A 72,089-nucleotide genomic window follows, 5' to 3' on the forward strand; every position below is an offset into this window, starting at 1 on the left:
CCGGTTTTATTAGAAACAATCGTTTTAGGAAACAAATTGTTGCCCGATTATCATCAAACCATGTGAGTGTATAGTCACTTTCATTTTACACATAGATATGAAGTATTTACCTTATAATACGTGCTATATGTAAATATATTAATTGTTTATTTGAGGTGATTGTTGTGTTGATGTTCTATACAAGTTTTAAACTGTATAAGTATTTTTATCTACAAATATGTTGGGTAGAACATGGGTAGATTGTGATGTGTGATAAAAATAAAATTGATGAGAGGCCTCGATGTGTTTTGAGATCCAGTCATCTAGCGGAGTTTGGATGACGACCACGGACTTTCTAGACAGTCCAGTAGGAAACATTAGCAGGTCCGCAACCTGTAGGTGTTAATGAGCTGAGAGTGTTCATTCGCTGTACTCCATCCCCCTCATGGTTGCCTTTAGGACATGTATGGCTGAGGAAACCCCTTAGCAGTAGTGTCCATCCTGATGATATTCTTTAGGCTAGGTCCCTTGTGACAAGTGTTTAGGGACATAAAGTGAGGATAACGAGAACGGGTAATCAGGGTTATTGTTGATTTATTAACTTAGTAAGTTTATTATTATTGTGGGTTGAAAATCCTATATGCTCACCAGGCTCCCAAGCCTGACCCACTCTGCTTTTTATGTTACAGATAGTGGACCCCGAGCATAGTCGGAGGACGACGAGAGATTTTTGGATTATAGGACAGTAGTTGTAAATAACTGTTGAAAGGCTTATAATGTCTTGTTTATGCTTTTGATCTGTATCGGAACATGACATCCCGAGGTTTTGAGATATATATATATATATATATATATATATATATATATATATATATATATATATATATATATATATATATATATATATATATGGAAAACATATACCTTCTTAATGAGGGGTTTTGATAAACTTTTATCATATTTTGTTTGGGGACCAATTCCGCAACATCTTTTAAAAAGATTTCTCTGATTTTATTTTAAAAAGCATAAATTAAATCGGTCTTTTCTGGCCGAGAAATTAGGGGATCTCACAGATGAGTTACACAATCTGATAGAGACTCACAAATCTCTCCTTACTGTTTCTATTTGTCAACATCTCATAGAGAAATTGCAGCCTATCTTCTCTGTGTTTGACAAGATTCATGGTGTTTTGGAATCTTCCATTCCAAAACAAGGGTGAGAAGCAAAGAAAGAGGCAAAGAAGGTGACAACTGAAAGTGTCAAGAAACTAGTTGTTGTTGATGATTTTCAAGAACAAAAGCCTAAAATAAACGAACCGAAGGTTAATGCAGCTTCAAGTTCGAGAGGCAAAGAGAACATTATCGATGATAATGAAGAGGATGAACCTAATGAGCATGAGTTGAAACAAAGGAAGGCTCGTGAAGCTGAAATTGATGAAAATAATCATATAGTCAGAGAAGCTGAAGAGAAAGAAAGGCTTGCTCGTGAAGCAGAGGATACACTGAAAGCTCAGAAAACTATATTTCCTTTGTGGACAATTGAGCGAATTTTGAAAGAAGCCATCGAAAATCCGGACGTTTATTGGCTTGATCCTGTTGGCCGGATCTTTCAACTTGGAGAATTCTTCGGATTTACAACTCGATTTGCCTATTACTCCGAAGGCTTTTCTCTTTCGCAGCTTTGACTTAATTGTGAATGCTTCTCCGGGTGATAAAGTGCTAATCAAGCGCTATGTTCATTTTATCTTAACCACATAAGGCCACAGTACGAAACGTGGAGCTCAAAGAAGATTATAGTTGTTAAGGTGTATGGACCAATTGAAACTGAGAGCTTCATCAATGCTCGTTTCAAGGTTTCTTGTGGGTCTATGAGTTCAACTCACGAATTTACTCTCGCATATCTGCCCCGACTCAACCGATTCAATTGGATTTCTCTGTTACTTCTACTGATGAAGGATCAACGGAAGTTCGAGCCTATTATTGGACATCTAAAACGAATGTTGGTCTACTACATCCAAGAGATTGTGAAGATAGACGTGGATATTGTCGTTGTTCTGTACAAGAAACACATTGTTCTCCCTAAAGAGCCACCAAAGGACCTTGATACAATGAAGTTGGGGAGGATACAAAAGAAGGGTTAGAGTGTCGCATTTTAGATAAGAGAGAGGCCAGATGCAAACTTTCACAGAACTTGCTTCTACTTGCCAGACAAACATATGTACTCCACCTCCTGTCTCGAATACATTGTGGACTTTGTAAGTCAAAATAAAGCGAACAGTGTTGCGGACAAGAAGTGATATTTGGACATGATCAATTGGTATGTCATGGTTCACAAGTCTTTACATGGAATAATTCCAAAGTTGTTCAAAGTGCAAAAGCTTCAACATCAATGAAGGATCTACCTTCCTTATTGACACAAAGGAGGATATTCCTAGGATTATTTAGTGTTGTGTCAATAAATGTATTCTATTGTTTTATTTAATACTTTGTAATAGGCTGGGCCTGTCCACCTGATATTAATGTGCTAGGGTTAGAGTATTTATAGTGCATGCAAGCATCGTGTTTTGTTAAGGATCTTGTAACCTTATTGTGCCTTTACAGTAGCAGTTCTTAATCGAGCTCTTCTAAGGCAGTGCTTTTAACCATTCGTCACAACTTTGTTCTTCATTCTTGATGTTTGATCTCTTTACCTGTTTGAATCTAATCGATCTTATAAGTTTTATTCTCTTCACAAACATAATCATATATGATTAAAAGTTTTGTTAAGTATACTTTTTCAATATGGATCAATCACATGTGATTACAGTTATGAATATAATAATCACATTAAGCATACTTGTTAAACATCTATTAATCACATGTGCTTACCAAACATAATCGCATATGATTAAAAGTTTTGTTAAGTATACTTTTTCATTAACCAATCACATGTGATTACACTAATAAATATAACAATATGAACTAACAAAATGGTTTTTATATTTACAGTGATCAAGTGATGTTGACAATAAGCAAATGAGTAGTTTATGTTATGTATTTAAAAGCTTGTATCCTGAAGAATATTTTTTCAGATGGAATTGACTCCTGAGCTGAACTGCTAAACTACAATGAGAATGATAGAGACTTAAAAAAAAAATCTACATATAAAGTATTCTTCAACATGCAAATGATGGTAAGTTAAAAATATTTGATTCAATAAGTGAATAAACATTTGTTATTTAAATTCATATATGATTATACATAGAATCATACATGATTCACCATTTAGACAAAGTACATTGAGGATGAGCCACTTCCAAAACCAACAAAAGGTGAAACGAAGAAAAAGCTAGGTAAAGGAATGAAAAAAATGGAAATGGAGGCAAAGAAAAAAAATATGAGAAGAGATACAAACTCTTGAGGCAATCCATCAGTGACTAGTTATAAGGAGATGAAGAAAAAAATTAAATGAAAAATGTTGATCTTGTAAGTTACTTAAAATATTATTATAGTTTATATCCTTCCTTAATATAACAATAAATATTTATATGCAGATATTCTTCCCTTTTTTCTTGCAAGAACACATGTTCCAATTTATTTTTAACCTTAAAAATGCAAATATCGTGATACGTGAAAAAATCAACTAAGGGGCAACATTCAAAGACATGTACATGCCTATACTCAAAAAACATGAGTAACATTTGATTATTATATATAGGTATCATATATAAAACTTCATTATTTTACATCTGTAATCACATGTGATTACATAAAAAAATCACAAGTCATTACATAAAAAAATCACAAGTGATTATATAAATATGAATAAATATTTGTAAATATTATATGATTATACGTTTAAATTCAAGAATAAAACATTTTTTCATGCTTGTAATCATAGTTGATTATGTAAAATATTTGTAATCACATGTGATTATATAAATATGAATAAACATTTATAATGACATGTGATTTTAGATTTTAATTCAAGCAAGAAAATTATATTATACTTGTCACCACAAGAGATTATGTAGATATTAATAAAAATTTTCTATATTTTATTGTATGTGACTAACTCTCGTATTTTTTTCAGCAAAATTACTTCACAATATATTTACATGAGATCAAGCATCCAAGATCTCATGCCTTGTAAGACCTAAATCTCAAACCACATATACCAGATTTGTTATGGAAAACAAATAAGAACGAAACAGACTGTGGAGTATTTGTGATGAGATATATGGAAACATACATGGGTCAGACAAAATATAAAAACAAAATTTCCAAAAGAAGGAGCTCAGGATGCATTGTTGGATTATATCAGAGCCATATATGTTTATGAAATCATCAATTATGAAATAAATTACATGAAGGATGATATCATGGAGCTTGTACATGAATACAACAAACAAGATAAACAGAAAAGAGAAGATGATGCAAAAAAAGCTTGTGGTAAAATCCAAGAGAGGTTGAAGGCCTTGATTTTAAAATTAGTGATGGTGGAGATAGTCAATAAGGATGATTGAAGGTAAGATTGTGGAGATCATGAATGTGGAAGATTATGAAGGTGAAGTGGTGTATGTGAAGATGGTGAATGTGAATGTGAAGGTGAAGTGGCGGATATTAGATTAGGAAGTGGTGAATGTGATTTTGAATAGATCAATGTTTGATGCTTTATTAAGACAATGTTTAGTTTTCTATTAGATGAATATGAACATAATAGTTTATTACTGTACAAAATAGTGTCTATTTTTTTATTTAACAAAAATAATGTTTAGATAATGTTTCATTTTGAATCATATATGATTTAGATATTTTTAACAGTTATAAAATATATTGTTCTTTGTACAATGCGATGAGATTTCGACAATCACATGTGATTATTAATGTAATCACATATGATTACTGCAATCACATTTCATTAGCAATATATATATTAAATCACATTTGATTTGCCTATGTTATGAACACTGTGAGATTTATACATCCAACGCATATGATTAGGAAGATTATTTGATTATACATTTAAATTGAAATCACATATGATTATGAAGATTCTTTTATTATACATTTATAATAACATGTGATTATACTAGTAAAACATTACAGAATCATGCATATTATTATTTAATTCAGTTATGAACACATACACAAGAAGATTGAATCATATGTGATTAGACGCTTAATCATAATTTCTATATCAATCACATATGATTAAAGAAATAAAAAACTCACACTTTGGTATAATCACATGTCATTATATATATAAAATCCATCACATGTGATTAGAAATATAAACATCTTTTATATACAATGACATGTCATTATCACAATATAGATTAAATCACATATAATTTGCATTTGTAGTGAACATTGTATGATTTATACATCAATCATATGTTATTACACACATAAACATAATTTATATGAACAATCACATCTAATTGTACATATAAAACAAGCCATACTCTTGTATAATCATTTATTTGCAAAATGCCATGTGATTATGAATATAACCACATATGATTTCAACACTTATATGTGATTACAAGATGATTTTTCAAAAACATTAAATCAAAGAGAATCATATATAATTATCAATTGGTGTGAACATTTTATGATATACATCACATATGTGCAATTGTGATTAGAAACATAAACATAATTTGTATAAACAATCACATATGATTATTGATATGTGCATATATATATATATATATATATATATATATATACATATAATTGTACATCATATCTTAATATTTTTAATTACTTTTATGCCCTTTATAGAACAAAAGGTACTTAATTTTCTATGTATTGTATTGTAGGGGTAAAAGACATGTTTGGTGCAAGCAGGAAGCTGGAAGATAGAAGCTAGGTGTATGAAAAAAGACTTTAAATTGAAGAAAGATTACACTCTCGATGTCGTGGTGACCCTACCACGACGTGGCAATTTGGACTTTCTTGATACATTAAGAAGACTTTTGTCGAATACGAGATAACAACGAAGACCACGACATGGTGGCCATACAATGTCGTGGTGATCTATTTTTCGGGAATCTATAAATATATGCCACTTTTTTCCAAATTGGAAACTTTTTCTGGAAGCAATTGTCGATTATTGAAGGCAAAGTATCAGAATTGAAGCTTGGGAGTGAAGGAGTCGATTATAGCTAAGGCATTGGGAGCATTTAAGCAATACAATTCTAAATTAAGACTTTCTACTTAATTAATCATGTCTATTTCTTTGAAGTTTGTTTTTAACTGTTTGATTGTTGAAATCATGGGCAAAAACCCTGTGACTTCAATTCGGTGTAAGGTTACTTGACTATTTATTGTTTGATCTATGGTATGGATTTAGTTTTATTGGTTATTTGTTTGATTTAGCTTATTAAAGAACCTTTTGTGTTGATGATAATTGTTTTTTCTGTTTACTACTAAATTTAATTATGTTTGTATAACCATCTTTCTTAATTGAATTTGAATCATATGATTTTGTGAATCGCAAAATTATAGGACTAGAGTTTTGAATAAAACCTAGGGTTAAATAGAAAATTGGGTAAATAAATATTGGAGCTAATATATGAAGACCAATCATATATTGAATTGATCTACTAAAAACAAAATTATTCAATTCGTTATAAGTCTAAATTAACTCGAACTGAACATTAGTAAACTTGTTAGTTTATCCGCCTGATCACCATATGAATGAGCTTGTTTGCTAAAGGATTAAGTTAATGAGCACTAACTTGGTCATCTTAGGAATCTGTAACCAATAAAACAAAAATCCATTGCACTTCCATACATTAACCATAACAACAAGTAAATCTGAAACTAAACGAAAGTCACTCAATTGCCTTGGTATAATTCATCTTGTGTTCTTCTTTCTTTAGTTTAATATTTGATTTAATAGTCGATAGTTAGGTAGTTAGTTTAGGAAATTAACTTTCTAGTCTTGAAAAGCTAGAGAAAACCGTTTTTCTAAATCTTTTAGTAATTTAGTTTGTAGTAGATAAGATTTAGCTAATAATCTTGTTCCCTGTGTTTGATACATGTCTATTGTGCTACACTATCTTCAACAAGGTACACTGCTTTAGGAAATAATTAATCACATTAGTTGGATTAACTAGTGCATATTATTTTATGCATCAAGTTTTTTGCACCGTTGCCGAGGAACAGTCCATTTTTAGCTAATTTGAATCTGCTATTTTATTAGGAATTTTTTGTTTATTTGCTTTTAAATTTTTGTATTAGGTTTTTCTTCTCTTAGACTCACCACGTCGTGGTCATTATCATCACGTCGTGGTGTCGTAACAGTAAATTTTTACTTTTCGTTATTTTTCTTTTATGCATTTGATTTATTTTTGTTGTAGTAGTTTATGACCTGTGGATCCAATACACCTTTCATACCACCACTTAAAGACCCAGAGTCATCTTTTCGAAAAAAAAAAGATGGACAAGGAAGTTGGAGAATCTGCAACACCAAAGGAATCACCTTTCAAGAATCTCATATTGGTTTTTAGTAAGAAGAAGGGAAAGCATGTGGAAGAATCCAAAAAACCCCAAAAGACAAAATCATTGAGAACAATCGTGTGAATGAGGACACTGATTACAAAACAAACAAGGAAGAAGGTGACTCCAAATCAGAAAAAGAAAGCGAACAAGACAGCGAACCTGACAACTTCATGGCAGCCATTGTTGACATTTCAATGGAGACATAAAAGAAAAGAATTTGTGACAACACCAGTCCGGGTCTTGTGCGACCAGCCATTCCAACCACCACCACATTTGAACTAAAGGGGCACATCCTTGCTGCACTAAAAGAGATCCCATTCACTGGCTAAGATCATGAAAATGCCTACAAGCATCATGATAAAGTCAGTGACATCTATGACTACTTCAACATCTCGAATGTTCCACGCGAAATGATGTTGTTGAGAATGCTTCCGGTCACCTTCAAATGAGCTGCAAAGGATTGGTGGAAGGCACTTCCACCCGACAGGATCACTACATGGGCAAAAATGATTGAGGAATTCTTAGAACAATTTTTCCCACCATCAAAGGTGGCTAAACTAAAAAAAAGTCCATTGCTAAATTTGAACAAAAAATTGGTGAGTCGCTATTTGAAGAATAGGAGGGCTCTAAGGGATTACTTCAAAATTGTCCCCAAAACGATCTTAATGCACAACAAAAAGTTTCAATATTTTATGATGGGGTAAATGTCACTACAAGGCAACTCCTTGATTCTCAAGGACCATGAACCAAGAAGAATCCTGCTTAAATTAAGGAGCTTATTGAAGAATTTTCTAAACATTCGAGAGAGTGCCATAACTCAAGAAATGATATATCAAGGGGATCGACTAATTCAGCTTCGAAAGACATGTTTGTAGTCTTAGAAATGTTATATAACATGGATAGGAGGATGACTAAAATGGATCAAACAATCCATGTTATGTCAGTGGGGTGTGAAAATTGTAATGGGCCGCATTTAACCAAAGACTTTGATCTTGATGAAAATGGAAACCGAAAGGTTCTAGCTCTATACTCGAGCGGTGATCGATATGAGGAAGATTGGATAAAACCCAAGAAGAAGTGGATAACTTATGATGATTACAAGAAAGCCAAGGAAGAAAATGAACTTTCTACTCGAGCGGTGATCTAGGAAGCTTAACACTTCCTTGTCAATTTGGAAATCTAGCCACTAGCCACACTCTTTTCGACTTGGGAGCAATAGTTAATTTGATGCCTTACTTGTTCATCATGAAGCTTGATCTCCCCGAACCAAGACAGGTCTTCATGGTCATTCATTTGGCAAACAAGACAATGACCTTTCCAAGAGGAATATGTGAATATTTATTAGTGAAATTTGACAAGTTTGTTTTTCCAGTGCATTTTATTGTCTTTGATATGGAAGAAGATGAACAAGTCCCAATCATTCTTGGAAGGACCTTCTTAAGCACCACCTAAGCCTTGGTTGATATTAGAGAGTCCAAACTCACTATTCGAGTTGGAGAGGAAGCTGTCACTTTTGGAGTTAATAGAGCAATCCAACACTCAAGGATTAGTGATAAATGGCTTTCTCAATTGACGTGTTTGAAGAATTACTAGAGAAGGAGCTTGGAGGTTGGAAAGAAAAGGAAACCGAGGGATATACGGAGCTAAAAGAAGGAGATTTTTATGTTGAACTTGATATAGAAGAGCTACAGAAGCTGTTAGTGGAAAGCAAATACAACGAAGTGATAAAAGAAGTTGTAGAAACACCACGATGTGGCACTGACACCACGACATGGTCATTGAATTTTTCACGATCTAATGATTAAAACTACGACAACACGACATGGCAGGAGAACCACATCGTGGTCACTAACCAAAACCCAAAAATTGAGCTCAAAGCTTTGCCCGAACATCTAGATTATGCATTTTTGAAGAAGGACAATAAAAATCAGTCATCATAGCATCTGATCTCGCTAAACATGAAAAAGAAAGCCTAGTGGAGGTACCCAAGAAAAGATAAAATGCCACAGCATGGAAGATTACCGACAACAAGGGCATTAGTCCCTCATATTTTTCACATAAAATCAATCTAGAAGAAGGGGCTAAACCAGTGGTGCAACACCAAAGAAGACAAACCTGAACATGCATGAAGTATTGAAGAAGGAGGTAGTCAAACTTTTAGACGTCGGTATCATATATTCAATATCCGATAGACAATGGGTAATTCCGGTTCACGTGGTACCAAAAAATGGAGGCATGAAGATTGTTACCAACGAAGAAAACGAGCTAATTCCAACGAGAGCGGTAACCGGTTCGCGTGTGTGTATTTATTATCGTTAGCTAAATGATGCCACATGCAAAGATCATTTCCCTTTACCTTTTATTGATCAAATGCTCGAAAGGTTATCCGGTCACCTATATTACTGCTTTTTAGATAGTTTTTCATGATACATTCAAATTCCTATCGATCCTCAAGTCCAAGAAAAAACCACGTTTACTTGGCCGAGTGGGACTTTTGCATATAGAAGAATGACATCTGGATTGTGCAACGCACCAGCCACATTCCAAAGGTGCATAGGTGGCCATCATCCACGACATGATTGAAAAATTTATGGAGGTTTTCATGGATGATTTCTCGGTTATTGGCTCCTCTTTTGAAGACTGCTTGTCCAACCTTGATCTAATGCTTGCATGATGTGAAAAGACCTACTTGGTCTTAAATTGGGAGAAATGCCACTTTATGGTCAAAGAAGGAATTGTATTGGGACACAAAGTCTCAATATTAGGGATAGAGGTGGACCGCGCAAAGGTAGATACTACAGCAAAGTTGCCACCTCCAACTAATGTAAAAAGTGTGGGAAGTTCTCTAGGCCATGTGGGATTTTACTACCGTCTCATCAAGGACTTCTCAAAAATCACAAGGCCAATGACCGAACTTCTCTTGAAGGATGCTACATTTGACTTCTCTAAAGAATGCCTTAAATCCTTTCAATTATTGAAAGAGAAATTGACTAGTACCCCTATCATGATCGCTCCAATTTAGTGTCTTCCTTTTGAGCTAATGTGTGATGCTAGTGACTATGCAGTTGGAGCTGTTTTGGGACAAAGGGTTGATAAACATTTTCAACATATATATTATGCAAAAAAGACATTAAATCATGCTCAAGAAAATTATACTACTACTGAAAAGGAGCTTCTTGTTGTGGTTTATGATTTTGATAAATTTATGTAAAACAATTGTGTTTACTGACCATTATGCCCTTAAGTATCTTTTCGCCAAACAGGATGCCAAACAAAGATTGATACATTGGGTATTGCTTTTACAAGAATTTGACATTGAAATAACAGATGAATAGGGAATGGAGAACGCGGCGGTCGATCACTTTTCAAGACTAGAAAACCCGAACTTGTAAGAGTTGGAAGACAAAAAAGATTGGAGACAACTTTCCCGAAGAATATTTAATGCTAATCGTGGGAGAGGTACCTTGGTATGCGGATATAGCCAACTTCTTGGCTAGTGATTAATTTCCAAAAGAATTGACTCGATAGCAAAAGATGAAACTATTCTCGAAAGTCAAGTACTATTTTTGGGATGAACCATACCTCTTTATAAGCTGTGCAGATGGGATGATAAGGAGATGTGTGTTCGGGAAAGAAAATCAAGAAATCTTGAAACTATACTCGGAATTCAAGTACCACTTTTAGGCTTTGAAGATTTGTAAATTTGAATTAACTGAACTTCATACCAACCGTTTGATGCAAATGAATGCTCTTGAAGAATTAAGAAATGAAGCATACACTAGCTCTTTAATTTACAAAGATAAAACGAAGAAATGGCATGACGCAAGATTAAGAGGACACAAGGACTTTCAAAAAGGGCAAAAAGGTTCTACATGGAACCATTGAGTTAATATCAAGAGATGGAACTCCCTTAAAGGTCAATGGTTATAGAGTAAAGTACTATGAAGAAGCCATGCCATATGAAGAAAAGAAGGGGAAATTGTGAAATTTGCACGAGCCAGATCGACGTAAAGCAGAAAGGAGTCCGGCTCATGACTCCACAAAAAGAAGTGCTAAGCAGGCGGCAACCCATGGTTTTGAGTTTGAATTTTCTTTCGTTTTTCATTATTTTCTTTATTTTTGCTTTATTTTTGCTTTATTTTTTATTTTTCATTCCTCTGAATTTTTATATGAGCTTTGTTGGGAGAAATAGCATGGAATGAGTGTGGGGTGGTAGTTTAATTGACAATTTGGTCAAAAATAATTTCTCTCTAACACCACGATGTGGTGAATTACACCACGAGGTGGTGACTTTCCAGAAACCAATTTCACGAATTTCAAGTAACTACCACGACGTGGTGGACTCACCGTGACGTGTTGATGATTTAACAACAGTAAATATCAGGGTTTTATTTGTTACCATTCGACCATTTGTTCACTTTTCAACCTATCACTCCTCTCGCCGTGCTACATTTCCCACGAAGAACTCTTCCCTCCTACTTTTTATTTCTTGCTTATTCCACAAAGGTACAATTTTTAACCTCTCTTCTTAGTGGTAATCGAATATCTAGTTGTTATTAGTGCACATTTTTTGATTTGAACGAGTTTTAGGGCTGTTTTCATAAGCTACGGTTCTAATTTTTGTCAAAATTGGACCTAATTTTTTATGTTTCTGTTGAGAGAAAAACTTTTTGAGACACACTTGAACAAACATTAGTACACGATTATGGTTGCAAAATAAGTTAATCTCAAAGGATCATAAAAGCTCAACAATAATAAGTTAGATTTGTTAGAAGGTTAGTTGTGGAATTATAAAGTGTTGAAAAGTAAAGGAAATGTAAATGACAACAAGTTATATCAACTATACACCAAACCGATTCATAACGAGGTTTTCATTCAAACACTAGTTAGTATATGTGATCAGTTTAAGGTGAAGAGGATCTTAGAGGATAATAAGAAAGATAGTGATATGAGAAAATGATCTTAGTATTTCAGAGTGAAAGTTCAAAAAGATCGTTTATAGAGATAAGATGAGAAGTAGTGGTAAAGAGATGTGTTAAATTGATGAAGACGGAGACTCTATTTATAGAGTTCCATAAAGTTACAACTTGAATAAAATATAATCAACTACTGACTCTTAATGACCATGAAAGGTTCACTGGACAATATAATGCTAACACTCAAAGTCAGTTGATGTAACAAGTCTTCATTGTGGTAGAGAGGTTTTGGTTCAAAACAAAAACTTCAACTGCGGTAGACAAACATCCGCTACAGTGGCAAAACTGATTTCGGTAGATAGAATAGAGATGTGGTAGAAAAATGAACTACGAATCTTTAAGTTTAAGAGGGTCACTTTTTGCTTTAATAATTTCCCCCAAAGTGACCTCTTCAACTTTCTTCTTCATTTATCAAGTTTCAAGAATTTGATAAGGATCGACCAACACTTTCTCACTTCACCCAGCCAGTTGATTCTTCTTGTTATCTCAAACTTTACTTCATTTGTTGTGTGTTTGGACCTTTAAACTGAAGTTAGAGTCATTTCTAGTTGCTTTTGAGTCAGCCTATGCATCATAGTAATAGGAATGAAGTACTTGATGCGATTGTTAGCCTTTTTGCACACAACCCCTAATTCTAGGAAGTTGGTTGCACCAAGAGACATTTCTTGGTAGCCTTCAGTGAAGCTTGGTGTGGACCCAAGCTCAAGGAAGTTGAATTTCTTGGAAAGTATCAGGTGGATATCCGCATATATCTTTCCGAAGTCACAAACAAGTGCCTTGAGAAACTCACAAACTTTCTCATAAGCAATTTTCATTTTTGGGTGCTTTTCGGACTTGACTTGCAAGACTCTAGCAATCAGGAACACTTCTTCAGGGTTCATACAGGGAAAGTCCGCCTACGTCCGAATGTAGTAAGCTCCTCTCTGGGTTTGTGTGTACTGAACAAAGTCAGTTTTCATAAACTTCCCCACCTTGTAATTCTGAACCGCTTCAGGCCTGTCATTGGACTAGATATTTTTGGAGTCAGATCCATTCTTAGCGTGAAACTAATTCAAACGTTCAAATTCGAGGGGGATTCTTTGATCATCAGGAAGGCCAAGATCAAAAGGCTCGAAGACTGTAAAGAATTTGGGATTGGGAGAGATTGGAATATCCCAATATCCATCGGATGGAGGTTCAACATACGTCAAGTAAGGTTTGTAATCATCATCAAGGAGCCTTCGTGTGGGATTTACCCAAGAGTTGATTAGAGACTCGTCCATGGTTTTGTCAAAACCATGTTCTCTCCATATTTGTTCTGCGAATTTGGCTGCACTCCAATCCTTTCTGTTGAACCATATCAAGGGAATCATTTGAGTGCTCTGATGACATCATTGGTTCAAGGTTATTGAATTGCGGTGGAATTTCTTGATGTTGATGTTGATCTGGTTGCGGTGGAGTTTGCTTTGGAGAAGGTACTAGAGTTGGTTGTCTTGGAGGAGTTTTTCTTGGAGATAGTTGCAGAGTTACAATCCTTTGATGGATTGGACCATGACTTGGGATTCTTGTGGGGGAGATTGATTTGAATGGCTTTGATTGAGATGCAGATGAGAATGCAGTGGGGACTCACTTCCACCTTTTGAGGAAACATCCAACTGTTGTTCCTCAAACCATTGCTTAAGGCCATCGATCATGGAGAAGGTTCATTAAACTGAGACTTGATTAACCCCGAGACTTGGAGATTATCTGGGAATTCAGAGTTGAAGAGAAGGGTATAAATTTCCTTGGTCAATCGAAGAATCTCATCTGCACTGGAGTTCGCAGTGAGAGAACGCCTGAAACCGTTGATTGTTGACTAAAGAAACGCAATGGAGGACTCATATGCATTATGAGTTTCTTCGCCACTAATGCCTAGCATCGCCACTAAAGGCTTCGCCGCTATTGCACACATTTCTTGTAGTGTGGTTTTGAAAAAGAAAATTTTCACTAAAAAAATTCTTAAGTTCTCATGCAAATTGCAAATTTTGCTTTTTCAAATAATATATCTCTCTCTTTCTCTCTCTCTCTCTCTCTCTCTATATATATATATATATATATATATATATATATATATATATATATATATATATATATATATATATATATATATATATATATATATATATATATATATATGTTGGGATTAAAACCCTAATTGAGATTTGATGAACAAGATGCGGAAAATAAGAACAAACACAAATATGAAGATTATGTCGAATGATCACTCGATTTATTCAAACAAGAGGAATAAATTACACTTAAAGCATAGACTAAAGAATCTAACACTACATAAGAAACCTCACGTGGCGGCTACATTTTGCCTCACTCTTAACCCTAATAATGAATAATACATGACTATTTATAGGGAAAAGACAAGTCTTGGGCTTTTAACCTACACTTCATCAAGGGGCCCATTGCCATCATCCACGGAGTGCTTTGAAACCCTACAATCTCCCCCTCAAAGTATGGAATGGATGACAATTCTTTAACTTCCAAAACAAGCATCTAGCGAATAAAAAGAACTTGCAACGAGGAATAGATGAAGCAACCCACGAATCTTGATTCTTCAATAGTCTTCAAACACGGGCTCTAGGATATATAAATCAAGCACTGAAGTAATGTCTTTAAACTTCATTTTCGAATGTAATCCCAAAGAATCTTCATGAAAACCAAACTCGCCATAAAACCCATTTCAGAACAAAGAAACTGAATCACTTCTTGTCTTTGAAGAGCTCCCCCTCCAAGTCACAATGATCTTCAAATAAGCTAATGATATAAGCCATCAAAAAATATCATGTAACAACCCAAACTTTAAGATTCGTAACGCCACTTTATCGAGAAAATACAAGAAGTCGGAGATATAACAAGTCCTTAGCAGAGCTCGATAAAGAACTTCCGCTGTAAAGGATACTTCTCTGTAAAAGCTTTAACAGAGCTCGATGAAGAACTTCCGCTGTAAAAGCTACCTTCATGATTCTACCATAAGCTTTATCAAAAAAAACTTCAACTTTGAAAAGTCAGAAATCCAATTTCGAATGGCCATACCAAATTCTCCCCCGATTTATAATCAAACACATGATTATAAAGCCTTCAAATGGTAATGAGAATGATCTTGAATGGATAAAAATTTACTAAGCTCCCCCGTGACAAAACGATATTAACGATGAAGTATAAAATCCGAAAAAGTCGTGAAAATTTGACGTTATTACGAAAAACGACTTTCCGAACCGCCAAGACTTGATGGAATCATTATTTTGTTGTTCACGAAAAAATATGAGCGTTAAAAATTTCAAAACTGTTCACCAGCCCTTAAAATTGCAAATTTTTCGAAAAATGGGCTGAAATTGTCACTTGCTGAAAAACAGGGGCTGGAATTGTAATCATGCACCAATAAACCCCTTTATTTGTAACAAAATCTGGAATTGGTCCAAAACAACCAATCTGTGAAAACAACAGGGACCAAAAGTGTCCATTTGCTGAAGTTGCAGGGACCAATAGTGAATCTTTAACATCTTCTTCCCGTTCCCAATTAATCAACCAGGAAATCGGCAAATAACCACTCATGAATTGCGAATAAAAAAAAATAATAACTCCCATGAATCGTTCGTTATGAGCACTGACTTTGTTTGCAAATCAAGTGTAGTCTAATTTCCAATTGCCAGAGGAGTACGAATTTCGACCCAATTCCACCTGCGAATCCAATTTCATTTGTTCCGACGTTTTAAGCTCCGATTGCAAAACCCGCTTGGTGATTTCGAACAGAATTTCAAAGCAATTCCGAACACAAAGAACTTCTGATTCTAATAGAAATTCCGACTATAGTTCAAGTGTCGAACACGTCCACATCGATTCCGTCATCCCAGTTTCAAATGGTTCCGATTTTGACTTTTACAATTTGACTCGCAAGAAGATCTATTCAATCCTTCAGATAAGATCCAATCCCGATTACATTCTCTTCCAATCATTTCCAGACCAGGAAAATTATCACATCGAAATCAAACAATTTTCATTACGATTCACCTTCACAATTGCAATCGATTCTGATAACAAATGCACTCCAAATACATGACCACAAATCTACCAGATTTTGATTTTTCAACTCAAACCTTATTTTGTATACACCGATTTCAACAAATACGAACTACTTTTAGAATGACAATAGAAAATCGATAGATATTAATCGTTTCATATCAATGATCTCGGTCAAACAACAAGCTTGGATAAATACACAAGTTGCCAAACGATTTTGAAGAAATGAGATTCCATTGAAGAACAAAAAATCAACTAAAAAGCGATTTAGGCTACAAATAGAGGATAATCGTGAATCGGTCGCCACGAGTGAAGAGCTAATATCAGACAAACAATAACAAATGGATTTCGGCAAAAAAAAAAGACGGAAGAACAGTAAGGAACCGATTCAAATAAGAAAATACAAGCATGAAACAGATCGGATTAAAGGAAAATTACCCAGATGAACAGTAATAGAAAACATAAGTTTTCATGAACAGTTGTTGAACAAAAAATTTGATTCCATACCGCCAAAACACCAAAAATCTTCAATAACTTGTGTATAAAATCACCAAATCAAGAACCGATACTTAAAAATCAATAGATCTTCAAAGACCCGCTCTGATACCACTTGTTGGGATTAAAACCCTAATTGAGATTTGATGAACAAGATGCGGAAAATAAGAACAAACACAAATATGAAGATTATGTCGAATGATCACTCGATTTATTCAAACAAGAGGAATAAATTACACTTAAAGCATAGACTAAAGAATCTAACACTACATAAGAAACCTCACGTGACGGCTACATTTTGCCTCACTCTTAACCCTAATAATGAATAATACATGACTATTTATAGGGAAAAGACAAGTCTTGGGCTTTTAACCTACACTTCATCAAGGGGCCCATTGCCATCATCCATGGAGTGCTTTGAAACCCTACTATATATATATATATATATATATATATATATATATATAGAGAGAGAGAGAGAGAGGGAGAGAGAGAAAGGTAGGCTCAAATGTTTTTTATAAGGGTAAATTACACCAATCATCCCTCGTGCAAGTGTCAAAAAGCATGTTTAGTCTCTATTTTCAAAAATTAACTCGGACCATCCCTAATATGTTTAAAAGTTGCATGTTTCGTCCCTGGCATCGTTTACCGTTTGTTTTTCCGTTAAGTGACCCACATGACAGGGTATTTCAGTCTTTTACCTAAAAATACAAAAATAAATAAATAAAGAAACTAAACCTTAACTCTATTGACTCTCTCTCTCTCTCTCTCTCTCTCTCTCCCTCTCTCTCTCTCCAACATTCTCCCACTCTCCCGTCAAACCCAAAGCCATCGTTCTCCTTCCCTTCTTCTCACTCCGACACTCCTCCAACAACCCTCTGTCGGACCTCATCATCATCAAAGAAGAGAAATAGGAAGGCCTGTGTGTTCCTTAATTTTTCTTGTTGCATCGTTTGAGGTACACCAAACTGAAGACGAATCTGGGTTTTACGGAAGATGATGTCTCGGTTTATTTTGAAGACAAAGACACTACGATTTCAGTGTTTTGAAGAGAAAATTTGCGTCCTATTGAAGACGAATTTTGGGCTTTTGAAAACGATTTCTAGTTTTTTTTAGTCATTGAATTTACCTTTAGCTCAGATTTTGTGGGTCGAAGATTCGATTTCATTTATAGGGATTTTTAAGACAAAATCTTGGTCTTTTGAAGATGATTTCTAGTTTTTTGAAGACAATTTCTACTTTTTTTTGAAGTCATCGAGTTTACTTCTGCTCTGATTTTACAGGTTTAAGCTTCGATTTCATCAAGTTTTATTCCTTCAAGAAGTTCGAAGTATTTCCTTTTGATTACTAAGTCATCAATTTTTCTAGGATTTTTTATGATCTTTCTAGGTTGTGGGTTTTTGTAGTCTTGAATATGATTTTGGTTTGGTTTGGGTCGTGGAAAAGTTGGGAGTTGGGTGGTGGTTGGTGGTAAGTGGACGGTGGAAAGGGTAATTCTTCAAAAACAAGAACATATAATCTGACTTTATTAAAGAACAAGAACATTAAGAATTGGAAATTGAAATCATTGTTACATCACCTTGGCCAGAATTTTGATTTGGATAGTCTTCTATTTTTTATTTTCATTTGTGTTTTGCATCTAATTTTCAATTTTTTTTGTTTTTTATTTGAATCATGGACTTCAGCTTTCTAATTGAATCCTTGAATGCTTTGTAATTGAATCCTTGAATGGGTATATAATTCGTGAGTTTGATTTTATCGGTCTTATTGGGTTTGATTCCTGAGTTATGGGTTTGATTATGTGATTTATGGGTTTGATTCTAATTACCAGTTAATTTGGTGTTTTTCCTATGGATTTTATTATGTGATTTATGTATGTTATTACGTCATTCTAAAATGAACGAGTTGGGGTACGTGGTCGTGCAGAGCAACAGGAACAACTTCGATGTAAGGGTGGGGTGTTGAGTCTTAAATTAGTGTGTATTTTTTAAATAATTATAATTATAAAAATAAGGGTAGATATGTCATTTTATCATGGTTTAGTAGTAGAAACTTAACACCATTAACGGTAGGGACCAAATGCATAACTTTTAAACATATGAGGGACGGTCCGAGTTAATTTTTAAAAATAGGGACTAAACACACTTTCTGGCATATACACGAGGGACGATTGGTGTAATTTACCCTTTTTATAACTGTTGTGTGCTTGTAGGCACCAATAAGAATTCAGGGAAAAACTAATCATTAATTAAATTAATAAGGGTAATTTATTAATTTCCTTTAAAAGAAAAAATAATTTCCACAAATACTTTCCTATAATTAGGGTAACTACTTTGACTTCATCTAACTTAGTTTTCTACTTTTTAAAACATTTGATAAAATAAAAAATGGCTCGTTCTTTTCTTCCTCACCCGACAATTGATTCTTCCTCACCCTAAATCACCACAACCATCGGACACCATAACGACCACATTTACAATGAAGCGTAAACTACATGAGATCCGTTTTTACTAAGTTTTTTCAAATCCTAAAACCCCCCATCAGATTCCTAATATTCAAAGTTCAAATGATTCCAAAATCTATTACTTATGATAATCTGGTAGTTCTTAAATTGAACCTCGATATCCAACAACAAGATCTGGTTGCGACTTGCAGGGACAGCGCAAGCCGAGATCCACTTGATTGTCTTCTCCTTGTTCACTCCGGTCTCTCCGTCCTCATATTCACCAGGTGACTTTCCAATTTTGAGAATAATATTTATACGATTATACTCGCAAGAGATTCGAAGATGATCGAATCAAGGATTTTGACCAAACTTTTAAGCTTTCCGAATTTGTCTTTTTGAAAATTGGGCGTTTCTTGTCTCTCGATGTTGGTTTTGCATCATATTTTCACATTTAAGGGAGTTTTATCATGTTCTAGTTCTATATGCTATCAATTCATCTCAACTAACACTAGTCTTATTATTTCGTGAAGCTAGACTAATTTTGTGAGTGATAAACACCAGGGGTGAACTTTGATGGCATAAACTTAGGCCAATTAACCATGTCATGTGACCAATGTTTTAAGTCATTCTTACAAAATGTTATTCTAATATAACTCGATTATTATGGTGAAGAATTTCTTATGTTATTATTATTTGTTTATGAAGCCCTTAAGTTTTTTGAACCAATTTCATAATCATTGTTTACATTCTGATGTTATTTTGGTGTATTTAAACCTGCAAATTCTTTTAGAATGAGAAAACACAATATTCTTTTAGAATGAGGTTAGTAACACTCATCGATTTGATGCCTATTATTTGTAAAAGAATTCGCAAAAGAATGTTATTTAAGTGTATCCTGTAATGTATTATGTCAGACTTTATTTGTATATTGATCATATTCTTTTACAAAACACAATATTCTTTTACAACAAGTATATTTGTTTAACGGGTAATATTAACGAGTAATGTATCTTATTCTTTCAGAATTGCATGGAGAAGGAATTCAATATTGATCATACAAGAGAAATATTTGGAATCGAGTTCAACAACAAGAATATATGCGAATATCAAGTGGATATTCTGTTAGAATATGTTGGAATATGTATAACTATATTAAAATGTATAATGATATTAGTATGTAAGAATATGTATGAATTTGTATTTTATTTCCGATGTGTATTAAGAATAAAAACATAGACCCAACTTGGATGTATATGAATAATAATCTAGAATTCTTAAATCAGGTTAATTATCAAAAATGTTTGCATTGGAAATATATTCTATAAGAATAAAATCGAAAATATATCTACTAATTTATAGTTGGCATTCTGTCATTCTGACAGAATAAAATAGAATTTTTAAATTTGAATTCATTTAAAATATTCAGATTTTTAAAAATAATGGAATTAATTATCCCTAAAAATCCAAAATTTTCTTTTTTTAATATAGGTTAATTGACTAAAAAGCCCTTATGCTGAAATTTGTATGATTATATAGTACAAGTTACCATATTGTAGTATCATAGACTCTCAGATTATTACCTTTGATTCTATTCCATCTGGTGGTTCAGATCTGTGCATTCTGGCATACAATAGTTAGTAAAAACAAAATAACATATATATATATATATATATATATATATATATATATATATATATATATATATATATATATATATATATATATATATATATATATATATATATATATATATATATATAATATACACTTTCACCCTTTAATTCCAAACAATGATCACGAGTTCCTAATTCTTCCCCAGTATTCTTTGTCATGCCCTTGTCTTATAATTTATCTGATATATATATATATATTGGTAATTTGACAAGTATGCCCTCACTACCATTCTACCATATATATACTTCAAAAATGATTTAAGTATTATTATCCTTTATTTAACTGCATTTCCCCCTAAACAAAAGTTTAAATACAATTTCTAAAGATAACCATGCAGCAAACATATTAAAGACGACCCCGTTAACTAAAAAGGGTTTATTTAATTGTCTGAACGTATATAACAAATTTTCAGCTTTTTTGGACGTTAGGTTTTTTTCGCCCATAATCGTTTGTACTTGAAAGTCGTAATTAAATGCTGTTAAAAAAAATAACTTGTAAGTCTGTAAATTTTAGTGTAAACATCTTTAGCATATCTATTATCCTCTTTTATTTAAAGAATTATTATTTAAACTAGATAAAAGTACGAATTACAAAAGTACAAGCGCCGGAACGTGTAGAGTATTACATCACTAGTACGCTAACAAATTCGTCGGACTATATTTCTCTTTTGATTTATGAACAACCAAAAACATCTTATTCGACATAAAATATTAAATTCATAATATCAATTCTATGGGTCCAATTCCATAATAGAAAATAACTAAAGTATATCTTGATCATATTTTCTTGGAAACTATAAGAGTACAGAAAAGGGTAGTGTTGGAATTATACAGAGTTTCCAACCAAATTCTAGATCTTTTCCAGGGTGTTTTTTGGTATTTACTCCATAGAGAGTATAAGACAGTCGTATGTAAGTAGCAAACAAAATGATCATTTTGATTTGAGTGCTCGAGTCCCCTCTTTAAAAAGCTTGAGATTGATGCTACAAACCACGGAGAAAACAATTATTAAAGAAACAGCTAAAAAAATGGTGTCAAGGGAGAACAAGAAAGCTGCAATGCATGACAAGCTGCAACTCCTTCGATCTGTTACAAACTCTCATGCAGTAATAATCCCCATTTCTTTCTTCTTTGTATCTTTCTTTTCATTCGATTAAATTTCCTCAAACAAAAGTTCAGTCTTTCTTAAAATAACTTATATATATAACACGCTGTTTTATATTTCAAACCCGTGACTTGTTTGTATCAATGGGCAAAAGTTTTGGGTCTAGCAAAAAGATATCTTCTTTATGTTCAATAATACGAACAAACAACTATAGTTTTCAGAGATACGATTCTTTATCAATCTTGAAACCACGAATAACCATCTTTAATTTTCAAGTGTTCCAAATACAAACCCTAAATTAATTTCTTTTGATCTTTTCATATTCTAATCACTATAACATCGTTAAAAAAAAAAACTTGTTGTAGACGAAAGATTCATCGATCTTAATTGATGCATCAAAGTACATAGAAGAGCTTAAACAGAAAATAGATATTCTGAATGAAGACATAGCTCGAAGCTCAAGCTACTCATGGCCTATGGTATGTGTACCTCGATAAGAGTTTTTCACATGATTATATACGCCCTTTTTTTTACTAAACTTTATCAGGATTTGAATCAGGTTACAGTAGAAAATTTGGAAAAAGGTATACAAGTAAATGTATATTCAGAAAGAAGCTGCCCAGGTCTACTCGTTTTTGTGTTGAAAGTGTTTGAAGAATTCAGTCTTAATGTGTTGGAAGCTAGGGTTTCTTGTAAAGGCAGTTTTCAACTTGAAGCACTTGGAGTTGAGGTAATTATTGGTTAGCATCGATAATCAAATTTCAAAAATATAAATTTAGATTACAGAAAATGAATAGGAGTCAGGAGAATACCGCTTTATGCTTGGTTCAATGATCTTCATACATACAAAGCCAAAAACGTGTTGTTTTATTGATAAAGTACAACCCAACAGTGATATTTTTTAATAAAAGAAAAATAAATGAATTAGGTTTGAATGAGGCTTACCTCTCTCCATTAAGGTTTCCTAAAAAAAGAATTAGGTTTCTAGATTAATTCTTAATTAATATACATGAGCCACTTTTTAGGGATGATGTATTCCTTGTCGATCATTCACTAATATTGTGTATAAACTCGAAACTTTTTACTTATCTTTAAAAAATTCAACTGTTTAAACAAACTGAAGGGTTTTTATTAGAGGACTATAATTCATGCAAAGTTTCTTAATATTCATGCATGATCATGGATTTTCAAACGGTTTTGCATTTTGGTGCATCTTAAATTTTCCTGCTTTTGGATCGATCATCATCAATAATATTCATGGCAATTATTTTCTCTAAAATTTGAATCGTACACTTGATTATTGTCTTCTATTGAAATAAATATATACAAGAAGTCCAAAAAAATAATACACTTCAAATATTTCCTCCACGTGTCTCTCTAGAAAATAGAAAACGTTTAATTTTATCTTAAAGTGTCACAATATTTTTCATATCACACCTCATTAAACTAAACAAAAAAAAAATCTTGCAGAGTGAAGAAAATGGAGAGACCATCGACACTCATATGGTGAAACAAGCAGTCTTACAAGCAATTCAAGATTGGAACGAAAGCAATGATCAAGAGTAATAAATAACTTAGATTTCCTCTAATATTCTTCAATGTTCTTAATTATTCTTCTTCCTCTAAGTTCATGGTTTCGCTCTATTTATAAGTAATGATTTCAAGTCGAAGGAAATAGCTACCTTGCTAGCCTTCGAGAATCATCATTTCGAGCAAAGTATTTTTGAAAAAAGTTAATTAATTAATCAACCTTAAGTAATATGATCTTCTTCTTCGAATGTAAAAGAATGCTTGGGTCTTATGAAATCTAGGAACTTTTTACCCTTCAATAACAGATTAAACAAGAGTTAATAAGCAAGATACAACGTCTAGTTTAGAAAAAGATTGTATGCATATAAGTGAAAAGAAGTGTTAAACATCATTTTATCTGTTATTTAACTTCTTTTCCAGACATTAATCTCAGATGTCTGAACTTTTTTTGAAGTACAAAAAGGTTGCCTTACAAAGTTAATTAAAACCACATACAAAAATACATTCTGTTTGCTACGAAAGGAGTAGTCAAACAAGCTCATAGAGAGGCAGACAACCGGTCCAGAACTCCAGCCCAAAAGTAATATCAGTGAAGGACCGATTTTCATCTTGACTGGACCCGACCGGATCAACCGGTTTTCGTTTGGTTTATTTGGTCTCGTCCATTTTGTTAGATTCTTTTTAGTTTATAATTAAATTTTTTGAAACTTGTAATTTTAAAATATTTAAACTGATATTAAAAAACGATATTTTTAAAATTTAAAGATTGCAAAGACTTTATTGTTTAGATATTATATTAAGCATTATAAATTTACTACGATACCTATATATATAATAGCATCATGAAAATTCTGTCATTTTTGGGCGTATTTGGGTCGTAATATTCCAATGAACAGGAATCTGAGATTTTATTTAGTTTCATGTTTGATTGTTAAAAGGACAAAATTCAATTTTTGGCAGATTCCATCATTTAAAAGAGTGTTTGATTGAGCAAATATTTTCAAAAGAATTGTAATGTGTCGAATAAATTGAATATTGTTATAAAATATTAGTTTGTGAATGATTATTGGATTTCTTATTTCTCTCATAACTCTTTTATCGTTACTTAGTATTAGTAACAATCATTTTAATGTGTTTTATGAGTATAATAATGCACTAGTATAATGTGCATTCATCTTTAATCTTATTTTGGTTGTATAAATAGTGAGTCGTATGTATTAGAAAGTTAATAATTTCATCACAAGTATTGAAATAAAAACTCTCTTTACTCTCATGTCTTTCTTTTCTCTATAATTTATCTTCTTATTTGATCATATTTTATAATGCGTTATCAGCACGACTTTACCATATAGCTCTGACTCTTTATTGTTCTTATCATTTTTAGGTATGTATTTTTTTTTAAGTTCACATATATAATGCTTGCAACTTACCTTATGGAATTTCGTAACTAACAATTCCTTAACATACAAGTCTTTATTTTGATTAGTATTTTTACTAGAGAAACCATGTTAGATAAAACTTCCTTTACTTTTCATGCCCCTAACATGCTCCTGCAGTAGAATATCATGAGCAAGGTTTAAAAAAGAATCTGAATTAATCTCATGTCTTCTTGTGGCTAAACAAAACAATGAGTTATTGGTGAAAAAACACCAATCAATCCCGACAGGTTCTAGTGCATTCCCTGAAGTAAATGCAACATCATATAATTATAATCGTCGTGGGTCTAACTAAGGTCGTGGAGGTTATCATAATTATCATAAAAATAACAAGATTACAAATAACCACCAGAAGTTGGAAAACAACAAAAACTCACATCCTAATGATAAAGTGGTCAAGGCAAAAAGAAAGATGAAAATATTTATCACCGATGTGGAATGACCGGTCATTGGTCTCGTGCATGCCGCTTTCTAAAGTATTTTGTTGATCTTTATCAAACTTCTCTAAAATCTAAAGAAAAATAAAATATAAAAACAAATTTTATTCAAAATGATTTTTACGAAGATCAACCATAAATAACACATTTTGATGTTGCTGATTGTCTTGTCTACCCAAAAGGGACACGTGGTGTTATGTATGGTGATGGAAGAATAATATGTAGTTTTGTTTCATATTATTTATTATGTTTTTATGTCATATTCATTTTATAAGAAATGATGTCACCACAATCTTCTCAAAGTAAATAAAATATGACTTTATTTTCTAAATCGAATGTTTCTTATGTTTTAGTTATTTGTTGAAGAGAAATATGGATATTCATAAAAGAAATGAGGAAGATATATGTCTTGCAGACAGTGCAATAACACATAACATTTTTAATAATGATAAATATTTTGCTTACTTATCAATTTGATAAGCAAAATGTTAATATAATAACAGGTAGTACAAAAAAAATGATTGAACGCTCCGGAAGAGCGAATATAGTATTACCATAAGAGACAATAATTACAATTGGTTATGCATTATTTTCATCCAAATCACCAAGAAATTTATTAAGTTTTAAGGATATTCATTCTAACAGATATCATGGTGAAACAACTAATGATGGCAATAAAGAGTATCTCAATATTACAAAAATGATATCGGGTAAGAAAAGTCTTTCGGAAAAGTTACTCGTATTGTCCTTCAGATTGTATTATATAAATATTAGAATGATTGAATCTCATGTTATTGAAAACTAAAGGTATGATAACACCTTTAATGTTTGGCGTGACCGGTTGGGCCATGCCAGATCAGTTATGATGCATAGAATAATTGAAAATTCAAGAGGTCATTACTTGAAAAACCAGAAGATTTTTCAAGCTAATGAATTTTCTTGTGTTGCATGCTCTCAAAGAAAATTTAATTTTCCTGATCATCATTGAACAAATTTGGATATTATGTGGACCAATTCTTCCACCATGTGGACCATTTAGATATTTTATGGTTTTAATTGACATGTTAACTAAATGACACATGTGTGCTTGTTGTCTAGTCATAATTTGGCTTTTGCAAGATTACTTGCATAAATAATCTGCCTAAGGGCATATTTTCTCAATTACCTAATTAAGAAAAGTTGACTTGACAATGTTGGAGAATTTACATCATAATCTTTTAATGACTATTGCATGTTGATTAGGATAACTATTGAACATCCTGTTACATATGTTCATACACAAAATGGTTTAGTTGAGTCGTTAATCAAACGTCTTTAATTAATTGCAAGACCATTACCAATGCATTCTAAACTCCCTATATCGACATGGGGACATGCAATTTTACATGCATCATCACTTATATGCATCAGGTCGACTAGTTATCATAAGTTCTCCCTTATTCAACTGGTTTACGGTCAAGAACCAAATATTTCCCATTTAAGCACATTTGGATGTGCAATTTATGTACCCATTTCTCGACGTTACCACATAAAAATGGGTCCTCAAAGAAGAATGAGAATTTATGTTGGATATGAATCTTCATCTATAGTAAAATATTTAAAACCGTCAACTGGAGATTTATTTACAGCTATATTTGATGATTATTATTTTGACGAATCATATTTTTCAACATTATGAGGAGAAATAAAGAATATGGAAAATAAAATCTCATGAAATGAATTATTACTTTCAGTTTTAGATCCTCGTTCAATTCAATGTGAACTTCAAATTAAAAAGATAATTCATTTACAAATGTAGCAAATCAACTGCTAGATGCATTTACTGACCCTAAGACAGTAACAATATCTCATGTACCAGCTATAAATACTCCAATTAGAATTGATATCTCATAAGGGAAAAAATACAACTACAAATGAATCTTAGGCACGCCTGAAGCATTAAAGATCAGCCGATTCCAAAGTCAAAAACCCTCGAAAATGAAACAGAGCAAATATAATTGATGGTCCAAAAAAAAAACAAAAGATCTTTAAAATATTATTGAAGTTCTAAAATAGCCCAATGACACAACAAAAGAAACTAAGGTACTTAAAAATTATGAAAATGAAGAGATCTCAATAAATTGTGTCATGACAGGAATAAGATGGAACCGAAATAAGACATTCTTTGATGATAATTTTTCATATCATGTTACGCATGAGATTATGGAAGAAAATGAGGATCTCGTCACACCCCCAAACCAGAACATCGGAATCGTTCGAGGGCGGATGACTTCATGTAGTATCATAACAGTTAAGTAAATAGTAAATAAAGCAAACACAACCATCATAAATATAATTTAAAAAGTTACATTGTTGATTGTAATACATGTTTCAAAAGAAATTACATTATGCTGATATGATAAGTTTGAAATTGACGCCTTAGCGTCCCTTCCACAAAAGTTGTTGTTTACCTGTATTACTGAATCCTTGAGAAATACAAGTAGTTTTGAAAATGTGTCAACAATTAAGTTGGTGAGTTCATAAGCGTTTTTGTATAGGAATTCTATGCCTTTTTGTATAAAGTAACTGTGTTTGTTTCTAGATCTATACACAAGTATCACGCTCTCCCTATAGGAGATTATGGTTTATAACACAGGACTTGAAATGTGTACTTGAAAGTACGTGAAGTTAAATGTCTCACAAAAGTTTGTATCAAATAGTTTTACGTATGAAAAGTCCATTTTTCTTGTAAATGTAAGTATTTCCTTTCTATAGTGTTCATAGAGTGTAAGATAGCATGAATATCTCGTAAACTATACCTATTCTAGTTTTTCAAAAGTGTGTTTCATTTGAATGATAAACCTTAGTGTATTACCAACTTTGCATGTAAAGTATAACATTTGTAATAACGTTATTTTACTTAATTAACATTTATACACAAAATGTAGATAAAGCATTAGAAACTGTATGTAACGATTTGCATTTTAACATAAGTTTTTCTTGCATTTCACTTGTATTCCCCCCCCCCCCCCTAAAATATAGTAAAAACAAGAAAATATAGGGGTATGAACTCACCTGGTAAGTGTGATGATTTGCAGAAAACGAGACTTTTCTCGGTCAGCACTTCGACCGGAAAGTGGAAAATTTCTCGGGAGTTTTGGACTTCGGACCTTTGTCGGAGCTTGGATATGTAACCGGGGCGCCGAGATAGTTTCGGGAGGCTCGAGAGTGATAAAATATGGGAGAAAGGTTGTGAATTGGCAAAAGAATTCGGAAGCCCCGCACCCTTTATATAGGGGTGGAACTGACCCTCGTACGTTGGGTGTACGTCATGCATGACGCCTTCTTCGGACTGTGGACTTCAGATGGGACAGGATAGAAGGTAGTAGGGAGACGTGGTCGATCCGAGGCTGCGCACTGAGTATGTTGGGCGTCCCCTCGTACGCCATAGCGTACTCCCCTCGGTTTGTGTGCCCCAATCTTCTAAAATGCGTAACTTTCACATACGAGCTTCGTTTTTAACGTTCTTTATATCCACACGTAGGTGAGAATATAATCTACAACTTTCATTTAGACTTAGTTGGCAAATTTTGACTTTATTTTTAATAGGCCGTGACAGGAAAAAACCGTTAAAAATTCATAACTTCTTCATCTGATGTCCATTTTCATCTGTCTTTGTACCGTTGTATTACTATTGTCGAGATCTTCGATTCTCATTTAGGTTGTGTCGGCTAAATATCGCTCAATCTTTATTTAGAGTTTTTAGTTGTCTACTGCTATTCCGAAACTTAGAAAAATCATAACTTTCTCATACGAAGTCAGATTTGGATGTTCTTTTTATGTACGTTCATGGTTTAATGATATCTACGACATTCATTTAGATAACTAAGGATAAAATGTATTTTATTGAGATTTCGCATTTTACGCTTAACAGTGTTTTACCGGTTTTGCTGTGGATTTTCGATTGGTCATAACTTCTTCGTTATAACTCGGATTTTTGTGTTCTTTATATTTCTGAAAACCTTGTTACGATATCTATTACTTTATGCAACCCAATTGAGACTTTTGAACATTTTATTTTTGACGCTATTTTATTATATCAAAAGTAGATTACAATTCCTTGAGTTTTAGGTCATTACATTGACTTGAAATATCGAGTTGTCACATCATTCCCCCGTTAGAGAGAATTTCGTCCCGAAATTTATTCTAAGGTAAGTATTTATGGACTAGGGAAAAGATGTGGGTATTTTTGTTTCATCTGATCTTCGTGCTCCCAGGTGTATTCAGGTCCTCGATTTGCATTCCAGCAGACCTTCACAATGGGTATGCGACTTCGTTTTGTTCTTTTAATTTCCCTATCCATGATTTCTATTGGTTCCTCTACAAAGTGGAGACTCTTGTTGATTTTGATTTCGTCCAGAGGGACGACGTGGGTCTCATCGGACAAACACTTCTTTAAGTTTGACACATGAAAGGTAGGGTGTACGTTATTAAGTTCCTGCGGTAATCGAAGCTTGTACGCTACCGAGCCGATCCTGGCAAGGATATCGAATGGTTAGATATACATTGGATTTAGTTTCCCATGTTTTCCAAAACATATTAACCCCTTCCAGGGTGAGACCTTCAATAGTACCCGGTCCCCAACTTGAAATTCCAAGGGCTTCCGTCTTTTGTCCGCATAACTCTTTTGTTTGTCTCTTGAAGCTTTTAGTCGTTCCCGGATTTGGACAATCCTTTCTGTCATTTCTCTTATGATTTTCGGGCCTGTGAGAGTGCTGTCAGGTATTTGTCCTCTAGCTAGTTACGTATCACCCACTTCAGCCCAGCACAGAGATGAGCACTTGGGGCCATAGAGGGCTTCGAATGGAGCAACCTTGATGCTAGTGTGATAGTTATTGTTGTACGAGAACTCGACTAGTGGTAAATGGGTATCTCATGCCTTACCAAAATCGATCACACAAGCTCTTATCATATCTTCCAAAGTTTGAATGGTCCTCTCACTCTGACCATCGGTTTGTGGATGGTAAGTGGTACTCATGTCTAGTCTCGTCCCTATAGATTTTTGTAGTGACTGCCAGAACCATGAGGTGAATCTACTATATATGTCGGAGATAATGGATATTGGTACACGATGCAGTCGCACAATCTCTCTTATGTATGTTCGAGCTAGTTTCTCCATCTTGTCTGTTTCCTTTTTTGGACGAAAGTGCGCGGATTTGGTTAATCTGTCGACGATCACCCAGATGGTGTCAAGTCTGTCCGCTGTTTTGGGTAACTTAGTTATCAAACCATGGTTATCCTCTCCCACTTCCACTCGGGTATTTCAAGTTGTTGTAACAATCCCGAGGGATTTTGGTACTCTATTTTGACTTTATCGCAAGTCAAACACTTGCCTACATAGGAAGCAATTTCGGCTTTCATGTTCCGCCACCAATACAGTTTCTTGAGGTCCAGATACATCTTGTCTGAACCGAGATGCACGGAGTAGCGAATCTTATGAACCTCATTCATGATAACGTCTCTGAATCCACCAAACTTTGGTTTCCAGATTCGATTCATGAAGTAACAAACTCCGTCACCCTTGACTTCAAGATTTTTATCCATTCCTCTTAAGGCTTCGCCAGCCACGTTTTCTGTTTTCAAGGCTTCCATTTGAGCTTCCTTGATTTGTGTGGACAGGTGTGAATAGATTGTCATGGTTAAGGACTTCACTCAGTGGCCCGAGTATTCCTTTCGACTGAGAGCTTCAGCTACTACATTAGCTTTTCCCAGATGATAACGAATCCCGCATTCATAATCGCTCAGTAGTTCAACCCATCATCTCTGTCTCGTGTAGAGTTCTTTTTCGTTGAGAATGTGTTGAAGGCTCTTATGATCGGTGAAGATTATGCATTTGGTACCGTAGAGATAGTGCCTCCAGATTTTTAGGGTGAAAACGACTGCTCGCAGCTCTAGGACGTGGGTAGTGTAGTTGACTTCATGCGTCTTGAGTTGTCTTGAGGCGTATGTGATGACCTTTTGTAACGTCCGGGTTTCAGGGCTAAGCATTTTTTGTCAATGTAATAGTCTAGGTCAACTCTTGTAACTCTTTTTGAAGTAATAAAGATGAAATATTTGAGTATTATGTGAATTATATGTGTTTATTATTTAATTATAAATGTATAATTAATAAAGAATAAAAATGAGCGTCAAAATTAAAGTGTGAGATAATCCCGATATCTCTACATAAAGTTGTAGAATATGTCTCAAGGTTTCCGTGCATATAAGGAACGCCGAAATCCGAGTTATAACGAAGAAGTTATGACCCGTCGAAGTTTCACGACAGAACCGGCACGATACCGGGAAGCGTGAATAGTGAATTTACGATAGAGCGAGATTTAGCCTTAGTGATCTAAACGAAAGTCGTAGAATATGTTAAACTAAGAACATCGATAAAAAGAACGCCCAAATCTGACATCGTATGAAGAAGTTATGAGATTTTAAACAGACCAATCCTGTCCCGGCTTGTTAAAAATATAACTTTAAAAATAAAGTCAAAATTAGCCGACGGAGTCTAAACGAAAGTTGTAGAGTACGTCTTCACCTACGCGTGGATATAAACAACGTCAAAAACGGAGTTCGTATGAACGAGTTACAAATTATAATAGCATATTTACGTATTAAAATAAAGTATAAATCATGTATACGTACACATATATATACATATGTATATATCATTAGAAAGGTATCGACGATGCGGTCATTATAAAACTAATGTTGACTTCTTTCGACATTAGTTTAGTACAAATATCATTAAATCCATTTATAATACTATTATAGAGGGGTGTTTAGTTGTTTATATAACTAAAAGGTCATTAAGTAATTATGGAGGGTAGTTTTTGAAAATTCAATTAGTATAAATAAGAGCCTTGGGCTCTCATATTTCTTGCACCATTCTCTTGATTCAAGAGTCTTTCTCTCCTTATCCCCCGAGCATTTCGGTCCCTCGTGATTCGACTTCTCTTTATGTAGCTTAGTATAGTAAGGTGAGCACTGAAGCGCTGCACGAATCTTTCTTAGAAAGATTCAGCGACGAAGTTCTGCCCCTGCAGAGCCCGACTCCTAGCTAAAACCCCCTTGTAAGTAAGTTATGCTTACCTTATTTTAGTATAGCTTATATTTAAAATTAGTATTGTTATTATGAACTTATAATAAATATTTGAGCTATTATTATAACTTATATAAGTGTCGTTATAATTTTTTTTTAACTACTCGCGGTACGGGGAATCTGGTTTAAAGGGCCGCATAGGGTTGTTGGATTTCAGAAGTGCTATATGCCAAAATGGTCCTGCCCTCCGGTGTTTTATGTCTGGCCCCTGTCTGTACATAGTGGTTGGAAAATATTGTTTAACGCTTATATAATAATAATAATACTAAGACTAATAATTGGTCACGGTAAATATTATACTAAAATTTAGCGATAATAATGCTAGGTTTCGTCGAAGGAAAAATAGAATCGTTAGAAGCAAGCGCTGCCCGATTTTGGAATCATCACTTTAACAAGTGAGTGCATGGTTACTTTCAGCTTACACATAGATATGAAGTATTTTATATAAATTACGTGCTATGTGTGCATATTATCTGAATACTTGCTATCTATGTCGGATGAACAGTGTTATACATGTTTTCAATGATTTAAACTGCATATGTATTTTATATCTATGAAAATGTTAGGGTAAAACATGGGTAGATGTAATAGGTGATGTGTGATAAAATGATGAGAGGCCTCGATGTTGGTGTTGTTGATTCTGTCATCTAGCGGAGTATGGATGACGACCACGGACTCTTCTAGACAGTCCATTGGAACACTAGCAGGCTCGCAACCTGTAGGTGTTTGTGAACGATGTGTTCACCGGTGTACTCCATCCCCCACATGGTTGCCTTTAGGACATTTATTGCCGAGGAATCCCCTTAGCAGTAGTGTCCGTCCCGATGATGATCCTTAGGCTAGGTCCCTTATGATAGGTGTTTAGGGACGTAAAGTGAGGATAACGGGAACGGGTAATCAGGTTATTGTTGATTGATGAAATTAATAAACTTATTTATTGTGGGTTGAAAACCCTATGTGCTCACCAGGCTCCCAAGCCTGACCCACTCAGTTTTATGTATTACAGGTAGTGGCGCTTGAGCATAGATATGATGTTTGGATGAGGGATTACGGATATAGGCTTGTAGATATGAAATAATGTAGTAAGGCTTATATTGTACTGTTTATGCTTTTGATCTGTACGAACATGACATCCCAAGTCTTTTAATGAAATACATTTCTATGGAAATGCTTTTGATAAATCTTTATCATATTTTGTTTTGGGACAAATTCCGCAACACTTTTATTTAAAATGTTACTCTAATTTTTAAACAAAGCATAAACAAAATCGATCTTTTCTGGCCGTGAGTTTGGGGATGTCACAGTTGGTATCAGAGCATTAGTTTAAGCGAACTAGGAATTTGTAGGATTTCTAGACTTAAACTTAGAATGCTAAGCGATCATTGTGAGGTGTGAGCACTAGCTTATTTTAGGAATTGTGCCTAAAATACTTTTATGTGCTAAATGCTTTGTGCATAATATGCTGTTAATTGTTCGGATCTATGGTCTGTTGCCGACCGGATCTGGAAACCTTATGTGTTTAGGATTCTAAACGTACGACTACGATATTAGAACTAGCATGTAAACGTTTCGAAGTGATAAGGACGATTTAAAACGTCTATCCTAAATAAAGATCTAAATTCACCTTATTCGGTGTATAGATCAAGATGGCAAGGACCCGTAGCGGAAACGTGAACGCAAATGGAGGTAGGAACCAACCCCCAGTGGTTTAGCAAATACCTGTTGTTGAAGAAGTTGCACCTGAGCCAGTCACCATGGCTGGAGTCAAGCCATGATTCAGGCTATGCTAGCTGAACAAAGGGAAGAAATGAGACGAATGCTCCACGAAAATAGGGACGAACCTACCATACATGTTGAACCGACAGAGCCAGTTCCCGAGCCATCTGAGGAAGGGAACTATAGCCGCCAAGTGAGTCAAGTAGGGACTCAAGGTGAGCAAAAGGATGGCCCAGAAGGGAGAAACAACAAGGATGGGCGGATGTACAAAAATTTCTTGGGTGCGAAACCACCAAGTCTCTCAAGAAGCCCAAAGCCTGTTGAGATTATGGACTGGATCTACGAGATGGAGATGGTGTTTGAGAGCTGCGACTGCAGCGAGAAGCAGAAGACTGTCTTCGCTGTGAGACAATTGAAAACTGGAGTCTTGAGCTGGTGGAAGCTATTGGCAGATACAATGCCACGGGGAGAAGCTCTGAAAATGTCATGGGATGAGTTCTTGGAACAACTGAAGGCGCAGTACTGTTCAGAGATAGACCTGATTGATCTGAACAATGAGTTCCAAAATTTGAAGAAAGGGAGAATGAGCATCGATGACTATGCTGCTGCATTTACGGAAAAGATGAAGTTGTTTCCATACCTAGTGCCAACCGAACTTTCCAGAATTGAGAAATTCGCAAACGGACTGCCGGCTGACTTTGGCCCAACAGTCAAGATGGCAACCACTCTGAAATCAGCTGTTCGAGCAGCTAAGAACGTGGAGACCCAACAAAAGGAAAGAGGTCCGGAGAGGGCTGAGGTTGGTGAGAAACGGAAGTTCAATGGATCCTCGAAGTCCAACAAGAAGAGTAGATTCTCAAAGTCTAGTTCGAGGGGAGGAGGATCAGAAGCGAAGTGGTGTGACAAGTGCAAGAAGAAGCACTCTGGGAAGTGTGACGGAGGGGTCACTTGTTACAAGTGTGGAAAGCCTGGGCACTACGCCAATGAATGCACCCTCAACCAGAAACCCTGTTATGGGTGCAATGAAGAAGGGCACATTTTGAAGGACTGCCCGAAGAAGAAGGAGACAGGAAGACCCAACATACCACCGAAGCCGAAGGCGAGAGCCTTCCAGATGACGCTCGAGGCTGCAAAGGAGGCAGCAGACATCACTTCAGGTACCTTTCTTGTAAATGGTTTGCCTGCAAATATACTATTTGATTCCAGAGCCAACTACTCCTTTGTGTCGCATAAATTTGGTGGGAAATTAGCATTGTCTGTAGAAAAACTAGATAATGCCCTGATTGTAGAAGTTGCCAGTGGCAAATTCGTACCTGTTAGTAATCGTATTAGGAACATCGTCATTGACCTAAACGGAAACGAATTCCACGAAGAGCTATTACCCATAGAGTTAAACGGTTTCGACATCGTTTTGGGTATGGATTGGCTTAGCGCCAACGATGCTGAGATTCAATGCCGAAAGAAGATAGTAAAGGTAAACCCACCCGGAAAAGAATCATTTATGGTGTATGGGGACAAACACAGAGTGAATTCTGGAATCATCTCCCTGATGAAAGCCAGGAAATGTTTGTCCAAAGGATGTGCATCATACTTGGCATTCGTAATCGATGCCAAGAAGGAGAAGAAAGAGGTGCAGAATATACCGGTTGTGTGTGATTATCCGGAAGTCTTTCCCGAAGATCTTCCCGGATTACCACCTGATAGGCAAGTGGAGTTTCGTATAGACTTGTTACCAGGAACAACACCGATAGCAAAGGCACCTTACCGATTAGCACCGACGGAGATGAAGGAGCTCATGACGCAACTTCAGAAGCTGTTGGACAACGGTTTTATTCGACCTAGTTCATCACCCTGGGGAGCTTCGGTGTTATTCGTGAAGAAGAAGGACGGAAGTATGAGAATGTGTATAGACTACCGAGAGCTGAATAAGGCAACGGTGAAGAACAAGTATCCATTGCCGAGGATTGATGACCTATTCGATCAGCTGCAAGGTTCGAGCTACTTCTCAAAGATTGATCTTAGATCAGGATATCATCAGCTAAAGGTGAGAACGCAGGATATTGAGAAGACTGCATTCAGAATGAGATATGGACACTACGAGTTCTTGGTTATGTCATTCGGGCTAACCAATGCTCCCGCAGCATTCATGGATTTGATGAATAGGGTTTGTAAACCATTCCTCGATAAATCTGTGATAGTGTTCATCGACGACATTCTCATCTACTCGAAAAGCCAAGAGGAGCATGGCAAGCATCTACGGGAAGTATTAGAAGTGTTGAAGAAGGAGAAGCTTTTTGCAAAGTTCTCCAAATGCGACTTTTGGATACGGGAAGTCCAATTCTTGGGTCATGTTGTTAACCAGGAGGGAATAATGGTTGACCCCGCAAAGATCGAGGCTGTAATGAAGTGGGAACGTCCAAAGAGTCCCACGGAGATTCGAAGCTTTCTAGGATTAGCCGGATATTATCGACGATTTATCCAAGGCTTTTCTTCGATAGCTGCTCCATTAACAGCTTTGACTCATAAAGGAGCTACGTATACGTGGAGTGAGAAACACGATGAGGCATTTGAGAAGCTAAAGAAGAAGTTATGTGAAGCACCGATACTTTCTCTACTCGATGGAGTCGAAGATTTCGCGGTTTATAGTGACGCTTCTGGAGTCGGGTTGGGTTGTGTTTTGACCCAAAGAGAAAAGGTGATAGCATACGCATCTCGACAATTGAAAGAGCACAAAAAGAACTACCCCACTCATGATCTGGAGTTGGCAGCGGTAGTTTTTGCCTTAAAGATATGGAGGCATTACCTCTACGGCACGAAGTGCAAGCTCTTCACTTATCATAAGAGTCTCCAGTATCTCTTTAATCAGAAGGAGTTGAACATGAGGCAACGACGCTGGCTAGAACTTCTCAGGGACTACGACTGTGAGATACTTTACCACCCAGGTAAAACAAATATTGTTGCTGATGCTCTCAGTCGGAAAGTCAATCTGGAAAGGAAAAGGCCAAGAGCGTTAAGAATTGAATTCGTCTCGACGATTGTGGAAAGTATCAGGAAAGCTCAAGAAGAAGCTTTAGAGAAAAATGACCGAAAGGAAGAACGTTTGGGAAGAACGTTAGTGTTTGGTACAAACAGTCGAGGACTGAAGGTATTCCAAGATCGAATTTGGGTACCTAAGACGAGAGGAATAAGAGATCTTCTGATGGAAGAAGCACACAAGACCATGTACTCGATTCATCACGGTAGCACTAAAATGTATAGGGACCTAAAACCCTACTACTGGTGGCCGATGATGAAGCTCGATGTTGCGAAGTATGTGGCCAAGTGCGTAACATGTGTGAGGGTTAAGGCACAACATCAGAAACCGTATGGGAGTTTGGAACCTTTACCTGTACCCATGAGTAAATGGGAAGACATCACCATGGATTTTGTGACTAAACTGCCCAAGACGAAGAACGGTCACGACATGATTTGGGTAGTCGTGGATCGTTTCACCAAGAGTGCACACTTCATAGCAGCCAACGAGAAGTGGTCTATGGATAAGCTCGCAAATGCTTACGTGAAGGAAATTATAAGACTTCACGGTGTCCCTCTTACGATTGTATCAGATCGTGATAGTCGTTTCACGTCAAGGTTTTGGAGGAGTCTACAAGAGGAGTTAGGTACAAAGTTGTGTTTGAGTACTGCTTATCATCCGTAAACTGATGGTCAGAGCGAAAGAACGATTCAGACGCTGGAAGATATGCTGAGAGCATGTACCCTCGAATTCCAAGGGAATTGGGACGAGCACTTACCTCTGGTAGAATTTTCCTACAACAATAGTTTTCACTCGAGCATCAAGATGGCTCCTTATCAAGCCTTGTATGGGCAGAAGTGTCGTACGCCGTCTTGTTGGCTTGAAGCCGGAGAGAAGCAGTTTATGGGCCCCGAGATAGTCCATGAGACTGCTGAGAAGTTGAAGGTGATTAGGGAAAGGATGTTAGCAGCCCAGGATCGTCAGAAGAGCTATGCTGACAAGAAAAGACGACCGATAACTTTCGAAGTTGGGGATTCCGTTTTGCTTAAAGTCTCACCGTGGAAGGGACTTATACGATTTGGGAAACGAGGAAAGTTGAGTCCAAGGTTTATTGGACCGTTCAAAGTTCTTCAGAAGATAGGGAACCAAGCTTACAAGCTGGAATTGCCCGAAGAACTCAATGGTATTCATAACACCTTCCATGTGTGTTATTTGAGGAAATTCACGGGAGATGTTCCCGACATAATTCCAATCTCAGAGTTAAGGATGGATGAAAATAAAAGGTTGATCGAAGAGCCTGAGGCAATTGTTGACCGTAAGACTAAGAAGTTACGACGCAAGATGGTCGACTTGGTGCTAGTCCGATGGAAACATTCGAATGGGTCGAATCTCACTTGGGAAACAGAGGATGACATGATGAGTCGCTATCCACATCTGTTTGTTGGTGCATGATTCCGTGACGGAATCATCCTAAGGGGGAGAGAATTGTAACGCCCGGGTTTCAAGGCTAAGCATTTTTTGTCAATGTAATAGTCTAGGTCAACTCTTGTAACTCTTTTTGAAGTAATAAAGATGAAATATTTGAGTATTATGTGAATTATATGTGTTTATTATTTAATTATAAATGTATAATTAATAAAGAATAAAAATGAGCGTCAAAATTAAAGTATGAGATAATCCCGATATCTCTACATAAAGTTGTAGAATATGTCTCAAGGTTTCCGTGCATATAAGGAACGCCGAAATCCGAGTTATAACGAAGAAGTTATGACCCGTCGAAGTTTCACGACAGAACCGGCACGATACCGGGAAGCGTGAATAGTGAATTTACGATAGAGCGAGATTTAGCCTTAGTGATCTAAACGAAAGTCGTAGAATATATTAAACTAAGAACATCGATAAAAAGAACGCCCAAATCTGACTTCGTATGAAGAAGTTATGAGATTTTAAACAGACCAATCCTGTCTCGGCTTGTTAAAAATATAACTTTAAAAATAAAGTCAAAATTAGCCGACGGAGTCTAAACAAAAGTTGTAGAGTACGTCTTCACCTACGCGTGGATATAAAGAACGTCAAAAACGGAGTTCGTATGAACGAGTTACAAATTATAATAGCATATTTACGTATTAAAATAAAGTATAAATCATGTATACGTACACATATATATACATATGTATATATCATTAGAAAGGTATCGACGATGCGGTCATTATAAGACTAATGTTGAGTTCTTTCGACATTAGTTTAGTACAAATATCATTAAATTCATTTATAATACTATTATAGAGGGGTGTTTAGTTGTTTATATAACTAAAAGGTCATTAAGTAATTATGGAGGGTAGTTTTTGAAAATTCAATTAGTATAAATAAGAGCCTTGGGCTCTCATATTTCTTGCACCATTCTCTTGATTCAAGAGTCTTTCTCTCCTTATCCCCCGAGCATTTCGGTCCCTCGTGATTCGACTTCTCTTTATGTAGCTTAGTATAGTAAGGTGAGCGCTGAAGCGCTGCACGAATCTTTCTTAGAAAGATTCAGCGACGAAGTTCTGCCCCTGCAGAGCCCGACTCCTAGCTAAAACCCCCTTGTAAGTAAGTTATGCTTACCTTATTTTAATATAGCTTATATTTAAAATTAGTATTGTTATTATGAACTTATAATAAATATTTGAGCTATTATTATAACTTATATAAGTGTCGTTATAATTTTTTTTTAACTACTCGCGGTACGGGGAATCTGGTTTAAAGGGCCGCATAGGGTTGTTGGATTTCAGAAGTGCTATATGCCAAAATGGTCCTGCCCTCCGGTGTTTTATGTCTGGCCCCTGTCTGTACATAGTGGTTGGAAAATATTGTTTAACGCTTATATAATAATAATAATACTAAGACTAATAATTGGTCACGGTAAATATTATACTAAAATTTAGCGATAATAATGCTAGGTTTCGTCGAAGGAAAAATAGAATCGTTAGAAGCAAGCGCTGCCCGATTTTGGAATCATCACTTTAACAAGTGAGTGCATGGTTACTTTCAGCTTACACATAGATATGAAGTATTTTATATAAATTACGTGCTATGTGTGCATATTATCTGAATACTTGCTATCTATGTCGGATGAACAGTGTTATACATGTTTTCAATGATTTAAACTGCATATGTATTTTATATCTATGAAAATGTTGGGGTAAAACATGGGTAGATGTAATAGGTGATGTGTGATAAAATGATGAGAGGCCTCGATGTTGGTGTTGTTGATTCTGTCATCTAGCGGAGTATGGATGACGACCACGGACTCTTTTAGACAGTCCATTGGAACACTAGCAGGCTCGCAACCTGTAGGTGTTTGTGAACGATGTGTTCACCGGTGTACTCCATCCCCCACATGGTTGCCTTTAGGACATTTATTGCCGAGGAATCCCCTTAGCAGTAGTGTCCGTCCCGATGATGATCCTTAGGCTAGGTCCCTTATGATAGGTGTTTAGGGACGTAAAGTGAGGATAACGGGAACGGGTAATCGGGTTATTGTTGATTGATGAAATTAATAAACTTATTTATTGTGGGTTGAAAACCCTATGTGCTCACCAGGCTCCCAAGCCTGACCCACTCAGTTTTATGTATTACAGGTAGTGGCGCTTGAGCATAGATATGATGTTTAGATGAGGGATTACGGATATAGGCTTGTAGATATGAAATAATGTAGTAAGGCTTATATTGTACTGTTTATGCTTTTGATCTGTACGAACATGACATCCCAAGTCTTTTAATGAAATACATTTCTATGGAAATGCTTTTGATAAATCTTTATCATATTTTGTTTTGGGACAAATTCCGCAACACTTTTATTTAAAATGTTACTCTGATTTTTAAACAAAGCATAAACAAAATCGGTCTTTTCTGGCCGTGAGTTTGGGGATGTCACACCTTTCCTCGTTGCATTAGAACACATCCCAAACATTGGTTTGATGCATCGCAGTAGACCACAAAGTCTTATGTTCCTTCTGGCAGGGACAATATAGGTGCGCTGCATAGGGCTTGTTTCAGTGTTTGGAACGCAGTGTCTTGCTTTTCTCCCCAGTTGTAGGTTACACCCTTCTGAGTCAGGGCAGTAAGGAGTTTGGCAATCTTTGAGAAGTTTTGTATGAATCTTCGGTAATAGCCAGCAAGGCCCAAGAATTGTTGAATTTTCGTTGGAGTTCTTGGAGCTTACCAGCTATCGATTGCCTTGATCTTGGAAGGGTCCACGTGTATCCCTTCTTTGCTGACCACATGACCAAGGAAATCTACTTTCCGAATCCAAAATTCGCACTTTGAGAATTTTGCGTATAACTTCTCTGCCCTTAATGTTTCCAAGACCTACCGGAGGTGTTGACTATGTTCTTATTTACTCTTCGAATAGATGAGTATATCATCTGTGAACACGATCACAAATTTGTCCAGGAAAGAACGACATACTCGGTTCATTAAGTCCATGAACACTGTCGGTGCATTTGTTAATCCAAAAGGCATCACTACAAACTCGTAGTGACCATAACGAGTTCGGAAGGCCGTCTTGGTAACATCTCCTTCCAGGACTTGCAGCTGATGATACCCGGATCTTAAATCGACCTTTGAGAAATAGCTTGCTCCTTGGAGTTGGTCGAGCAAATCGTCTGTGCGCGGTAGGGGATATCGGTTCTTGATTGTGAGCTTGTTTAGTAGTCGGTAGTCAATGCACATGTGAAAGGATCCATCCTTCTTCTTTACGAATAGGACTGGTGCTCCCCAAGGTGAGAAGCTCGGCCTGATGAATCCTTTATTGAGTAGTTCGTTTAGTTGGCTGGATAATTCCTGCATCTCTGCCGGGGCAAGATGGTACGGCGATTTTGCTACTGGGGTAGCTCCGGGAATCAAGTCGATTCTGAACTCGACTTGACGTTCCGGTGGAACTCCTTAAAGATCTTCAGGGAAGACATCGGGGAAATCGCAGACTTCTAGAATGTCTTTGATATCTATCGTTTCTTTTTCCTTATCTACCACATAGGCTAGGAAAACATGGTAATCTTTGCGCAGGTATTTTTGGCCTTTGACGCAAGAGATGATTTGTAAATTGGTATCAGGTTTATCCCCATAAATGATAAGAGTTTCTCCATTTGGCAGATTAAGGGGAACGGCCCTTTCGTGACAAAGTATATCAGCATGGTGAAGGTTTAACCAATCCATATCGATGATGACATCAAAGTGTAACGACCATAAATTACGAGCCAAACTAAAACATTTTAATTCATCCAAAACCATTAAGTTCATACATTTGTTTTCAAAATAGTTTAAACATCAGAGCATTTCCTAGAACCATATCACATAAATCATAAAACATGAGGAGCGGTACGATCACGCCTTCGCCTTGCCACGGTCTCCTAAAGTACCTGAAACAATACACTGAAACTGTAAGCCCGAAAGCTTAGTGAGTTACTCCCAAAATACCAACCACAATACCATACACATAACATATCATATCATAAACAGAACAGCCATGGATATCGAGTCTACAGTGTGACTGGTCCGCCTGCACCAGGCCTTCAGTCCACCCGGTCCACTCTCTCTTCGAGTCTACAGTATAACTGGTCCTCCCGCACCGGGCATTCAGTCCACCTGGTCCACTCTCTGAGTCTACAGTATGACTGGTCTGCCCGCACTGGGCCTTCAGTCTGTCTGGTCCACTTTCCGAGCCTCGGTATGTCTGGTCCGCTCTCTTGGGGCCTTCAGCCTATCCGGACCGTTCGTCGGGCCTTCGGTCTAACCGGTCCGCCCTCGGTATGTTGGCCTACAGCACAAAGCAGGACCCGCCTCAACCCAACCCCAATCCAACAAACCATGTGCACATAAACATATAATCATATAGAAATTCACAACTAATCAACCGATCTAGCAGATCACATAACATAGCAACATCCTAACCAAGATACCGACCTAATCGGTCACTAACATAGCATCATCCTATATACTAGGATACCGATCTTAACCAGGTCTCTAACATATACCATCCTAAATACCAGGATACCGACCTTAACCAGGTCGCTAACATATACCATCCTAAATACCAAGATACAGACATAGGAAAGCAATAACATAACAAACAACTACCCGGATTCCCATCCGATAAAGGGCCGACCTTGGTGCCTTAGACCATGTCGATATAGTGAGGATAACTCACCTGCAACTGCCGACTTGACGAAATAAGACCACGCTGCTTCGACCACCAGCACGAACTCCACCACTGATCATTACCAAATAAGTAAAACCAATAAACACCAATAATTACCAAAATACCCCTGGAAGACAACTGGTCAACCCTTGGTCCAAGTCAAAGTCCTCAGTCAAAGTCAACCTTCCTGGTTGACCCTACTCGTCGAGTCAACCTGTTGACTCATCGAGTTCCTATGCTCAGAAACTCCCATGCCACGACTCAACTCGTCGAGTCGCCCCAAGACACGTCGAGTCCAACAAGCTCTGAGTCCCTTCCTGCTCAACTCACCGAGTCATCCCTCGAATCACCGATTCACAACTCAACGAGAAAATGTTAGGACTTCAAGAACAGACTCGCCAAGTCCAAGAACAGACTCGCCGAGTTGTTCTTCCAACTCGCCAAGTCCAAGCTCATCATCAAACCCCTCGCCGAGTCACCCATTCGACTCACCAAGTTACTACTCAAAGTTTGATCCTTAGCCCGACTCGCCAAGTCCATTCGTGACATCTTCATTCAGACGATTACAGGCCATTCCATTGCTTCTAATAAGTAGATATGGACTCCTAGGGTCAGATTCACACGTAAAGTTTCCAACTTTACGTGTATGCAAGGCTCAACAAGCTCCAACAAGCTAAAAATGAAGGTTTAAGGCAAGGATACTCTCAATCAAACCCCAAAGCTATCACTTTCTGAGTCAAGACCAGTCTAGATCTGTATTAGCAACCACATATCTGAACCCCATACTCGAAAAGAGACTCATATATGACAATTTGGCCCTAAAACTTCATCTATGAACAATCTAAGCACAACAAGGTCAAGGCAACAGCTTTTTACCTTCAATCTGATGCCAACAAGCAAAGAAGTCAGATCCACTTTGCTCCTCTATGATCTCCCTAACTCTTGCTTCAAGTATCCTTCTTCTCCAAGCTCCACAACACACTAAATTCCCTCTCACTCTCAAATTAGGGTTTGGAAACGATGGGGAAAGCTTCTGGACATCAAAGGGGGGTGCTAAAGAGGTCGTGGTGGGGCTTAAGGTTCCTTATATAGGGTGCAAACCTAGAAATTAGGGTTTCTCATTCCAGCACGGACTCTTTGAGTCCAGCCTCCGACTCGGCGAGTCCGGTCACTTAACATGTGCCCGACACACGCTTAGACTCGACGAGTTGCAGCTCCTACTCGCCGAGTTCCTCTTTTCCAAACTTAGACTTTACCCCCCCCCCCCTGAGCTCTTGATTCTGACTTGGTATGTTACACAAATCTTCTTATAGTGATTGGCATTAGATCGATTTGAAACAAGTGTTCATTTAAATCTAGTGTGCAGCCTATGTACATATTGTTTGTGCTTTTTATTTTACCATTTGCCATTTCTACTGTGAATATCTTATTAAGTGATTGGGGTTTTGTTTAAGTAAGTGTTTGAATTCATGGCTCATGAAACTCCTCTCTGCACCACAATCAAAGAGTATGCATGCATAAGTGCTATTGAGGAGAAACGTACCCGTAACCACTGTGGGATCAGCTATTGCTTCGTTCTGCCCTATTGCTAGCACTCTTCCTACGCCTCCAGCATTCCTTGACTTAGGGCAAACTCTCTTGTAGTGCCCAGCTTCACCACACCCATAACACACATGGCCCACACCGACTCCAGGAACTTGGGTGATTGGTTGTGGCGGTGCCTTACAGAAACGGGCAGTGTGCCCTTTCCTGTCGCAGTTATTACAGTGCATCATCCGATAATTTCTGTTGTGATGGACTGTCACTATTTGTTGTTTCTTGGAAGGTTCTTGCGAAGATTGACCCTTCCTTTTGTTCCAAAACTTCTTCTTGTTGTTGTTTTAGGTATTGTTGTTGTTGTTGTTGCTCTCTATGGGTTGCTTCGGAACTATAGTCATGAATCCTTTGCAGACACCATCGTCAACGAGGGACTGTTCCAGCTGTTTGGCACTATCGAAAGTAACTGGCTTGGAAGCTAGTACACTTCCTTGAATCTGGGGTGACAATCCCGAGATATATCTCTTGATCTTCTTGCTCTCTAGAGCAACCATTCCCGGGAAAAGTATTGCCAAGTCACTGAACCTATTGGTATAGGTCGTGATGTCCGAGCCTACCATAGTAAGGCCCCAAAGCTCTTGCTCGAGCTTCTGTACTTCGCCTCTCGGGAAGTACTCTTACATGAGCATTTGTTTCAGGTTTTCCCATCCCAAGGAGTTAGCCACTACCAGAGTTAGTCACTTGACGTGGCCATTCCACCACGTTAGGGCTCGTTCAGAGAAAGTACAGGCAGCAAATATAACTTTGCTCCCTTCTTGGCATGAGCAGATCTCGAATACTGCTTCTGTTTTCTCTATCCATTGGGATAGAGCCATAACTCCTCCAATCCCATTAAAGGATATGGGTTTGCTGTTGGTGAAGTCCTTGTAAGTGCATTCCCGGAACGACCTTGGTGTTGTCCATTAGTAGAGCTATTTATTCCTCCTCCCGACCCATTGTTACTCATTTGTTCCATTGCTGCTGTAACAGCAGCTGTTACGGCAACCTGGAAAACAGCATTGTCCAGTGATTGGGGTGGTGGTGGAGGTGGTGTTGGTGTTCCTATAGTATTGATGCGTCGGGGATTCCTTCTTGGCGGCATGATTCTGCCATATGTTAAAAGACTAATCTTGATAAGTCTTCCGAAATGATTATTGAAAGTCTTAGTATTATATGCTTTACGTTCCAAACATTACCAAATTTGTAAGTTAATTGCGAAATGGAAACTTACAATAATAAGTGCATGATTTCCTTAGTATTTTAAGAATTTAATGAAATACCCAATCTCATTGATATTAATATTCGATACATCGATCAGGAAAATTTGACCATAACAGGGGTCTAGAGTACATCAATGAAAAGGGGAAATTTTGACCGTATTCAGACCCTCGAATTGTGTACTCACAGTCCTTGGGTTTTACATACATAAAGGAAAGAGTAGCACCAACGCTCACTCGATAAGTATATATAGCGCAAGATGTATGCGCTCTACTCCGAGCGGTTTGTACGTTACGGACCATGGTATGTTGTCGTGGAAGTCCAAGCTCGAGCTACTTGGCGTTCAGCCTCGATCACACGCCTCTCCATTGAGGCTTGGTTTTTCTAGAACTCCCTTACCTCAGCTCTTGCAACGGTAATGTCTTTCTGAAGGGAAAAGGTGTGCTCTATTGTTCGATCATGTTCTTCGTCCAGGAGATGAAGACGTACCACCGTGATTTGGGCAATGGCACCAACGTCCATGATTTGGTTGGCGTTTACCCTTGCTTGCTCACCTTGGTTGGTGATACGACAAGCCATGACAGGGAGTGCTTTATCAGCCGAACCTCCACTACTGAGGTTATAAAAGTCTTGTCACATGCCGTTGGGCGGGCGTTGTCCTTGTTCCCTGCTTCATCGTTTCAGATCTACAAACCAGAGGGGCGCCAGGCCCGGAAAGTCCCGTCGGAGATTTGGTACTACCTGGGGAGGATTGTAAACCTCGGGTTCTAAGTCAGTTCCCTCATCATCTTCTTCCTCTTCTTCTTCCTCTTCCTCCTCTTTAGGATCCTCTTCTGGATCTTCCTCGGGAATCTCTTCAGGATCCTCTTCTGGATCCTCCTCAATCCAACCTCCATTTCCCTGGTTTGGGTAGTAGGGATCCCCGGGGATATGAAATCCTGCCATTTCGTCTGATCAAGAATAGAGATAAGAGAATTATATATAGAATTTGAGTGTAAAGAGAAAAATTTTGATAAGACCTACACCGAGTCCTCCTATAATTACCTAGTGTATACAAATTACATATAATTGAGATTGAATGGACCGTTGGATAAGTAGCTTCACTCTAAGACCACATCCAAACAAGGAAAAGAGCCTAAAGCAAATTCATAAATCCTAAGTCTATGCAACCTCAATCATGTGTAACCTTAAAGTATGCACTTTGCAATTATAGCTCCGTCAGTGAAGGTATTTAGTTTTTATAAGCTTAATTTTCATTTAATTGACAATCCTAGTCCTAACGAAATGTCGTCATTTACTCGCTTGTTATAGTTTTTATTGTGTCATAAATACTCCTATAGTATTTAAATTTGTAGGTTTGATTATAGTGTTACTTTGGTAAGTTTTTGACTTGTTACTCACTACGACTATTCCCCGACATACGTTGGTCATATCTCGGATAAATATAGTTGATCAGGCTATATTCATCCTAGATCTGATTACATATTTTGAGGCTTAGTCATAGTATCCAACTTGTCATAATACTTTTGTATAGTTCTAACTATGACATTAAACTGTTACCTGCGTGTGTTTGTACATTTATGAAACTAACTTTTTAATTTAATAAAGTATGGTTGGTGTGAAAGCGTTTTTTTCAAAGAGTTTTAGTCCCTTTGCATTTATAGTTTGTATATCTTATGTGGTTCGATATCTTAGTTCACTATAAACAATGCTCTGATACCAATCTGTCACACCCTCAAACCAGAATGGCGGAATCGTTCGAGGACGGATGACTTCATGTAGTATCATAACAGTTGAGTAAATAGTAAAGAAAGCAAACACAGCCATCATAAATATAATTCAAAAAGTTACATTGTTGATTGTAATACATGTTTCAAAATAAATTACATTATGATGATATAATGAGTTTGAAATTGACGCCTTAGCGTCCCTTCCCCAAAAGTTGTTGTTTACCTGTATTACTGAATCCCTGAGAAATACAAGTAGTTTTGAAAAAGTGTCAACAATTAAGTTGTTGAGTTCATAAACGTTTTTGTATAAGAATTGTATGCCTTTTTGTATAAAGTAACTTAGTTTGTTTCTAGAAAATCCAATACATTCCATAAATGAATAGTAGTTTAAAAAGTTCCAAAAAACCGAAATGCATAAGTATTTTCCATACCTAAAATAGTGTGAGTAGATTTATATATGTATATATAACCACTAAGACGTTTGATAGCCCCGTAAATTAAATGTTTTAATACTACATGTGAGTTTTATAACCGTACTATTGACCCAGACTGCCTTGTTCGCAACGTTCTTCAGGCGTTGGAATGATATGACGTTTGTCACCCCAGACCTGTCGGTCCAACTGTAGCTAACAGTTTAGGTACGGGATTGTCAATCCCGTATAGATCTATACACAAGTATCACGCACTCCCTACAGGAGATTATGGTTTATAACACAGGACTTCAAATGCGTACTTGAAAGTACGTGAAGTTAAATGTCTCACAAAAGTTTGTATCAAATTGTTTTACGTATGAAAAGTCCATTTTTTCTTGTAAATGTAAACATTTCCTTTCTATAGTGTTCATAGAGTGTAAGATATCATGAATATCTCATAAACTATACCTATTATAGTTTTTCAAAAGTCTGTTTCATTTGAATGATAAACCTTTGTGTATTACCAACTTTGCATGTAAAGTACGATATTTGTAATAACATTATTTTACTTATTTAACATTTATACACAAAATGTAGATAAAGCATTAGAAACTGTATGTAACGATTTGCATTTTAACATAATTTTTTCTTGCGTTTCACTTGTATTTTCCCCCTAAAATATAGTAAAAACATGAAAATATATGGGTATGAACTCACCTGGTAAGTGTGATGATTTGCAGAAAACGAGACTTTTCTCGGGCAGCACTTCAACCGGAAAGTGGAAAATTTCTCGGGAGTTTCAGACCTTTTTCAGAGCTTGGATACGTAATCGGGGCGTCGGGATAGTTTCGGGAGGCTCGAGAGTGAGAAAATATGGGATAAAGGTTGTGAATTGGCAAAAGAATTCGGAAGCCTCGCACCCTTTATATAGGAGTGGAACTAACCCTCGTACGCTGAGCATACTCGCGCACGTTGGGCGTACATCATGCATGACGCCTTCTTCAGGCTCCGGACTTCGGATGGGACAAGATAGAAGGTAGTAGGGAGATGTGGTCAATCGGAGGCCACACACTGAGTACGCTGGGCGTACCCTCGTACGTCATAGCGTACTCCCCTCGGTTTGTGTGCCCCAATCTTCTAAAATGTGTAACTTTCGCAAATGAGCTACATTTTTTACGTTCTTTATATCCACGCGTAGGTGAGAATATAATCTACAACTTTCATTTAGACTTAGTTGGCAAATTTTGACTTTATTTTTTATTATAGATTTTTAATTGGCCGGGACAGGAAAAAACCGTTAAAAATTTATAACTTCTTCATTCGGTGTCCGTTTTCGTCTGTCTATTTACCGTTGTATTACTATTGTCAAGATCTTCAATTCTAGTTTAGGTTGTGTCGGCTAAATATCGCTCGATCTTTATTTCGACTTTTTAGCTGTCTACTGCTATTCTGAAACTTAGAAAAATCATAACTTCCTCATATGAAGTCAGATTTGGACGTTCTTTTTATGTACGTTCATGGTTTAATGATATCTACGACATTCATTTAGACCTAAGGCTAAAAAGTATTTTATTGTTATTTCACGTTTAACGCTTAACATCGTTTTACCTGTTTTGCTGTGGATTTTCGATTGGTCATAACTGCTTCGTTATAACTCGGATTTTTGTGTTCCTTACATTTCTGAAAACCCTTTTACGATATTTATTACTTTATGCAACCCAATTGAGACTTTTGAACATTTTATTTTTGACGTTACTTTTATTATATCAAAAGTAGATTACAATTCCTTGACTTTTAGGTCGTTACATTGACTTAAAATATCGGGTTGTCACATATCTTGAACCCAAATCTGTAGATGAATGTAGAAATAGAAAAGATTAGCTAAAATGGAAAGATGTATTCATTAAAGAGCTTAATTCTCTTACTCCATGAATAGTTGTTAGACCTATAGTCCGTACAACAAATATAGTAAAACCAGTGGGACAGAAATGAGTATATGTTCTTAAAATAAACGATAAAAATGAATTTGTGAGATATAAAGCAAAACTTGTTGCAAAAGATTTTTTCCAAAGGCCCAAAATTGATTATGAAGAAACGTACGCTCCTTGGTTGATGCAATTGCATTCTGTTATCTAATAAGCCTGGCAACACATGCAAAACTAGAAAAATCCTAGAAGGGTTTAAGGTACCAGAAGCACAAACTTCTAATTCTCGAGAAGTATATTCAGTAAAATTAAATAAATCTTTGTATGGATTGAAACAATATGACCATATGTGGTTCAACTATTTAAGATCATTTTGGTTGAAAAGGGGCTACAAAAATGATCCAATAAGCCCATGTGTATACATAAAAAGATCTGGATAAGAATTTGTCATAATTGATGTTATTGTAGATGATTTGGACATCATTGGAACTCCTAGAGAATTAGAAAAAGTCACCTCTTGTCACACCCCAAAACCGAAACGGCGGAAACGTTCTGGGGTGGATGACGTCATGTCAAGTATCACAACACATGCATTATAGTAATCAAAGTACAACAAAACATTGCATTAATAGTAATAATTTTACATGGTTACATTACAATACATCAAAGAGTACAAGTAAATACAAGTAAGTACGGCATGGCACTAAGCTATCTTCATCAACTGCTCCGGGGATGTACCTGTCTAATGCTAACATGAGAATACAAGTTATTTGAAAAGCGAGTATCAACATTTTTACAAATGCTGGTGAGTTCATAAGCATTTAGTGACATTTTATTCAAATAACCTTATAATGAAGTAGTTTAAGAGATTTCAGTGTATTAGAGTTCTTTCCAGAAAATCCTATATTTTCTTTAATAAAAGCAGCCTTCTACTAAGACTGGACAGAGTTATGTGGTAAAAGTAGTTTTCCCTTAATCGCTATCATTATCAAAATATTGAATTTGATTATTAAAGAAAGCAAGAGAAGTCAGGGAAATAACATATGCCTCAGCAGTGAGGACTGCTGACTAAGGCAAAAGAAATCATAGACTCCAGGAGGGTATCGAACGAACGACACGTCTGGCTCAGTCTAACAAAAGAAGACACAGACCCCAGAAGGTACCAAATGAAAGGTACAACTGGTAAGGTCTAAAACAGTGATTACATACCGCAAACAGTATCAAATGAAAGATACATCTTGCAAGGTCAAAACGGAGAATACAGACCGCAGACAGTATCAAATGAAAGATACATCTTGCAAGGTCAAAACAGAGTGACTCTGAAAATGAGTTACCAGCATACAGTGTAAATTGCCGATGAATATTGTTACCTTAAGGCCATGGATTATAAGGTAACCCGGGATACTCGTAACCATACTAACCGACACTAGAGTACCAGACGCCCTACAAGCGTCTATATAATGTGACATTTGTCACCCCATGGCTTGGTGAGCCGTGGACTATAGCTAGCAGTCAGGGTGCGGGGGTGTCAATCCCGTATAGATCTATACACACAATGTCCGCTCTCCCTACAGGAGACTCTGGTTACCAACTAGACGACGGAGAAGGCCGTGTCCCGAAGATGCATCCCAAATAGTGGGCAATGACTTCCAAACAGTGGGTAGTGGGTTTCTAATGTAAGTGTTGAACTAGAGGTAGAGACTCTTAACTGAATTTACTGAAGAAGACCCGTATGTCTATGCTTGTGTACATAATATATAACTAATGAATCAAACGACCTTCAGATGGACATCCGATCCCACCAGACCACATCTCAACGAAGAAAAGGAAATAGGGCGGACAAGCCTTCCTATGTCCTTCAATCATTATTTATATGCATCTATACAAGCACAAACATACATCTAACTACGCTTGAGTGTGTATCAAGTGGTATCATATAGTGAAGTATAAGTGTACAGTGGAACATCCGAGTCGTGAAGTATAAGCGTACAGTGGAGCATCCGAGTCGTGAAGTATAAGCGTACAATGGAACATCTGAGTCATGAAGTATAAGCGTACAGAGTGGGATAATCAAATCGTGAAGTATAAGTGTACCCAGTGTATGTGTATCACGAAGTGGAAACGACGATAAGTGAAGTAAGAGCGTCTATCAAGTATAAGCGAAATAGACACAATACCAAGTATAAACGCATCACAAAGTGAAAGCGTTATCGAGTAGGAGTTTAAAAATAAGTATAAGTGAAGTAGCAGTAACTAACAAGTAAAGGTATACATGAAAACCTTGGAAAAACCTTTATACTCAGGAAAATCGCATTTGTATTCTTTGGTAAAATAAGTGTGAAAACCTTTAGAAATCTTTGGAAATCTTTCATAAATCAGTTTGAAAATGCAGCTTTGATAAAGCAATAAAAGTAATAATTTGAACAAGTGAAAACCCTTTTTGAAAGCCATTTATAGTGTCCTACTCGGTAAAACAGTGTACAGTGGTAAAATCTTGTGCATGCAGGTTATCAATCACATGTGATTGATATGATAACTGGCATGTTTAACTTGTATTCCCTCCCCCCCCCCCCCCTATAAAACATGTTAAAACATTTAAAAGGTTCATTCAGGGGTATGAACTCAGCTGGTGTAAGTAGGTCCGACGAAGGTGTCGTTTGGGCGTTCGGTGTCACGCAAGGACTCGAACACACACAATGACCTATTTAACATATGATAACATATGTTCACATACAATTAGTATATTTAATACTAATTAAACAAATATACGCACTCAAAGGAGCGGAAAACACTTTAGATAAGTGTTTGGGTGTCCCGGGTAGCGTCTAAAGGTGTGTATGGCTTAGGAATGGAGTTTACTCTCCGAGAGTAAACTCTAATTACCTAGTTTACGGCCCAGGGACATCTCACCATGAGTTTATTGCCGTAAACTCATGGTGAGGGTATCTAGTGTGTTTTAAGGCTTCTAGCTTGTTCATGGGATTATTCTAAGTACTTTCCCAAAAAGGCATGAGTGAGTTTAAGGCTTCTAAGGGCTTCATTAGGGAGTTTATGGCCTAGGGACACTCCTAAGGGAGTTTATGGCCGTAAACTCTCATTCTTTGAGTTTTGTGAAGTTTCAAGCCCTTATATCACTTCTAGTAATTATTCAAGGCTATAGGGGTGTTTGGGGTTCCAACAGGGAACTCCTTTAGAGTTTATGGTCCAAATGACCAACCTTTGAGAGTTTGCGGTCGTAAGCTCTATGGCTTGGCCGTGAACTCTCATACACCCTCCAATCTTTGAGTTTAAGCCCTTGATACAATCCTAGTATTTTATGGTAAATGTCTAAGGCCATTTGGGGAACAAAAACCAACATTTTGGCATGTTTGAAGGTGTTTACGGCCTTGACACATGTCTGGGCCATAAACTCCTTTTTCCCTTCATTTCCTTGTGTTTAAATGATCTAAACCCGAAATAGCAAGTCCCTTAATTATTTCTTAAGCCTAAGGGTGGTTTGGGAGTGTTTTTGGGGCATTTTGGCATGATTTAGAGGGGTTTACGGCCTAAGCATGTGCTTGGGCCGTAAACTCTCTTTTATGCCCTAATTTGATTGTTTTAAATGAGCAAACACTCCTAGGCTAATTCCTCTATTTATTTCCAAGCTTTTAGGGACAAGTTTGGGTCTTTTTGGCCTCAAATAAGGTGTTTACGGCCTAAGGAGGATCTTAGGCAGTAAACTCCTTTTCAACAGCTTCTAAGTCCGATTTTTAAGCTATAAACACGAATCATAATGTTTAGAATAAGCTAGGATAAGCGGACTTACGATTTGGAAGCGTTTGGTTGCGTTTTCGGGTCGAAAACGAGTCTAGAGAGAGAGTATAGAGAGAGAGAGTGAAAAAGGTTGAAATGGGGTTTACTCCCCTTTATATATATGGGTGGGAGTTGGAGCTTGGTGAAATTCTACCCGATATTGTCGTTTAACGGGGCTTTTGGTCACACCCGATTTAGTGGTCCTAATAATAAAACTAACATTTCCATTTAAATGGAAATGTGTATCACAGGTTTTTTTATTTCTCTTATCACGACTTAACGACATGAAGATATAAATAAATGAAACATTTATTTATTTGATGACCTCTAATTAACGGAACTTTTATACAGTGGAGTATTCCGTTAACGGTAACGGGGTAATGTAACGGATTAACTTTGGGTTGTCACATCATCCCCCCGTTAGAGGGAATTTCATCTCGAAATTCAGGTCTAGGCAAGGAAGTAGGTATCAATGATCGCGTATAGGTAAGAGGGTACCTCCTATACGGTTGTCCTCACATTCCATAGTGAACTCTAGTCTGTGTTTGTCATTCCGACAGACCTTCACGTACGGGATGCGGATTCCGTCTAGTGTAGCTAATGGGTTCCAACTGGTGTATCTACAAGGTTAGAGTTCTCGATGGTTCCTATCAAGATGAGTGAGGTACGAAGAGTGATGTCGGGAAATCACATGTCAAGTCTAAGAAGTGGATCGATCGGGTGTGAATCTTGTGGTATATCGAAGGTAGTAGCGGCCTGAAAAGGGTTGGACCAAGTCTCCATGAGAATTCTCAGATGGTCCTAAGCTCTCGGAATGGTAGAGCTTTTCAGTACTTAGAACATAGTGTATTTCTATGGCAAGATCATCACTGGCGTGATCGTCATTCCGAAGTTCCTAACGTTCTCTTCCGTACTGGTAGTGTAGTCCTTCAGGTTGGTTCTTAGAAAGCTCGGGTGGTCTTTGGTTTCGCGTTTCCTGTCAACTAGCTGATAGAGACTTTCTAGATCGTCGAGTGGGTTGTGTGACTATGGTTATCAGTTTGCTGTAGTGTGTCTATCTCAAGCTTGTGCAAAAAGGAATCTGCACTAACGAAGCTTGAAATGCGGAAACCCTGGAGGTCGGGAAGATAGGGTTTCACCAGACGAGTGTCGGACTATCTCTGGAGGTGCTTCTACTATCTCAGCGTAAGATAGTATTCATGGAACACCTAATAGTCCAATGAATCTCTAAGACTGTGGTTTATTCTAGCGTGGAAAGTGTATGCTCCTGCATAACCCTTTGACTAACACCAGGACTGGTGTCAAGTCTATAACCTCTTTGGGATCAGGGTCATGAGGCTTAACACAACTACTTTCGCTCTTTGATCAAGTATTATTGGCTGCGAAGGTTATCCTGTGGTTCTCGGTATCCTAGTGTTCAATTCGGAGAATGAAGTCTAACGTCTACAGGGCGACGACGATTTCCTCCATACGAGAGGGTGGATGATGATAGGCACCACTTTTCTATAACTGGGTGGACGAGGTGCCTAAGTAGTGTGAACACCTACTGCAACTACTCTTCTGAAGGTTCTGAGTTTTCTCGGTCTAGGTCAAATCTAGTGGGTATAGGGTCTCATCACTCGGAACTTTACCAGCTCAACCCACAGTGATTCTCTTGATTCCGGCTCCTATGTTATGGAATAGGGTGAAGGACTTTTCTAAGAGGTTCGTGGTAGAGCTCACGCTTGGCTTAACCACCAATACTTGGTGTATGCCAGCAGTATATAATTGAGGTTGGCAGGATGTTCAGCTGTGCGACTCCACCCCAAACCCACAACCTAACGAGGAACAAGGACTAGGGAGGAAACACACACCTTAAATCTTTTTTATCTCAATTATATGCCACATTTATGCATATACCTAGTTATAGTGGTCAGTCTCATGAGTTTTGTTATCTGGGTTCACGAACCTGATGTGCGAGGTGCGAAGGATCTCCCGGGGAATCTATGGAGTATGCTTCAGTTGGTTGTCGTCTAATGAAGTTTCTATAGTGTCGTTCACTTCGGTGTTCATCTGACTACGAGGGGTCGGTCGACGGTGCACGGTACCCTCTCTTGGGTACTTCGGAAAGTTTGAGATAAGAGAGACGATTGACGGATCGCATTAGGTTTGATTATTTGTGTTATGTTCAGGTTTGGAAGAACCTTTATTCGCCGACGTGGCTACGGAGAAAGTTCTTTTTACACAGCACTAAGAATGTACACATGGTTGCACGAAGTCGAACCATGATCAATAGGGTCGTCGAAGTTGGCACACTCCGACATGATATAAAGTGAAGATCGATAGAGTCATGTGCCGAACAGGCACACAAGTTCTACGTGTCTCGGGTTTCGTCCTGTGTATCACTACCGTGGATACCTGGACCGATAGAATCGACGCGGAACTATAGAGAGTTCTAAGTGTTTCTGAATAGAGTATCTTTTCATGAGTGGATTTTCACAAGGCATTTCTATAATAGCCTCACATATACTAGTCATGTATATTTAAGGTGGGCAGGACTGTTGACTGAGCGACCCCGCCCTAAATCCACAACCAAACGAGGAACAGGAAATGAGTCGGCATTCGCTCACTCTAGGTCTGTCCATCTTAAATATACATGGCCGTAGCGTATATGTTTAGCAATTATAGTTTTACCTGATGATTTTTTTTTATCTTATAACAGTGCTGCGACTTTCGCCTTACTGGGGAGAATTTAGATTTTGAATTAATCTTTTAATGTATTTAGTTTAGTTATCTGAGATCGAGAGACGTACCAAAATCTAACGAGTGTCTTGATGCTTCTGCCTAAGCAGTAGAGTTAGGCTCCTCCTGTGTCTTTGTCTTTCCCTTCGGTTGGGCAGTCCTTCTTGAAGTGTCCCATTTTACCACATAGGTGGCAAACTGTACGGGTCGCCACATTGGTGGTTGATGTAATGAACTCAACCGGGGTTCTGCAGACGCGAGCAGTATGCCCCAACATGTGGCACCTAGCACAATAGAGCTCTCGGCAAACACCATGATGATGGTAGCTGCACTTGCTGCAGTGGGGAAGGTCTCCTAGGTATGGTCTTCTTGGATTCGGGAGGGAAGGATTGACAGGGTTATAGACTGTCTCAGCTCGTTGCCCTTCGGAAGGTCCTTAAGCCGAGGTACTTCCCTCCTCAATCTTGAGTTTTCTCTTTAGTGGGTTTGAGTGAGGTTCTTGGGTGGCTGAGTATGGATGTGTTGGTTGCTGTTGTCCATCGCCAGGATTGGAAATCCCGACAGGGCCCTTGATAACTTTGGCGGTGTTAGCATTCAGGTGAGCCATGACAGCTGCTACGACTGCTGAGACTGCAGCTTGGAACGTAGCTTCATCGAATAAGAGAGTAGGTTTCTTGCTTGTGGATTGGTTACGCTTCTTCGGTGGCATGGTTTTCCTACACGGAAAGGAATACAAGGTAATGAGAGACGATGGTTAACCCTGGACATTTCTGTCCTTAACGTATTAGGCATAAATTTTTCCCGTGCCTTGAGTACTGGTCGTCTGAGTGTCGACCTACATCCCTATGATGTAGTCCTGGTAATCGAAGTGGGTGTATGAGTATCGAAAAAAAAAGCCATAAGATGCGAGTCGTTCCTACTAAGTTAACTTTATACTGGGAAAGGTTTCACTCTCCGGCTTGGAGAGATTTGAGAACGGTTCGGAACGAAACTGCGGAAAGAGAGTCTCACAAGGGCAAATGGCTAAAATTCTCTCAAATAGAGATGCGGGGATCTGCCCTAATCGTGTATCTGGCAACGGGAAACGACGATTTACCTAACACATAGCGTGAGTAGTGTAACCACTAACTCACTAAATTGTATTATTTTATGGGTGTATTAGCGTGACGAATCACGAGGGGAAGACAATTCTCGGGTTCCATGTACTGGCTCCCTCGGTCTGCCTCGTATCTTTGACTGGAATTGGCGTTGGTTTCCTTCGGGTAGTTTCCTAGGGTTCTCTCCTCGTATGGACATATTGAATCTCTACTCTGCCTTCCTTCTGATTCCGACTCTGGGTGTCACCACTTCATGATGGATGACTGGAATCTCGGAAGTTTAGGCAAATTTCGCACCGATGTCCTTAGAAGAATATGGGCACTTGGTGCATTCAATAGTCTCGACCCGGTTCATTTATTTCCGAACAGGAAATTTTCTCAATGAACCTCCTCTGGGTCTGAATCAACTCATCTGCCGAGCACTGAAGTGGATAGGGTTGTTTACAGGGTTCATGCGAGAATGGAAATGTCTAGAGAATCCTAAGAGATTATTAACATTTCACTGGATGATCCATATCGAGTCCTGCTACGATTACACAGGGTATACAAATCATATATAGCTTAGATCCGATAGGCCTCTGAATATGTGATACTACTCTAGAACCACATCCCAAAGAGGAAAAGGAAATAGAGCGAAACCACACACTCTTAGCCTATGGGATCCTTATTATATATAACCTTGGGAGTACACCCTCTGTAGTTGTAGGTATATCACTAAGGATCTTTTTAGTTATTCACGCAAGGTTGTTTATGGATTCTAAAATACCCCTATGGTATTTTAATTCTTGTTTGATTCTTATCTTCTGAGTTTCATTCTGGGATTAGTGTGGATCTTTTAGTGTTCTAAAATACTCCTATAGTATTTTAACTTTATGTTTGGCTCTAGCAATCCTAGTTGGTAAGTTTCAGACCTGTTGCACACCACTATCACTCCCAAGCACACGTTCATCGCATCTCGAATAAATGTAGTTGATCAGGTTACATTTATTCCAGCTTACGAGTACATAACTGCCCAGGTTTGACGGTAATGCTCAACGACTTTTATTCTTGTTCTTCTTGTGATACTTTTGTTCGAGTGTTCAGATTCTGGATGTTTTTATACTTTGGTAAAATATGGTTATATTTTAAAGTATAATTCTTGGTCAGAGTGTTTTATCCCTTTGTGTTTATATTTTGTATATCTATAATGAATTGATATACTTAGCTCACTATAAACAATGCTCTGATACCAATCTGTCACACCCCAAAACCGGAACGGCGGAAACGTTCTGGGGTGGATGACGTCATGTCAAGTATCACAACACATGCATTATAGTAATCAAAGTACAACAAAACATTGCATTAATAGTAATAATTTTACATGCTTACATTACAATACATCAAAGAGTACAAGTAAATACAAGTAAGTATGGCATGGCACTAAGCTATCTTCATCAACTGCTCCGGGGATGTACCTGTCTAATGCTAACCTGAGAATACAAGTTATTTGAAAAGCGAGTATCAGCATTTTTACAAATGTTGGTGAGTTCATAAGCATTTAGTGACATTTTATTCAAATAACCTTATAATGAACTAGTTTAAGAGATTTCAGTGTATTAGAGTTCTTTCCAGAAAATCCTATATTTTCTTTAATAAAAGCAGCCTTCTACTAAGACTGGACAGAGTTATGTGGTAAAAGTAGTTTTCCCTTAATCGCTATCATTATCAAAATATTGAATTTGATTATTAAAGAAAGCAAGAGAAGTCAGGGAAATAACATATGCCTCAGCAGTGAGGACTGCTGACTAAGGCAAAAGAAATCATAGACTCCAGGAGGGTATCGAACGAACGACACGTCTGGCTCAGTCTAACAAAAGAAGACACAGACCCCAGAAGTTACCAAATGAAAGGTACAACTGGTAAGGTCTAAAACAGTGATTACAGACCGCAGACAGTATCAAATGAAAGATACATCTTGCAAGGTCAAAACGGAGAATACAGACCGCAGACAGTATCAAATGAAAGATACATCTTGCAAGGTCAAAACAGAGTGACTCTGAAAATGAGTTACCAGCATACAGTGTAAATTGCCGATGAATATTGTTACCTTAAGGCCATGAATTATAAGGTAACCCGGGATACTCGTAACCATACTAACCGAAACTAGAGTACCAGACGCCCTATAAGCGTCTATATAATGTGACATTTGTCACCCCTTGACTTGGTGAGTCGTGGACTGTAGCTAGCAGTCAGGGTGCGGGGGTGTCAATCCCGTATAGATCTATACACACAATGTCCGCTTTCCCTACAGGAGACTCTGGTTACCAACTAGACAACTGAGAAGGCCGTGTCCCGAAGATGCATCCCAAATAGTGGGTAATGACTTCCAAACAGTGGGTAGTGGGTTTCTAATGTAAGTGTTGACCTAGAGGTAGAGACTCTTAACTAAATTTACTGAAGAAGACCCGTATGTTTATGCTTGTGTACATAATATATAACTAATGAATCAAACGACCTTCGGATGGACATCCGATCCCACCAGACCACATCTCAACGAAGAAAAGGAAATAGGGCGGACAAGCCTTCCTAAGTCCTTCAATCATTATTTATATGCATCTATACAAGCACAAACATACATCTAACTACGCTTGAGTGTGTATCAAGTGGTATCATACAGTGAAGTATAAGTGTACAGTGGAACATCCGAGTCGTGAAGTATAAGCGTACAGTGGAGCATCCGAGTCGTGAAGTATAAGCGTACAATGGAACATCCGAGTCGTGAAGTATAAGCGTACAGAGTGGGATAATCGAATCGTGAAGTATAAGTGTACCCAGTGTATGTGTATCACGAAGTGGAAACGACGATAAGTGAAGTAAGAGCGTCTATCAAGTATAAGCGACTACAAGAATAAGCGAAATAGAGACAATACCAAGTATAAACGCATCACAAAGTGAAAGCGTTATCGAGTAGGAGTTTAAAAATAAGTATAAGTGAAGCAGCAGTAACTAACAAGTAAAAGTATACATGAAAACCTTGGAAAAACCATTATACTCAGGAAAATCACATTTGTATTCTTTGGTAAAATAAGTGTGAAAACCTTTAGAAATCTTTGGAAATCTTTCATAAATCATTTTGAAAATGGAACTTTGATAAAGCAATAAAACTAAGAACTTGAACAAGTGAAAACCCTTTTTGAAAGCCATTTATAGTGCCCTACTCGGTAAAACAGTGTACAGTGGTAAAATCTTGTGCATGCGGGTTATCAATCACATGTGATTGATATGATAACTGGCATGTTTAACTTGTATTCCCCCTATAAAACATGTTAAAACATTTAAAAGGTTCATTCAGGGGTATGAACTCACCTGGTGTAAGTAGGTCCGACGAAGGTGCCGTTTGGGCGTTCGGTGTCACGCAAGGACTCGAACACACACAATAACCTATTTAACATATGATAACATATGTTCACATACAATTAGTATATTTAATACTAATTAAACAAATATACGCACTCAAAGGAGCGGAAAACACTTTAGATAAGTGTTTAGGTGTCCCGGGTAGCGTCTAAAGGTGCGTATGGCTTAGGAATGGAGTTTACTCTCCGAGAGTAAACTCTAATTACCTAGTTTACGGCCCAGGGACATCTCACCATGAGTTTACGGCCATAAACTCATGGTGAGGGTATCTAGTGTGTTTTAAGGCTTCTAGCTTGTTCATGGGATTATTCTAAGTACTTTCCCAAAAAGGCATGAGTGAGTTTAAGGCTTCTAAGGGCTTCATTAGGGAGTTTATGGCCTAGGGACACTCCTAAGGGAGTTTACAGCCGTAAACTCTCATTCTTTGAGTTTTGTGAAGTTTCAAGCCCTTATATCACTTCTAGTAATTATTCAAGGCTATAGGGGTGTTTGGGGTTCCAAGAGGGCACTCCTTTAGAGTTTATGGTCCAAATGACCAACCTTTGAGAGTTTACGGCCGTAAGATCTATGGCTTGGCCGTGAACTCTCATACACCCTCCAATCTTTGATTTTAAGCCCTTGATACAATCCTAGTATTTAATGGTAAATGTCTAAGGCCATTTGGGGAACAAAAACCAACATTTTGGCATGTTTGAAGGTGTTTACGGCCTTGACACATGTCTGGGCCATAAACTCCTTTTTCCCCTACATTTCCTTGTGTTTAAATGATCTAAACCCAAAGTAGCAAGTCCCTTAATTATGTCTTAATCCTAAGGGTGGTTTGGGAGTGTTTTTGGGGCATTTTGGCATGATTTAGAGGGGTTTATGGCCTAAGCATGTGCTTGGGTCGTAAACTCTCTTTTATGCCCTAATTTGATTGTTTTAAATGAGCAAACACTCCTAGACTAATTCCTCTATTTATTTCCAAGCTTTTAGGGACAAGTTTGGGTCTTTTTGGCCTCAAATAAGGTGTTTACGGCCTAAGGAGGATCTTAGGCCGTAAACTCCTTTTCAACAGCTTCTAAGTCCGATTTTTAAGCTATAAACACAAATCATAATGTTTAGAATAAGCTAGGATAAGCGGACTTATGATTTGGAAGCGTTTGGTTGCGGTTTCGGGTCGAAAACGAGTCTAGAGAGAGAGTATAGAGAGAGAGAGAGAGAGTGAAAAAGGTTGAAATGGGGTTTACTCCCCTTTATATGTGGGTGGGAGTTGGATCTTGGTGAAATTCTACCCGATACTGTCGTTTAACGAGGCTTTTGGTCGCACCCGATTTAGTGATCGTAATAATAAAACTAACATTTCCATTTAAATGAAAATGTGTATCACAGGTTTTTTTATTTCTCTTATCACGACTTAACGACATGAAGATATAAATAAATGAAACATTTATTTATTTGACGACCTCTAATTAACGGAACTTTTATACAATGGAGTATTCCGTTAACGGTAACGGGGTAATGTAACGGATTAACTTTGGGTTGTCACACCTCTAGTTTGAAAGAAATATTTAAAATGAATGATCTTGGTAATGTCAAATGATATTTGGGTCTTCAAATTAAGCACACAAAAATGGAGTTTTTGTACATTAATATCAAGAAGAGGTGTTTAAAAGGTTTTATAGGAATAACTCACATCCATGAGGAACCTAATGGTGGTAAGGCACTTAGATGCCAAAAAGGACCAATTTCAGCATCATAAAAAACATGCAAATCTTCTTTTTCCCAAAGAACCATATCTTAGTGTTATTGGTGCACTAATATATCTTACTATTAATACAAGACCAAATATATCTTTTGTCATAAACTTATTAGCAAGATATAGTTCTTTTCCAACAAGAAGACACTGGAATGGAGTCAAACACATTCTATGGTATCTTCGTGGTACAGTGGATATGAATTTGTACTACTCAAATTCATCAAATGCGAAGTTATTTAGTTGTGCAAATGTTGGATATTTATCTGATTCACATAAACCTCGAACTCAAACAGGTTATTTATTCACTTATGGAGGTAAGAAAATTTATTGACATTATGTTACACAAACTTTAGTTGCTTCATATTCTAACCATGCAGAGATTATAACAATTAATAAGTCAAGTCATGAATGTATTTAGTTAAGAAATTTAACACAACACATTCACAAGAATTTGGTCTAACTTCTAACAGGGATGTTCCAACCATACTATATGAATATAAGACGACTTGTATAGCTCCATTCAACGAAGTATTTATCAAAGGAGACAAAACCAAGCATATACCACCCAAGTTTTTTCCACTCGTTATCTTCAAAAAGAGTGTGGCATCAACATCCATAAAATTCAATCAAGTAACAACATTCCCGATTTGTTCACTAAAGCACTTCCTACATCCAAATTTGAAAATATGTTATGAAACATTTCTATGCGGCGCTTCAAGGAAATCAAGCGATGTGTTGATCAGGGGGAGTTAGAAGCATATTGTACTCTATTCCTTAGCTATGTTTTCCCCCATTGCGTTTTCTTAACAAAGTTTTTAACGAGGCAATTGTTTCCAATATCTATTATTAATCATGTACTCTTTTTCCTTAATAAAGGGTTTTCCCATGAGGTTTTACCTATTAAGGTTTTAACGAGGCATGATACAATTGTCATTCAAGGGGGAGTGTTATGAAATATTATTTTTTGAATGATCATTGGATTCCCCATTTCTCCCATACTCTCTATCATTACTTAGCATTAGTAATAACTATTACAATGTGTTTTTAAGTGTAATAATGCACCATCATAATGTGCATTCATCTTTCATTTTATTTTAGTTGTATAAATAGTGAGCCATATGTATTAGAAAGTTAATGATTTCATCACAAGTATAGGAATAAAAGTTCTCTTCACTCTCATTTCTTTATTTACTCTATAATTTATCTTGTTATTTGATCATATTTTGTAACAAATATAAGGAAACTGAATTCATATTAATTTGAGAAGTGCAACAGATTAGTCTAGTATGTTAAATTTCATAAATTTGTATGTAACGCCCAGATCCTGTTATGTATTTTAAATTAAAACATTCATTTTTTCAAAGGGACTCGACGAGTTGGAGGCCCCAAACTCGTTGAGTAGGAATGGGATTTTGGACGCAAGACTTGAAGTCTACTCGACGAGTCGAGAAGCCTCGACTCGACGAGTAGGGTTTCCAGAGTGAAACCCTAATTTTCAGGGTTTGTACCCTATTTACAGACCTTAACACCCCCATTGTGGCCTCCCTCGTCGCCTCCCATAGTCCAGCAAACCCTAATTCATGATCTTGAGCTTTGTGAGTGTGTGTGAGTGAAAAAGAAGTGATTCATTGGTGTTTTCTTGAAGGAGTGGAAGCTAGAAGTGCTTGGTTGAAGGAAGGAGCTTTCGATCCAGAATAATAACTCCATTTCCAGTTCATTTGAGGTATAAAGTCTATACCTTGTCTATTTGTTTACTAGATCTCTTCATGGGGTAGTTTAGGACCATATAGAGCATAATATGGAACCATTCATGGATACAACCATGTTTTGGGGCAATAACTTTAGATCAAGAGCCTTTGAGGGACTCCATGGCATAAAGATGCCAACTTTATGGCCATGGGAGTCCCATGCATTATATGAACCACTTTTTAGGGCTATTTGAGCTAAATAACCCATGCATGCACGTAAAGTTAGAAACTTTACGTGATATGTCAACCCTAGGGAACCAGATCTACATTTTGGATGCATTAAGCCCGAAAAAATCGACTTTATGGATTTAGGCTATGGGGGACTCGATGAGTTGTTCATACGACTCGGCGAGTTTGGTCGTGGTCCCCCAACCTTTTCTATTACTGAGCAGACTTGTTGAGTCTAGAAGATGACTTAGCGAGTTGGACATGTTTATGGATTTGAAGGTCAAAGAACTCGACGAGTCCAAGGATGACCTCGGCGAGTTGAGAGCAAATGTCCCGACTGAAATGAAGAAGAACTCGACGAGTTCAAGGATAAACTCGGCGAGTTGAGAGCAAAATGTCCTAACTGATATGTAGAGGAACTCGATGAGTTCAAGGATGAAGTCGGCGAGTTGTAAATGAAATGCCCCGACTTGTATGAAAGGGAACTCGACGAGTAGGATCGAGACTCCAGAGTTTTATGGACCCGAAGGGGTAGTTCAGTACTCGGATATGTTAGATAGTATGTATATGGTATGTGGTATGATGGGGGAACTCGCTAAGCTTTGTATTTACGATTTTCAGTTTTTGTTTCAGGTCCTTCTTCTTCGAAGGGAAAGGAGCCGGTACAGTAGCAGCGCATCGCACATGTGATTTCCGCATATGAGATTCTTGGGATTTGTACTCTGACATTGTTACTATGTTATGACATGATTTTGAGACTTATGATATATTGATTTTTATGAAATGAAATAACTTAATGATGTTTTCGATAAATTGTTTTATAAATTGCTATAACAAAAATGAAATTTTTTGTCCGTATTTTTGGGATGTTACAAGTTGGTATCAGATCCTTGGTTTGAGTGATTCGGACACACCTTCGGGGGTATCTGGACTCAAATCGAGGATTTGAAAGATTTTACAAGAAAATATTTTTTTCTAAAAGACTAAATAAAGAGTTTTGAGAAAGAACAAGGTGTGTGATGCGTGCAATCGGCCGAGCACAAGCAAGTTTTCCCCAAGATACTCATACATGTTTGTTATCATATATGTTATGATTATGAGAACTGCATGCTAGATTAGGGCTAAGGATCTAGGAAGGATGCTTTTATATGTCTGCTATATGTGTATGAGAACTGCATGCTACATTAGGGCTAAGGATCTATGAAGATGCTTTATGTGCTAATTGAACTGCGTAATAGAACTGATTAGTCAATGATATGATGGCCTGAATAGGATATGACTGGTTTGGTTCCTCAATGCCTGAATGCTGCTTGCTTTGTGCTTTTAGGAGTTCTGGTTATCTTTAGCTAATTAGTAAACGAATATGTTAGGTTACATATTGAGAGGACTAAATAATTTCAGAAGGTTAGGTCTAGCCCTATTTCGCAGCTCTTGTCTGAGTCCAACGTTGTAGGGTAGGACCTCTCATTTGAAGAATTATTTGATCTTAGTGATATGTATTGGTATTCGCGAGGTAGTTAGGTAAAGGTAGCATGGATTCCTTATGCAGCTGATGGCGGAGAGTAGGTTGGAGACTTACCCTAGGTTAAGCCTAGGATGAGATTAGTGCAGTGAGCAGTAGTAGTGAAAGGGACTTGGTGAAGTTAAGGTAATCCTTGAGGAAAGTACGGATAGATGTGGAAGGTAGTATGAGCCCATACTACTAAAATCAGAGGATTCGTACTCGAGTCAAGGAGGGCTGATATAGAACCAGGGAACTTGTAGAGTGTGTGAGACCTCTCAAGGTTATGTATGACTCTGACGATTATGTGTTTTGTTTCAGAATGGTCGTGACTCGTCACGGAGCAGGAGGTTCACGGTTTGGGTCAGGATCAGGTTCAGGTTCGGGTGCAGGTTCCGAGCCAGTTGATGACGAACTACACGATTTCATCGCGTCTGAGATTATGAGAGGCATCCTTGAGGCGACCCCAGGGACTTTCAGGTCGATCATGGAAAGATCATCGATATGGAATATATCCAGTCGGGGACATGCACACTCTCCTTCAAGGACTTCAGGGGATGTGGTGCGCCAGACTTCCACGGGGTGAAGGACCCCCTTGTTGCCAGGAGGTGGACTGCAAACATCGAGTCTGCTCAGCTGACGAGCTTCTTCCCTGAGGAATCGAAGGTCCGGTATGATGCTGGTTGTTTGAGAGACCGAGCTCGAGATTGGTGGGAGGCGGTCAGTGATTCTTTGGGAGCCGCAGCCCATGAGGCTATGACCTGATTGGACTTTGTGACTAGGTTTAGGGCTGAGTTTGCGCTAGCTATGGAGATTCAGCAGCTGGGTAGAGAGTTTCTTGACATGAGGCAGACGACTGAGTCAGTGGCGGATATTACCGCCAAGTTCAGGGAAAGGGCCTTACTGGTACCTCAGTACGCAGGGATGAGGATATGAGGAAGACTCGGTACTATGATATGTTGTGTAACGTCCCAAAATTCAAGACTAAAAATTTCTTTTAATAAAACATTACTCTAAGCAAATTCATCATTTCAAAACATAAACAGAGTATTAATGTCCAAAATACATGTTCGTTATCAGAGGAAACATTCGAGGGCGGATGACTTCATGTAGTATCATAATAGTTGAGTAAATAGTAAAGAAAGCAAACACAACCATCATAAATATAATTCAAAAAGTTACATTGTTGATTGTAATACATGTTTCAAAAGAAATTACATTATGATGATATAATGAGTATGAAATTGACACCTTAGCGTCCCTTCCCCAAAAGTTGTTGTTTACCTGTATTACTGAATCCCTGAGAAATACAAGTAGTTTTGAAAAAGTGTCAACAATTAAGTTGTTGAGTTCATAGGCGTTTTTGTATAAGAATTGTATGCCTTTTTGTATAAAGTAACTAAGTTTGTTTCGAGAAAATCCAATACATTCCATAAATGAATAGTAGTTTAAAAAGTTCCAAAAAACCGGAATGCATAAGTATTTTCTATACCTAAAATAGTGTAAGTAGATTTATATATGTATATATAACCACTAAGACGTTTGATAGCCCCGTAAATTAAATGTTTTAATACTACATGTGAGTTTTATAACCGTACTATTGACCTAGACTGCCTTGTTCGCAACATTCTTCAGGCGTTGGAATGATATGACGTTTGTCACCCCAGACATGTCGGTCCAACTGTAGCTAACAGTTTAGGTACGGGATTGTCAATCCCGTATAGATCTATACACAAGTATCACGCACTCCCTACAGGAGATTATGGTTTATAACACAGGACTTCAAATGCGTACTTGAAAGTACATGAAGTTAAATGTCTCACAAAAGTTTGTATCAAATTGTTTTACGTATGAAAAGTCCATTTTTTCTTGTAAATGTAAACATTTCCTTTCTATAGTGTTCATAGAGTGTAAGATATCATGAATATCTCGTAAACTATACCTATTATAGTTTTTCAAAAGTCTGTTTCATTTGAATGATAAACCTTAGTGTATTACCAACTTTGCATGTAAAGTACGATATTTGTAATAACATTATTTTACTTATTTAACATTTATACACAAAATGTAGATAAAGCATTAGAAACTGTATGTAACGATTTGCATTTTAACATAATTTTTTCTTGCGTTTCACTTGTATTTTCCCCCTAAAATATAGTAAAAACATGAAAATATATGGGTATGAACTCACCTGGTAAGTGTGATGATTTGCAGAAAACGAGACTTTTCTCGGGCAGCACTTCAACCGGAAAGTGGAAAATTTCTCGGGAGTTTCAGACCTTTTTCAGAGCTTGGATACGTAATCGGGGCGTCGGGATAGTTTCGGGAGGCTCGAGAGTGAGAAAATATGGGATAAAGGTTGTGAATTGGCAAAAGAATTCGGAAGCCTCGCACCCTTTATATAGGAGTGGAACTAACCCTCGTACGCTGAGCATACTCGCGCACGTTGGGCGTACATCATGCATGACGCCTTCTTCAGGCTCCGGACTTCGGATGGGACAAGATAGAAGGTAGTAGGGAGATGTGGTCAATCGGAGGCCACACACTGAGTACGCTGGGCGTACCCTCGTACGTCATAGCGTACTCCCCTCGGTTTGTGTGCCCCAATCTTCTAAAATGTGTAACTTTCGCAAATGAGCTACATTTTTTTACGTTCTTTATATCCACGCGTAGGTGAGAATATAATCTACAACTTTCATTTAGACTTAGTTGGCAAATTTTGACGTTATTTTTTATTGTATATTTTTAATTGGCCGGGACAGGAAAAAACCATTAAAAATTCATAACTTCTTCATCCGGTGTCCGTTTTCGTCTGTCTTTTTACCGTTGTATTACTATTGTCAAGATCTTCAATTCTAGTTTAGGTTGTGTCAGCTAAATATCGCTCGATCTTTATTTCAAGTTTTTAGCTGTCTACTGCTATTCTGAAACTTAGAAAAATCATAATATCCTCATATGAAGTCAGATTTGGACGTTCTTTTTATGTACGTTCATGGTTTAATGATATCTACGAAATTCATTTAGATACCTAAGGCTAAAAAGTATTTTATTGTTATTTCACGTTTAACGCTTAACATCGTTTTACCTGTTTTGCTGTGGATTTTCGATTGGTCATAACTGCTTCGTTATAACTCGGATTTTTGTGTTCTTTACATTTCTGAAAACCCTTTTACGATATTTATTACTTTATGCAACCCAATTGAGACTTTTGAACATTTTATTTTTGACGTTACTTTTATTATATCAAAAGTAGATTACAATTCCTTGACTTTTAGGTCGTTACATTGACTTAAAATATCGGGTTGTCACATATCTTGAACCCAAATCTGTAGATGAATGTAGAAATAGAAAAGATTAGCCAAAATGGAAAGATGTATTCATTAAAGAGCTTAATTCTCTTACTCCATGAATAGTTGTTAAACCTATAGTCCGTACACAAAATATAGTAAAACCAGTGGGACAGAAATGAGTATATGTTCTTAAAATAAATGATAAAAATGAATTTTAGAGATAAAAAGCAAAACTTGTTGCAAAAGATTTTTTCCAAAGGCCCAAAATTGATTTTGAAGAAACGTACGCTCCTTGGTTGATGCAATTGCATTCTGTTATCTAATAAGCTTGGCAGCACATGCAAAACTGGAAAAATCCTAGAAGGGTTTAAGGTACCAGAAGCACAAACTTCTAATTCTCGAGAAGTATATTCAGTAAAATTAAATAAATCTTTGTATGGATTGAAACAATATGACTAAATGTGGTTCAACTGTTTAAGTTCATTTTGGTTGAAAAGGGGCTACAAAAATGATCCAATAAGCTCATATGTATACGTAAAAAGATCTGGATAAGAATTTGTCATAATTGATGTTATTGTAGATGATTTGGACATAATTGGAACTCCTAGAGAATTAGAAAAAGTCACCTCTAGTTTGAAAGAAATATTTGAAATGAATGATCTTGGTAAAGTCAAATGATATTTGGGTCTTCAAATTAAGCACACAAAAATGGAGTTTTTGTACATTAATATCAAGAAGAGGTGTTTAAAAGGTTTTATAGGAATAACTCACATCCATGACTAACCTAATGGTGGTAAGGCACTTAGATGCCAAAAAGGACCAATTTCAGCATCATAAAAAACATGCAAATCTTCTTTTTCCTAAAGAACCATATCTTAGTGTTATTGGTGCACTAATATATCTTACTATTAATAAAAGACCTAATATATCTTTTGTGATAAACTTATTAGCAAGATATAGTTCTTTTCCAACAAGAAGACACTGGAATGGAGTCAAACACATTCTATGGTATCTTCGTGGTACAGTGGATATGAATTTGTACTACTCAAATTCATCAAATGCGAAGTTATTTAGTTGTGCAAATGTTGGATATTTATCTGATTCACATAAACCTCGAACTCAAACAGGTTATTTATTCACTTATGGAGGTAAGGAAATTTATTGACATTATGTTAAACAAACTTTAGTTGCTTCATATTCTAACCATGCAGAGATTATAACAATTAATAAGGCAAGTCATGAATGTATTTGGTTAAGAAATTTAACACAACACATTCACAAGAATTTGGTCTAACTTCTAACAGGGATGTTCCAACCATACTATATGAATATAAGACGACTTGTATAGCTCCATTCAACGAAGTATTTATCAAAGGAGACAAAACCAAGCATATACCACCCAAGTTTTTTCCACTCGTTATCTTCAAAAAGAGTGTGGCATCAACATCCATAAAATTCAATCAAGTAACAACATTCCCGATTTGTTCACTAAAGCACTTCCTACATCCAAATTTGAAAATATGTTATGAAACATTTCTATGCGGCGCTTCAAGGAAATCAAGCGATGTGTTGATCAGGGGGAGTTAGAAGCATATTGTACTCTATTCCTTAGCTATGTTTTCCCCCATTGCGTTTTCTTAACAAAGTTTTTAACGAGGCAATTGTTTCCAATATCTATTATTAATCATGTACTCTTTTTCCTTAATAAAGGGTTTTCCCATGAGGTTTTACCTATTAAGGTTTTAACGAGGCATGATACAATTGTCATTCAAGGGGGAGTGTTATGAAATATTATTTTTTGAATGATCATTGGATTCCCCATTTCTCCCATACTCTCTATCATTACTTAGCATTAGTAATAACTATTACAATGTGTTTTTAAGTGTAATAATGCACCATCATAATGTGCATTCATCTTTCATTTTATTTTAGTTGTATAAATAGTGAGCCATATGTATTAGAAAGTTAATGATTTCATCACAAGTATAGGAATAAAAGTTCTCTTCACTCTCATTTCTTTATTTACTCTATAATTTATCTTGTTATTTGATCATATTTTGTAACAAATATAAGGAAACTGAATTCATATTAATTTGAGAAGTGCAACAGATTTGTCTAGTATGTTAA

The 72,089-nt window shown here is 36.9% G+C and overlaps 1 protein-coding gene across 2 annotated transcripts; it reads left to right on the forward strand.

Annotated features, from left to right (window-relative positions):
* The first annotated feature begins 22,044 nt into the window (after positions 1-22,044).
* LOC145077183 (transcription factor bHLH61-like) lies at positions 22,045-24,046 on the forward strand. 2 transcript variants are annotated; one of them, XM_079022942.1, is made up of 4 exons: positions 22,045-22,215; positions 22,580-22,693; positions 22,762-22,944; positions 23,685-24,046. In XM_079022942.1, exons 1-4 carry the CDS (start codon positions 22,090-22,092, stop codon positions 23,778-23,780), a joined length of 519 nt encoding a protein of 172 aa, XP_078879068.1. In that variant the 5' UTR covers positions 22,045-22,089; the 3' UTR covers positions 23,781-24,046. The 2 variants fall into 2 exon arrangements, with proteins under 2 accessions (XP_078879068.1, XP_078879069.1); XM_079022943.1 differs by having other exon boundaries at positions 22,048-22,215; positions 22,774-22,944; positions 23,685-23,973.
* The last annotated feature ends 48,043 nt before the right edge of the window (positions 24,047-72,089 follow it).

Source organism: Lactuca serriola, chromosome 9 (assembly GCF_051521515.1).
Source record: "Lactuca serriola cultivar US96UC23 chromosome 9, Lser_US96UC23_V15, whole genome shotgun sequence".
NCBI lineage: Eukaryota > Viridiplantae > Streptophyta > Magnoliopsida > Asterales > Asteraceae > Lactuca > Lactuca serriola.

Coding starts and splice junctions, on each gene's coding strand:
- LOC145077183 (XM_079022942.1), top strand. CDS start 22,090: ATGCTACAAACCACGGAGAAAACAATTATTAAAGAAACAGCTAAAAAA. Junction 22,216..22,579: donor CTGTTACAAACTCTCATGCA/GTAATAATCCCC, acceptor AACTTGTTGTAG/ACGAAAGATTCATCGATCTT. Junction 22,694..22,761: donor CAAGCTACTCATGGCCTATG/GTATGTGTACCT, acceptor AAACTTTATCAG/GATTTGAATCAGGTTACAGT.